This window comes from Triticum aestivum, chromosome 3D (genome assembly GCF_018294505.1).
Source record: "Triticum aestivum cultivar Chinese Spring chromosome 3D, IWGSC CS RefSeq v2.1, whole genome shotgun sequence".
In the NCBI taxonomy this organism is placed as follows: domain Eukaryota; kingdom Viridiplantae; phylum Streptophyta; class Magnoliopsida; order Poales; family Poaceae; genus Triticum; species Triticum aestivum.
The window spans coordinates 601,836,299-601,908,387 of NC_057802.1; the positions used below are offsets into that span (position 1 = coordinate 601,836,299).

General features: G+C 48.3%; 1 pseudogene; it reads right to left on the reverse strand.

Annotated features, from left to right (window-relative positions):
- Nucleotides 1-27,259: 27,259 nt before the first annotated feature.
- LOC123076646 (uncharacterized) lies at nucleotides 27,260-39,553 on the reverse strand (annotated as a pseudogene).
- Between the last annotated feature and the right edge of the window lie 32,536 nt (nucleotides 39,554-72,089).

Genomic DNA, 72,089 nt, shown 5'->3' on the forward strand with positions numbered 1-72,089 from the left:
GGCAGTGAAATCTCTAAATCAGTTAATGATATCCTGGATCTTGAAGCGGAGCGTGCTTTAGAAATGATTCGAAACTTAGCAGCCGTTAAACCCATGAACGATTCCGACATAGATGCGTTGGGAGTCAGGGTTCTTGACAGTTTTTGTGCGGATCTTGCCCCTTCACTTCCTGAGACAGATGAGGACGAAGGATATAGTTCCCCAAGGGACTCTACCCTTGTAGGTGTTCAGGAGGTTAGGTCCACGGAGCCCGGTTGTGAGGACCGGCTGGAGGATCAAAATAAGCCTAAACGGAAGTGGAAACGAAAGATTTATCCAGCTTCGGCTGTGCGTAGAAGTGTTAGGATCCGTATCTCTAAAAAATTTCATGATGAAATATGAGGGGAATTTTTTGGAATAGCAGAGGTCTTAAAGACTTGGCTAAAATAAGGTTTCTAGCGGATGCGTCTATCGAACACCAGTTGGATTTTATCGCCCTTTCCGAAACTGGAAGGGACAATTTCACCCCCCAGTTCCTTAGCACTTTATCGGGAGGTGTCGATTTTGACTGGCATTGCCTACCTCCAAGAGGAAGGTCCGGTGGGATCTTACATGGGGTTGAATGTGATTCGTTGGAAGTTCGGAGTGTGGTCATGGGACATTTTGCTGTGAAGTTTCGGGTCAGATCAAAGGTCGATGGGTTTAATTGGGCATTAGTGGCGGTGTATGGTGCCGCGCAGCCAGAACTCAAACCAGAATTTTTGGCTGATCTTGTCCCTATTTGCGGTAGCAAGCAGCTCCCAATTCTGGTTGGGGGCGATTTTAACATTATTCGAAGGAGGGAGGAAAAGAATAATGAGAATTTCGACGGAAGATGGTTGTTTATGTTTAATACCATAATCAAAAGCTTGGATCTTAGAGAGATAGAACTTTCTGGCAGAAAATTCTCTTGGGCTAATACGTTGCCAAACCCGACATTTGAGAAGGTGGATCGTGTCCTCGCTAGCGTTGAATGGGAGCAGAAGTTTCCCTGGTAATAGTCCAAGTGTTATCACGTGCGATCTCGGACCACACCCCGCCGCTCGTTGACTCTGGCGAGGCAACCCATGTGGGGAATAAAAACACTTTTTCTTTCGAATTAGCATGGTTCGAAAGAGAAGGGTTCCTGGATCTGATAGCAAGGGAATGGGCTAAAGATTCAGGAGGGAGGTCCCCTGTTAAAAGATAGCAGAATAAGATAAGGCATGTACGAAGATTCCTTCGTGGGTGGGACTTATAAGGTTGAAAAGGAAAGGCTCCTTGTACTAATTCAATCCCGAGATTTAAAAGCCGAGTCCACCATTTTGGATACCAGGAAGCTGGAAACTAAAGTGGAGGCGGAGATGAGAATGAAAGAACTACTTCGAGAGGAGGAATTGAATTGGGCATCGCGAGCTAAAGTTTGCAAAATCGTCCAAGGGTATGATAACACTCAATTCTTTCATATGATTGTGAATGGTAAGCACCGAAAGAAGATGATATTTCAGCTTGAGCAGGATGGGACGATTTTAGGACAGGAAAACCTAAAATTATATATAACCAATTACTATAAGCAGATGTTTGGGCCTCCGAAGGATAACTTCGTATCCTTGGATGAGTCCAGGGTTGAGGATGTCCCCCAAGTTGCTGCGGATGAGAATGATATTTTGACCGCCCCATTTATGGAGAAAGAGGTGTTTGAAGCTATTTCACAAATGAAGAATAATAAGGCTCCAGGGCCGGATGGTTTCCGGCGGAGTTTTATAAAAAGTGTTGGCATATTGTTAAAGGGGATTTGTGTTGGGGAACGCAGTATTTCAAAAAAAATCCTACGATCACGTAAGATCTATCTAGGAGATGCATAGCAACGAGACGGGAGAGTGTGTCCACGTACCCTCGTAGACCGAAAGATGAAGTGTTTAGTAACGCGGTTTATGTAGTCGAACGTCTTCACGATCCAACCGATCCAAGTACCAAGCGTACGGCACCTCTGTGTTCAGCACACGTTCAGCATGATGACGTCCCTCGAGCCCTGATCCAGTTGAGGATGAGGGGGAGTTCCGTCAACACGATGGCGTGGCGACGGTGATGATGAAGTAACCGGCGCAAGGGCTTCGCCTAAGCAGTACGACGATGTGACCGAGGTGTTAACTGTGGAGGGGGGAGGCAGCCTATGGCGCGCCCAAGTAGGCCTACTTGGGCCCCTAGTCCAATCCCCCCCCCCCCCGACCATATTTGGACAAGGCGGAAAGGAAGGACGGGGGATGGGAAGGAAGTAGGAGTCCTACTTCATACTTTCCTTTTCCTCCTCTCCTTTCCCTTTCTCCCCACGTGGCTGGCCCTATAGGGGGCGCACCAGCCCCTTGTGGGCTGGTGTGTTCCCTTACTTGGCCATTAAGCCCATATCTTTGCCGGGGGTTGCCCGGAACCCCTTCCGGTGACCTGGTATCACCCATAACACTTCCGGTGTCCAAATACCATCGTCCTATATATGAATCTTTACATGTCAACCATTTCGAGACTCCTCTTTATGTCCGTGATCTCATCCGGGACTTCGAACAAACTTCGGTCATCAAATCACATAACTCATAATACAAATCATCATCGAACGTTAAGCGTGCGGACCCTACGAGTTCGAGAACTATGTAGACATGACCGAGACACATCTCTGGTCAATAACCAATAGCGGAACCTAGATGCTCATATTCGCTCCAACATATTCTGCGAAGATCTTTATCGGTCAAACTGCATAACAACATACGTTGTTCCCTTTGTCATCGGTACGTTACTTGCCCGAGATTCGATCGTCAGTATCATCATACCTAGTTCAATCTTGTTATCGGCAAGTCTCTTTACTCGTTTCGTAATGCATCATCCTGTGACTAACTCATTAGTCACATTGCTTGCAAGGCTTATAGTGATGTGCATTACCGAGAGGGTCCAGAGACACCTCTCCGATACATAGAGTGACAAATCCTAATCTCGATCTATGCCAACCCAACAAACACCTTTGGAGACATCTGTAGAGCATCTTTATAATCACCCAGTTACGTTGCTACGTTTGATAGCACACAAGGTGTTCCTCCGGTATTCGGGAGTTGCATAATCTCATAGTCGGAGGAACAAGTATAAGTCATGATGAAAGCAATAACAATAAAACTAAACGATCATTATGTTAAGCTAACGGATGGGTCTTGTCCATCACATCATTCTCTAATGATGTTATCCCGTTCATCAAATGACAACACATGTCTATGGTTAGGAAACATAACCATCTTTGATTAACGAGCTAGTCAAGTAGACGCATACTAGGGACACTTTGTTTTGTCTATGTATTCACACATGTACTAAGTTTCCGGTTAATACAATTCTAGCATGAATAATAAACATTTATCATGATATAAGGAAATATAAATAACAACTTTATTATTGCCTCTAGGGCATATTTCCTTCAGTCTCCCACTTGCACTAGAGTCAATAATCTAGTTCACATCGCCATGTGATTTAACACACTAGTTCACATCACCATGTGATTAGTTCAACTCGCCATGTGACTAATACCCAAAGGGTTTTACTAGAGTCAGTAATCTAGTTCACATCGCTATGTGATTAACACCCAAAGAGTACTAATGTGTGATCATGTTTTGCTTGTGAGAGAAGCTTAGTCAATGGGTCTGTCATATTCAGAGCCGTATGTATTTTGCAAATTTTCTATGTCTACAATGCTCTGCATGAAGCTACTCTAGCTAATTGCTCCCACTTTCATTATGTATCCAGATTGAGACCCAGAGTCATCCGGATCGGTGTAAAAGCTTGCATCGGCGTAACTCTTTACGACGAACACTTTATCACCTCCATAACCGAGAAATATCTCCTTAGTCTTCTAAGGATAATTTTGACCGCTGTCAAGTGATCCACTCCTGGATCAATATCATACCCCCTTGCCAAACTTATGGCAAGGTACACAATAGGTTTGGTACACAGCATAGCATACTTTATAGAACCTATGGCTGAGGCATAGGAAATGACTTTCATTCTCTTTCTATTTTCTGCCGTGGTCGTGTTTTGAGTCTTACTCAACTTTACACCTTGCAATACAGGCAAGAACTCCTTCTTTGACTGTTCCATTTTGAACTACTTCAAAAATCTTGTCAAGGTATGTACTCATTGAAAAATCTTATCAAGCGTCCTGATCTCTCTCTATAGATCTTGATGCCTAATATGTAAGCAGCTTCACCGAGGTATTTCTTGAAAAACTCCTTTCAAACACTCCTTTATGCTTTTTAGAAAATTCTACATCATTTCCGATCAACAATATGTCATTCACATATACTTATCAGAAAGGTTGTAGTGCTCCCACTCACTCTCTTGTAAATACAGGCTTCACCGCAAGTCTGTATAAAACTATATGCTTTGATCAACTCATCAAATCGTATATTCCAACTCCGAGATGCTTGCACCAGTCCATAGATGGATCGCTGGAGCTTGCACATTTTGTTAGCACCTTTAGGATTGATAAAACCTTCTGATTGTATCATATACAACTCTTCTTTAATAAATCTATTGAGGAATGCAGTTTTGACATCCATTTGTCATATTTCATAAAATGTGGCAATTGCTAACATGATTCGGACAGACTTTAAGCATCGATACGAGTGAGAAAATCTCATCGTAGTCAACACCTTGAACTTGTTAAAAACCCTTTTCGACAAGTCAAGCTTTGTAGATAGTAACACTACTATCAGCGTCCGTCTTCCTCTTGAAATCCATTTATTCTCAATGGCTTGCCGATCATCGGGCAAGTCCACCAAAGACCACAAATTGTTTTCATACATGGATTCTATCTCAGATTTCATGGCCTCAAGCCATCTGTCCGAATCTGGGCTCATCATCGCTTCCTCATCGTTCATAGGTTCATCATGGTCTAGTAACATGACTTCCGGAACAGGATTACCGTACCACTCTGGTGCGGATCGTACTCTGGTTGACCTACGAGGTTCAGTAGTAACTTGATCTGAAGTTTCATGATCATCATGATTAACTTCCTCACTAATTGGTGTAGGCATCACTGGAACTGATTTTAGTGATGAGCAACTTTCCAATTCGAGAGAAGCTACAATTACCTCATTAAGTTCTACTTACCTCCCACTCACTTCTTTCGAGAGAAACTCCTTCTCTAAAAAGGATCCACTCTTAGCAACAAAGATTTTGCCTTCGGATCTGTGATAGAAGGTGTACCCAACAGTTTCTTTTGGGTATCCTATGAAGACACACTTCTCCGATTTGGGTTTGAGCTTATCAGGCTGAAACTTTTTCACATAAGCATCGCAACCCCAAACTTTAAGAAACGACAGCTTAGGTTTCTTGCTAAACCACAGTTCATACGATGTCGTCTCAACGGATTTTTAGACGGTGCCCTATTTAGCGTGAATGCAGCTATCTCTAATGCATAACCCTAAAACGATAGTGGTAAATCGGTAAGAGACATCATACACCATATCTAATAAAGTACGGTTACGACGTTCGGACACACCATTACGCTGTGGTGTTCCAGGTGGCGTGAGTTGCGAAACTATTCCACATTGTTTCAAATGAAGGCCAAACTCGTAACTCAAATATTCGCCTCGCGATCAGATCGTAGAAACTTTATTTTCTTGTTACGATGATTCTCAACTTCACTCTGAAATTCTTTGAACTTTTCAAATGCTTCAGACTTGTGTTTCATTAAGTAGATATACCCATATCTGCTCAAATCATCTGTGAAGGTCAGAAAATAACGAAACCCACCGCGAGCCTCAACACTCATCGGACCGCATACATCGGTACGTATTATTTCCAATAAGTCAGTGGCTCACTCCATTGTTCCGGAGAATGGAGTCTTAGTCATCTTGTCCATGAAGCATGGTTCGCAAGCATCAAGTGATTCCAAGCCCACCAGCATGGAGTTTCTTCATGCGCTTTACATCAATATGACCTAAATGGCAGTGCCACAAATAAGTTGCACTATCATTATTAACCTTGCATCTTTTGGCTTCAATATTATGAATATGTGTATCACCACAATCGAGATTCAATAAACCATTCACCTTGGATGTATGACCACAGAAGGTTTTATTCATATAAACAGAATAACAATTATTCTTTGACTTAAATGAATAATCATATTGCAATAAACATGATCCAATCATATTATGCTCAACGCAAACACCAAATAACATTTATTTTAGGTTCAACACTAATCCCGAAGGTAAAGGGAGTGTGCGATGGTGATCTTATCAACCTTGGAATCACTTCCAAGACACATCGTCACCTTGCCCTCAACTAGTCTTTGTTCATTTTATAACTCCTGTTTCAAGTTACTAATCATAGCAACTGAACCAGTATCAAATACCCAGGGGCTACTATGAATACTAGTAAAGTACACATCAATAACATGTATATCATATATACTTTTGTTTACTTTGCCATCCTTCTTATCCGCCAAGTATCTGTGGTAGTTCCGCTTCCAGTGACCATTTCCTTTGCAGTAGAAGCACTCAGTTTCAGGCTTGGATCTAGCTTTGGGCTTCTTCATGGGAGTGGCAACTTGCTTGTCATTCTTCTTGAAGTTCCCTTTCTTTCCCTTGCCCTTTTACTTGAAACTAGTGGTCTTGTCAACCATCAACACTTGATGCTTTCCTTAATTTCTACCTTCGCCGATTTCAGCATCACGAAGAGCTCGGGGAATCGTTTACGTCATCCCTTGCATATTATAGTTCTTCACGAAGTTCCAGTAACTTGGTGATAGTGACTGAGAAATCTGTCAATCACTATCTTATCTGGAAGATTAAATCCCACTTGATTCAAGCGATTGTAGTACTCAGACATTCTGAGCACATGCTCACTGGTTAAGCTATTCTCCTCCATCTTGTAGGCAAAAATACTTGTCAGAGGTCTCATACCTCTCGACTCGGGCATGAGTCTGAAATACCAATTTCAACTCTTGGAACATCTCATATGCAGCATGGCGTTTCAAAACATTTTTGAAGTCCCGGTTCTAAGCCGTAAAGCATGGTGTACTAAACTATCAAGTAGTCATCATACCGAGCTTGTCAAATGTTCATAACGTCTGCATTTGCTCCTGCAATAGTTCAGTCACCTAGCGGTGCATCAAGAACATAATTCTTCTGTGCAGCAATGAGGATGATCCTCAGATCACGGACCTAGTCCGCATCATTGCTACTATCAACTTTCAACTTAGTTTTCTCTAGGAATATATCATAAATAAAACGGGGAAGCTATGCGCGTGCAATTGATCTACAACATAGATATGCAAATACTACCAGGACTAAGTTCATGATAAATTTAAGTTCAATTAATCATATTACTTAAGAACTCCCACGTAGATAGACATCCCTCTAGTCATCTAAATGATCACGTGATCCATATCAACTAAACCATGTCCGATCATCACATGAGATGGAGTAGCATTCAATGGTGAACATCACTATGTTGATCATATCTACTATATGATTCACGTTCGACCTTTCGGTCTCAGTGTTCCGAGGCCATATCTGCATATACTAGCCTCGTCAAGTTTAACCCGAGTATTCTACATGTGCAAAACTGGCTTGCACCCGTTGTATGTGAACGTACAGCTTATCACACCCGATCATCACGTGGTGTCTCAACACGAAGAACTGTCACAACGGTGCATACTCAAGGAGAACACTTATACCTTGAAATTTTAGTAAGGGATCATATCATAATGCTACCGTCGTACTAAGAAAAATAAGATGCATAAAAGATAAATATCACATGCAATCATAATATGTGACATGATATGGCCATCATCATGTTGTGCCTTTGATCTCCATCTCCAAAGTACCGTCATGATCTCCATTGTCACCGGCATGACACCATGATCTCCTTCATCTTGATCTTTATCAACGTGTCGTCAAATGGTCGTCTCGCCAACTATTGCTTTTGCAACTATTGCTATCGCATAGCGATAAAGTAAAGCAATTATATGGCGCTTGCATCTTATGCAATAAAGAGACAACCATAAGGCTCCTGCCAGTTGCCGATAACTTCTACAAAACATGATCATCTCATACAATAATTTATATATCATCACGTCTTGACCATATCACATCACAACAAGCCCTGCAAAAACAAGTTAGACGTCCTCTACTTTGTTGTTGCAAGTTTTACGTGGCTGCTTTCTAGCAAGAACCGTTCTTACATACGCATCAAAACCACAAAGATTTTTCATCAAGTGTGCTGTTTTAACCCTCAACAAGGACCGGGCGTAGTCAAACTCGATTCAACTAAAGTTGGAGAAACAGACACCCGCCAGCCACCAGTGTGCAAAGCACGTCGGTAGAACCAGTCTCATGAACGTGGTCATGTAATGTCGGTCTGGGCCGCTTCATCCAACAATACCGCCGAACCAAAGTAAGACGTTGCTGGTAAGCAGTATGACTATTATAAGCCACAACTCTTTGTGTTCTACTCGTGCATATAACATCTACGCATAGACCTGACTCGGATGCCACAGTTGGGGAACGCAGTATTTCAAAAAAAATCCTACGATCACACAAGATCTATCTAGGAGATGCATAGCAACGAGACGGGAGAGTGTGTCCACGTACCCTCGTAGACCGAAAGCGGAAGCGTTTAGTAATGCGGTTGATGTAGTCGAACGTCTTCACGATCCAACCGATCCAAGTACCGAACGTACGGCACCTCCGTGTTCAGCACACGTTCAGCACGATGACGTCCCTCGAGCTCTTGATCCAGTTGAGGACGAGGGAGAGTTCCGTCAGCACGACGGCGGCGACGGTGATGATGAAGTTACTGGCGCAGTGCTTCGCCTAAGCACTACGACGATATGACTGAGGTGTTAACTGTGGAGGGGGGGCACCGCACACGGCTAGGAACAATTGATGTGTGTTCTAGGGGTGCCCTGCCCACGTATATAAAGGAGGGAGAGGGAGCTTTCGTTAGTATGATGAAGACTCCGAAGGAAGGATGGCCACTTCATCATGATGACCTGGAGCAGAGAAATGAGGACATCACCAAAAGGGATCAACTACTTCGGGAAGAGCAACAAAGACCGAGAAGAATCGTTTGAATTTCGTAACCAGAACTTTCCCCCTTACTCCCCTCTTAAATCTCACGACGAAATTTCTTGTAGTGGAGGAGTTTTGTAACGCCCGGGTAATTAAGCTACAGTAATCCCACATTAACGGTGCCACGTTACCCCGGTTACTGTTGTTAATATCGCGTTGGATCAAAACTTTTCAAAAATTAAATTCAAAATAATGTCAACAATAAAAGTTTTTCAAAAATTTAAAACAAAAATGTTCGGGGTGTGCAAATAAATGCCTAGGAATTTGGATCTGGATCGGGAAAAGGGGGCTCGGACCACGCCGCCGTAGCCTAGGACCACCTCGCCGGCGCCTCCTCTCCCCCGACGCCCACGACGCCGCGGCCACCGTCGCCTTCCTCTCCCTCGCGGGATCTCCTCCTCATCGGCGTCGCGTCACCGTCCTCTTCCTCAACCCCCACTGCCTAGACCCCACGGCCCCGTGGTGAGGCCCCGGCATCTCCTCCCCCTCCCCTGCTCCGGCCACTTCGGCTAGGGCCTCGCTCACCGGCGCCGCACACGCGCGTGTGACCCTGGCCGCGCCCGCCCGCTTCCCCCGTGCGCGCTCGACGCGCTCCTGGCCGCGCCCTGAATGCCCCCCGGCCGTACACGCCGCTCCCTCGACGCGCCCAGGCGCGCGCCCGCCGGCGCCCGCGCCTCTGCCCGCTCCCGGCTGAGCCCACCGATGGCTGCGCAGCCTGCTCGCGTTGCCGCCGCGCTCTGCCCAGCTGCCGCTGCTCGCGCCACCGCGCCCACCGCTCACGCCACTGCTCTGTCGTGTTTCGCGCTGCCGTAGTCGCCGCGCTCGCCGCCCGACTCCGCTCGTCCGCCCCAGAACGCCTCCGTCCACCGCCGCCGGCCCCTTCGCCAGCATGCCGCCCCCACCACGCTGTCTCGCCGGCACCCGCGCCCGGGCAGCGCCCCGCCGTGGCCGCCAGCGCTCTATGGCGCCCGTACCCCCCCCCCCCCCCCCGCTGCAGCCCGGTCCGCCCCTCGTTCGGGCGCCGCCCTGTTAACCGCCACCCGTGCGCCCGCTAAGGCCTTGTGCCCATGACACGAGGGGCCCACGCCCCAGAACGTTTCTAAAAAAAGGGAATTAAAAATATATATATCAATTAATTAATTAACTAAATAATTAACTTAATTAATTCTGTTTAAATTAACTAATTAGATAATTAACCTAATTAACTCTGTCTAATTAAACTGCTGACTAAACAGTCAATGACCAGTGGGACCCACACGTCAGCGACCCAGTCAACACCTCTGTTGACTGCTGGCGTCATGCTGACATCATGATGACGTCAGCAAACACTGTTCTGGATAATGTTGAATTAAAATAATTAAATTAATCCTAAAAATGATTTAAATCTTTTAAAATTAATATAAAATAAACCGTAGCTCGAATGAAAATACTTTCTACATGAAAGTTGCTCAGAACGGCGTGACGAATCCGGATTTGCAGTCCGTTCGTCCGCCACACACCCCTAGCATATCGAACACGCAACTTTCCCCCTTCGGTTCATCTGTCCGAAAACACGAAACACCGGGGATACTTTCCCGGATGTTTCCCCCCTTCGCCGGCATCACCTCTTACCGCGTTAGGGCACACCTAACACCGTTGTTTCCTTTGTCATGCATCGTTATGCATCTGTTTGCATTGTATTCATTGTTTCTTCCCCCTCTTCTCTCCGGTAGACTACGAGACCGACGCCACTGCTGGTGCCCCGGCTGACTACGGTGTTGACGACCCCTTCTTGCCAGAGCAACCAGGCAAGCCCCCCTCCTTGATTACCAGATATCGCCTATTCTCCTCTATACTGCTTGCATTAGAGTAGTGTAGCATGTTACTGCTTTCCGTTTATCCTATCCTGATGCATAGCCTGTCCTTGCTACTACTGTTGTTACCTTTACCAGCAATCCTAAATGCTTAGTATAGGATGCTAGTATTCCATCAGTGGCCCTACATTCTTGTCCGTCTGCCATGCTATACTATCGGGCCGTGATCACTCGGAAGGTGGTTACGGGTATATACTATATACTTTATACATGATACATGTGGTGACTAAAGTCGGGTCGGCTCGTGGAGCACCCGCGAGTGAATCACGGATTGGGGGCTGAAAGGACCTTTGTCCCAACGGCCCTCTGTGTGGATCTTTGTGGCGGAGTGATAGGGCAGATTGAGACTACCTAGGTGAGAGGTGGGCCTGGCCCTGGTCGGCGTCCGCGGTTACTTCAAAATAACACGCTTAACGAGTTCTTGGTATTTGATCTGAGTCTGGCCATTTGGTCTATACGCACTAACCAACTACGTGGGAAAGTTATGGGCACTCGACGTCGTGGTATCAGCCGAAGCCTTCGTGACGTCAGCGACTGAGCGGCGCGCGCCGGATTGGACTGGAACGCCTGCTAGGCTAGGTCTGCTTCCGGCCGCGTACGCAACGTGCAGGTGTGCAATGGGCGATGGGCCCAGACCCCTGCGCCATAGGATTTAGACCTGCGTGCTGACCTCTCTGTTGTGCCGGCGGGGCTGCGACGTGTTGATCTTCCGCGGCCGGGCATGACCCAGAAAAGTGTGTCCGGCCAAATGGGATCGAGCGTGTTGGGTTATGTGGTGCACCCCTGCAGGGAAGTTTATCTATTCGAATAGCCATGTCCCTCGGTAAAAGGACGACCCGGAGTTGTACCTTGACCTTATGACAACTAGAACCGGATACTTAATAAAACACACTCTTCCAAGTGCCAGATATAACCCGATGATCGCTCTCTAACAGGGCAACAAGGAGAGGATCGCCGGGTAGGATTATGCTATGCGATGCTACTTGGTGAACTTACCATCTACTCTCTTCTACATGCTGCAAGATGGAGGTGGCCAGAAGCGTAGTCTTCGACAGGACTAGCTATCCCCCTCTTATTCTGGCATTCTGCAGTTCAGTCCATCGATATTGCCCCTTTGCACAGATACCCATGCATATGTAGTGTAGATCCTTGCTTGCAAGTACTTTGGATGAGTACTCATGGTTGCTTTTCTCCCTCTTTTCCCCCTTTCCATTCTACCTGGTTGTCGCAACCAGATGCTGGAGCCCGGAAGCCAGACGCCACCGTCGACGACGACTCCTACTACACCGGAGGTGCTTACTACTACGTGCAGGCCACTGACGACGACCAGGAGTAGTTTAGGAGGATCCCAGGCAGGAGGCCGGCGCCTCTTTCGATCTGTATCCCAGTTTGTGCTATCCTTCTTAAGGCAACTTGTTTAACTTATGTTTGTACTCAGATATTGTTGCTTCCGCTGACTCATCTATGATCGAGCACTTCTATTCGAGCCCTCGAGGCCCCTGGCTTGTATTATGATGCTTGTATGACTTATTTTATTTTTAGAGTTGTGTTGTGATATCTTCCCGTGAGTCCCTGATCTTGATCGTACACGTTTGCGTGTATGATTAGTGTACGATTGAATCGGGGGCGTCACAGAGGTAGCCTAGGGCGCGCCCAACTAGGAGGAATCCTACTTGGGCCCCTAGTCCAATCCCTCCTACCATATTTGGACAAGGGGGAAAGGAAGGAGGGGGAGGGGAAGGAAGTAGGAGTCCTACTTCATACTTTCATTTTCCTCCTCCCCTTTCCCTTTCTCCCCACGTGGCTGGCCCTATAGGGGGCGCACCAGCCCCTTGTGGGCTGGTGTGTTCCCTTACTTGGCCCATTAAGCCCATATCTTTGTCGGGGGTTACCCGGAACCCCTTCCGGTGACCCGGTATCACCCAGAACACTTCCGGTGTCCAAATACCATCGTCCTATATATGAATCTCTACCTCTCGACCATTTCGAGACTCCTTGTCATGTCTGTGATCTCATCCGGGACTCCAAACAAACTTCGGTCATCAAATCACATAACTCATAATACAAATCGTCATCGAACGTTAAGTGTGCGGACCCTACGGGTTCGAGAACTATGTAGACATGACCGAGACACATCTCCGATCAATAACCAATAGCGGAACCTAGATGCTCATATTGGCTCCTACATATTCTACGAAGATCTTTATCGGTCAAACCACATAACAACATACGTTGTTCCCTTTGTTATCGGTATGTTACTTGCCCGAGATTCGATCGTCGGTATCATCATACCTAGTTCAATCTCGTTACCGGCAAGTCTCTTTACTCGTTGCGTAATGCATCATCCCGTGACTAACTAATTAGTCACATTGCTTGCAAGGCTTATAGTGGTGTGCATTACCTAGAGGGCCCAGAGATACCTCTCCGATACACAGAGTGACAAATCCTAATCTCGATCTATGCCAACCCAACAAACACCTTTGGAGACATCTGTAGAGCATCTTTATAATCACCCAGTTACTTGTGATGTTTGATAGCACACAAGGTGTTCCTCCGGTATTCGGGAGTTGCATAATCTCATAGTCAAAGGAACATGTATAAGTCATGATGAAAGCAATAGCAATAAAACTAAACGATCATTATGCTAAGCTAACGGATGGGTACATCACATTATTATCTAATGATGTGATCCCGATTCATCAAATGACAACACATGTCTATGGTTAGGAAACATAACCATCTTTGATTAACGAGCTAGTCAAGTAGACACATACTAGGGACACTTTGTTTTGTCTATGTATTCACACATGTACTAAGTTTCCGGTTAATACAATTCTAGCATGAATAATAAACATTTATCATGATATAAGGAAATATAAATAACAACTTTATTATTGCCTCTAGGGCATATTTCTTTCAATTTGCTACCGATGTTCCATGATTTATTCTCTAGATAGCTTCAGTTGTTTCAATTAAATTTTGGAACGATAACTTCCTAAGAAAACAAAGGCCGTACGAATTGAGCAGTTCCGGCCGATCTGTCGTCTTAATGTAAGTTTCAAAATTTTCACCAAGGTTGGGACTAATAGGCTTACACAAATTGCGCACTCTGTGGTGCATTCGTCCCAAACTGCTTTCATGCCGGATAGAAACATCCTAGAAGGGGTTGTGGTCCTACATAAAACGCTCCATGAAATCCACACGAAAAAACTAGGCGGAGTTGTTTTCAAAGTGGATTTTCAGAAAGCATACGATAAGGTCAAATGGCCATTTCTTCAATAGGCCTTGCGTATGAAAGGTTTTGATCAGGCCTGGAGACACCAGGTAGACTCTTTCACGCAAAAAAAGGAGTGTTGGAATTATGAATGATTACATAGGTCACTACTTCCAAACACACAAAGGTCTGAGGCAAGGAGATCCGATGTCACCTATTCTGTTCAACATAGTGGTCGATATGTTGACAATTCTAATAGGAAGGGCTAAGGATGCTGGTCAGGTAGGTGGCCTCGTTCCGCACTTAGTTGACCGAGGTGTGTCTATCCTACAGTATGCTAATGATACTATCATCTTCATGGAGCATGACTTGGCAAAAGCGCGAAACATGAAGCTGGTGTTATGCTTATTCAAACAATTGACCGGGTTAAAGATTAACTTCCACAAAAGTGAATTGTTCTGTTTTGGAAAAGGTAATGATGACCAAGATGCGTACAAACAATTGTTCTGGTGCGAATTGGGGGCTTTACCTTTCACGTATTTAGGTATACCAATCCACCATCATAAGCTAACAAACAGAGAATGGAAGTGCATTGAGGATCGATTTGAGAAGAAACTAAGCTGCTGGAAGGGCAAGCTGATGTCATACGGAGGCCGATTAATTCTCATTAATTCGGTTCTCACGAGTATGCCCATGTTTCTCTTGTCCTTTTTCGAGGTACCAGTTGGACTTCGAAAAAGGCTTGACTTCTATCGATCACGTTTTTTCTGGCAAAGTGATGAACTAAAACGAAAATACAGACTCGCTAAATGGGATATCATTTGTAGGCCGAAAGACCAAGGGGCCTAGGTATTGGAAATCTTGAGGTAAAGAACAGATGTCTTCTCAGCAAGTGGCTGTATAAGCTATCTGTAGAGACAGAGGCCACATGGGCTCAGATTTGCGTAATAAGTACCTTCACTCTAAAACCTTGTCCCAGGTGACAGTGAGGCCGACTGATTCGCCTTTTTGGAAAGGACTGATGAGAGTTAAATCACTCTTTTTCAACAGGACAAAGGTTATAGTTGGAAACGGTATCACTACGAGGTTCTGGGAGGATACATGCCTAGGGGAGACGCCCCTTGCACTCCAATATCCTTCTCTTTATAGCATTGTTCAGCGAAGAGACGCTTACGTTGCAACAGTGCTACAGTCCACTCCTCTCAATATTCAATTTAGGAGGACGCTAGCGGAAACCGTTGGGAAGCATGGCTCCATCTTGTGAGAAGATTGATAAAAGTTCAACTGTCTCAACAGTCCAATCAGTTGTGCTGGAAACTAACTAAGAATGGAGAGTTTTCGGCTAAATCCATGTATTTGGATGTTATCAACTCTAGTGCTATTCCTTGTTCGAAACATGTTTGAAAAGTAAAAGTACCTTTAAAAATCAAAGTGTTTATATGGTTTATGCATAAACAAGTCATTTTAACCAAGGATAATTTGGCAAAACGCAACTGGACAGGATCTACGAGGTGTAGTTTTTGCGACCATGATGAATCCATCAAACACCTCTTTCTTGACTGCCCTTTGGCAAAAAAAATTATGGCGGATGGTACACATAGCATTTAATATTACTCCGCCGAATACTATCAACACGTTATTTGGGACGTGGCTAGACGGGATAGATTCCGAAACAGCGAGACACAATCGTGTAGGAGTATGTGCTTTATTATGGGCAGTCTGGAACTACAGAAATGATTTGGTCTTTAACAAAACAACAAATATTCATTTTTTTGCAGGTTATTTTCCGAGCCACTGCGTTGATCCGTATGTGGTCGCTACTCACTCCGACGGAGGCCAGGGAGCGTATGGTTACTGGATCTACCCGATAGGAGATGGTAGCACAGGATATTTTCAACCGGTTTGGATGGCGTTCATGTAATAGGATAGGCAATTAGTGATCCTATCTTTTTATGCCAGCCGATTGTGGCTTTTATATTACTTTTTAGCTCTTTGTGAGCCTTTTTCGTTCTTTGATCGAGACATGAAGACTTGTGTTGAACCTTTTGGTTTTTAATAATCTTGGTCGTATGCATCGTATACATCTTTTAATAATCTTTTGTTCCCCTTCATTTGGCTATAGTCTGCTTGCAATGAGTAAACACTGAACTTGTTTACGCCGTGAGTTTCAACTGTCTTCTTTCCTAACAAAATTGCCCAGTAAGCGAATCTGTTTGTACTATATGTAGATAGATGCAATTGGAAGAACAGAGCACTGAAGGGGAATGTCCACTGATGTACCTTCAGTCCTGCATGACCGGTGCCACTCCACGGCCTCAACAGTGATTTGCCTCCAGGCGTTTAACGGGGCTGGAAGTCTAGAAATGGTATATCATGGCATGAAGCTTAATGGTCTCAAAAGACGTACGGGAGGCCTGAACAATGTCTCAGTAGATCCCCCTCCTCTGTGAATCTGTGATAGGCTCTAGTCTTTCTTACCAGTACCAGGTGCAGGACAAGTTCTAGGCTATTCGACATCTGCAAAAGCTTGGACATGAAAGAGTTGATGACGCCCCTGGAATATATCTACTACAAGATCTGATCAGGATCGTTCACATATTGTCAAGCAATAACACACAACCATGCACGCTGGGGCTCTCGATATTCAGATTTCTGCCATTTCTACACTTTGCAAGTATGCAAGCATGAGAAACACATATGTATCTACTGTCGTTCAGATGTACTAGTCGAAATGCAGCTTAATCTTCTTTGACGTCTACGGTGTTACTTTCTTTGGAACAACGTTCTCTCCAACTGATCTTCCACATCTGGAGCAAACTTACCCTGCTAAGGATATTCAATCTGGTGAATTTGTTGTCGACAGTACGTACCCTGCTAAGGACATAGAAAAAAAATATTAGTCACACGGGTACAGATATGCAAGGCTTCATACATTACATATCCCAGGACTGTTCAATCTGGTGAAGTTGTTGTCGACACTACGTACACAGGACGAATGCGAACATGGATTCTTGGAAGAGAACCAGAGTTTGCATAGATATATAGAAGCATAGCATGAAAAGTTTGCTAAGAACTTTTTTTGATAAAGGATGGATTTTATTGACTCAAAATGAAGCATCAAGCGGATACAAACATAATGCGTACACATCCGGCCTCTGCATAGATAGGATGCGCATAACCAACACCAACACCATCTCACACACACAAAACTAAATTCTTCGGCAAATAGTAAAGTCATACAAGACCAAAGCTATGCCCAGCGAGAAAAAAAAAAGACCCCAAAACGATCAAAACCATAATCAACAAACTATAGCAACAACCATATGCGCACCTGCAGCCATATCTTCACAACACAAGTACAATGAGGTTCTTCAATAGCAACGCCTTCAGGAAGGAAAAGACGATCAAGCGTCACCGTTACCAGATCCAAGCACCAAAGGCTAAGTTCTAGGTTTTCACCTTGAAGAAAAAGTTTGAGCATATCCGGGCAATGCCTTCAACAAGAAAACGATGTAAAACAATCGTCATTGCCAAGTATAACCAACATGGGTCAGGCCTAGGTTCTCACCTTGGAACTCAAGACCGAGTACTCAACAAGCACCAATGCATTGAAGTAAATCATGTATTGTGCCACCACTTTTCCGCGATCCCAACAGCTGCATTCGCTGGGCTAGAATCCCATTGTCGCCGAGCAAGGTTCCGATCATGGAAAAAAATACCAATAAATGCAGATGTCTTGTTCTGATATCATTCTAGTAATAGAAGTGAACAAAAAAATCCTCGCAGAGAGAGGAAGCATCAAAATTATTGTCGCATATTTTAGCAACAACCTCATAGTTCAATTCTGACACGTTATTTTGAGAGCTCAATCCCGCCTAAGATTCGAGTCTTTGGCAAAAAAACTCGCCTTTGAAGCACTAGGTATGCAACATAATCGCTGGAGAAGGAACTTGGTGGCCTTGCCAATCTGTAATATTTGTGGTTTAGAACAGGAGGACAGTGATGAGACATGCGAAAGCAAAAGCACTTCGACATGAGATGCAGAAGTTCTAGGAGCTGCCGGTTGAATCCGATTTAGTTCGCTCTGGTCTGGATTGGGTCCTGGTAATATTGGATAAATGCAATGAAGATACGAGAGAAAAGTTATTTTTCTTATGGATGAACCAGGAAATCTGAAGCAGTTTAAAATAAAGCCCGGTAAAGAATTAAATGAAAGAGGCCTAAGAGATGGAATGGTAAAAGCTAAATGTGGATGTGATCGTGAATATAGGAAAGGGTACTGCAGCTCTGCGCTGTGCTCAGGGTGACAGTGGCAAGGTCTGGTGATCGTGCTGGGGCCTATTCGCTATTGCACCAATGTCCATCACTAGATTTAGTTTGAATGATGTTGTGTGGTGGGTAATGTTTCACTCAGTCCCAACCTGCGTGTTGGATCGGGTGAGACAAGATTGTAATGACTGCGTGTTCCATTAAGAAATATACATACAATTTTGATCAAAAATAAATAAATATACTTAAGCATCAGCGGAATGGTAATATTATCCATTATATCGTGCTATTGCAATGATGACAACTGAAGAGTTGTCTTGTGTGTATGCATCTTGTTGTTTGTGCTGACAAAGGGAACAGTGTTCATAAAGCGCATGTTGCCCATAGAAGAACAAAATAATGGAGCAATTCAACATCTATCTGCCATGGGTTGTTGAAAAACAAACAATGGTAGTTGAACAGAGGAAGCGCACATCATTCTCAGTCAAGGGCTGGCTTTGGCATTCTTTACACTACACCTCCGACCACCTCCGGTGTCATTTCGCAAATTCCGTGAAGCAAAATTTGCTCGTTATATTGGTTTACTCTAATATCTTGGTAATAAAAGGGTGTGGATTATCAACTGTTTCACCCACCCAACAAAGGGCCTCCAGTGAACTAACCTGTGGTTGAGATGGTTAGGTGGACAGTGGTATCCCCAACCCACCAGGGTTCAAATTCTGGTGTTCGCATTATTCCTGGATTTATTTCAGGATTTCCGGCGATGCGCTTTCAGTGAGAGGAGACGTTCCCGTCGACGACGAGGCGCCTACGGTGACTTCTTAAATCTCAAGATGATATGCCGGCTCAGTCTCTCGGAAGTGCTCATAGGGGTAGGTGTGCGTGTGTGTGTTCATAGGGATGAGTGTATGCGCGTGTATATGAGCGCTTGTGTCCGTACTGATGCTAAAAAAAAAAGGGCCTCCATATATGCATTGTGTCATTGTGTGGCGGTCAAAAAAGCTCCACGGGTCATTATATTGCCATGATTATTTGCATTACTATCGCATGGTGGATCGCCATGCTTATGGTGTTGTGTGGAATTGTAGTTTGTACTCGCTAGAATCGCCCCTTCACGTCTGTCGAAAAGGAAACATGGAACTCTGAAATCTGGATACAGATCTCACAGTCCATGGCAATAGTTGCATGACAAAATAGGGGAAGTGGTTATGTACCTGTATCTCAAATCGTTGACGCAATAATCCCTCTTGTGCAGCTATTTCTCTGTGAATTTGTTCAGTTGTGTTTTGCTCCAGTACTCTGATTGCTATTGTGGTGTTAGCTGTAGGAGGCACCCTTTCTTAGCTTTTCTTTATTTTGCTCTAGAACCTTGCTCGTTACTGTTGATGTTAAACATGACATGTTTGTATTGCTATTCCTATCTTCCTTAGCCTTGTATAGTTGACTCCTAGAGATATGGTAGGATTAGTTTTATTGTCACGCAAGACATCCTGTGTATATGTTGTGACCGACTCCATGGAATACCATTGAGTTGCACCGCATATTCTTTCTACGTGGTATCAATTTTACCGCGATCTCCTCTCGCTTCCGCAACCCGCAGCCGCCGCACCCTCCCGTAGCCGCCGCTGCCGCCAACTCCAAACCCTAACGCCGCCACCGCCGCTACCTCTCCCGTAGCCGCCGCCGCCGCCTCCTCCTACCCAAAACCCTACGCCGCCGCTGCTCCCTTCTCCCCAAACCCTAGTGCCGCCGCCGCTGTTCTTCTACAGCCGTCACCACCCCTTCCCTCGGCCACCACCCAAACCCTAAGCCGCCGCCGCTACTCTCTTCCTCCTGTAGTCGCGTCCGCCCCCTTCCCATCACCCGACGCCACCATGTCCCGCTCCAAGGCCGACCCATCCGACGCTGGTTCTTTCGTCGGTGCCATGTTCAACTCTGACTGCCTGAACGAGCTTCACATCAAAGACCACGTACCTGTCATCCTCGACCTCAACTCGCCATCCTACAACGCGTGGCGCACCTACTTCGCGATGTTGTTCCGCTCTTACCGTCTCATCGAGCATGTTGACAGGAGCGTCGACTTCCGCGACATGAAGGACGACGACGAGTGGCTTGCTGTGGACGCATGCATCGTCAAGTGGCTCCTCCTCACCATCTCCGGCGGCCTCTTCAACATGGTGAACTCCCGTGACCCGTCGGCGTACGCTATGTGGACGCAGCTGTGTGACCTTTCCTCGACAATCAACTCCAACACCACGTCTTCCTTCAAGGGGAGTTCTTCACTATGCAACAAAATGATCTTTCGATCGATGAGTATTGCACGCGGCTGAAGGTTCTCGCCGACGAGCTGCGCGACATCGGCATGACCATCGACGACTCCGTCTCCTCACCAACCTCCTTTGCGGCCTCCACCCTGACCTTGGCCAGTCCGCCGCCAACCTCTCTCTCGTCACGTCGACGTACGTGAAGGCAGTCACGTACCTTCGCATGGAGGAGAAGCGCCTCCATCACTCCGCCCGGCAGGCGCCCCACGCCGCCCTTCACGTCGGCCTCGCCGCTGGCCACGGCACTCCTCCAGCCCCGCCAGCGCCGCGCGCGCCTGGTCCCACCCCGCCACCCACGCCCGCGCCCTCTCGTGGCCGCAAGCAGAAGGGCCGCGGGGGTCGGGGCCGCAACGCCAACACGGCGCAGCGACCTCCCGCGACCAACGCGGCTGCTCCCCCTTCGTCGTGGCTCTCCGGGTACAATCCCTGGACGGGAGTCGTGCATGCTTACTCCATGCCCGTCCCCTGTCCCCCTGCTTCGGGCATCCTCGGGCCACGGCCGATCTCTCATCCGGCACTGCTGACCGCACCGGCTCCCGCGGCATACGTCAACGCCGCGGCCTACGGTGGCACCTCGGCTTACGGCGGTCCTCCGGGCTATGGCGCATATGGTGGCGCCCCTCCAGTCTACGACCCGGCGCTCCTCTCCGCCCTTCATGTTGCACCCTCGCCGAGCACCTACAACGGAGGCGGCGATTGGTACATGGACACCGGCGCCGCTGCTCACATGGCCTCCAACCCCGGTATCCTCTCCCGTGCCTCCCCCTATCCCTTCAACTCTCGCATCGTGGTTGGTGATGGCTCCTCTCTTGCCATCACTCATCACGGTTCATCCTCCCTTTTGTTTCCCTCTTCATCTTTAACTCTAAATAATGTGCTTGTTTCACCATCCTTAATCAAAAACCTATGCTCTGTTCGTACTCTTACTCGTGAAAATCATGTCACTGTTGAGTTTGACGCTCTTGGTTTCTCTGTCAAGGATGCTCGCTCCCGGAGGGTTCTGCACCGATGTGATTCCCCCGACGATCTCTACCCATGTGGTCCTACGATGAGTGGTAGTCCGGTTGCTCTTCATGTCGATGTCTCGCTTTGGCACGCTCGACTTGGTCATCCCGGCGCCGACGCTCTTCACAAAATTTTGAGCACCTTTTCCTTTTCATGTAATAAATCGGCGGCTCATACATGTCATGCTTGCCGCATCCGAAAACACGTTCGCTTTCCGTTTCCTTCATCTACATCAATAGCTACTTTTCCTTTTGATGTTATTCATTGTGATGTTTGGACATCTCCAGTGCCTAGCAATTCGGGCTTATATTATCTTGTGATTTTAGATGATTTTTCTCATTTCACTCGGACTTTTCCGCTACACCGTAAATCCGACGTCGCCTCCACCCTCCACTCCTTTTATGCTTACGTCCACACCCACTTTCATCACACCATTGCTCACCTTCAAACGGATAACAGAAAAGAATTTGATAATCTCGCCATTCGACATCTTCTATGCACCCACGGCACTGTTTTCCGCCTCACATGTCCATACACCTCCCAACAAAACGGTCGTGTCGAACGTGTCCTCCGCACCCTCAATTAGAGTGTTCTTGCGTTACTCTTTCATGCACACATGACTGCCCGATTCTGGTCAGATGCTCTTGCTACTGTCATGCTTCTCCTCAACATCCGGCCTTGCAAACCCCGATGGAGCTACACACCTCATCATCTCTTGTTCGGCTCTCCTACATCCTATGATGACCTTCACATCTTTGGTTGTTTATGTTACCCCAACATTACCGCCTCCGCTCCCCACAAACTTGCACCTCGGTCTCTTGCTTGTGTGTTTCTTGGCTATCAACCCAACACCAAAGGCTTTCGTTGCTACGATCCCGTCTCTCTTCGCGTATTTGTCTCGCAACATGTTTACGTTGATGAGGTTGTCTTCCCTTTTGAGCGGGTTACTTCGGCAGCGGCGACCCCTTTGGAGACCGCCCCGTGACGGTCGCGTGGCGCCCTTGCCTACCCACGCCGCAGCTGCCTGCTGATTCGGCGGCACGTCCGGGTCTCTCGCCGGCTACGGCGCACCTTGCCTCGACTCCGTCGGCTCAAGAGGAGCCGGTCTCGTCTCCGCTGGCTTCGGCACGAGCTCATGCAGGACCATCGGCGTCCTCATCGCCATCTCCTGTTCGGCCCTCGGCCGTCTCTTCGGCCACGGCGTTGCTCCCGGCTGCGTCTCCGGCGCCTTCTACGCCAGCTGCTGCCTCGCCTGCCGGCTCGTCGTCTCCACATGCGGTCTCACCCGCTGGCCCAGCTTTGCCACCCGCGGCTTCGTCGCCACCGCCTTCCGGTGTCTCACCCGCGGTCGCCCCCGCGGCCTCACCCGCGGTCGCCCCCGCGGCCTCACCCGCGGTCTCGTCACCGCCGCCCTCTGTGGTGGTCGCCTCGTCGCCCGCGGACCCCTCTGCGGCTTCGTCTTCGACGTCGTCTGCACCCGCGGCTGTGGCTGCCGCTCCGCCTCGACAACGGCCTCACCTCCCGCCTCCGCCACCTCATCACTCTATGGTGACGCGTGCTAAGGACGGGATTCACCAGCTGAACCCCCGCTACCACAACCTCAGTGTCACGGTCATCTCTCTGATACCGCGCTCGGTGCACTCTGCATTGAGTGACCCGCACTGGCTCGCGGCCATGCGCGCTGAGTATGATGCTCTCGTCGCCAATAGGACCTGGACGTTGGTTCCTCGCCCCCCCCCCCCCCCGGCACCAACATCATCAACGGTAAATGGGTATTTCGGCATAAACTTCTACCGGATGGCACTCTGGACAAGTACAAGGCTCGTTGGGTGGTTCGCGGATTTGCACAACGTGCCGGCGTTGACTTCTTGGAGACATTCTCCCCGGTTGTTAAACCCGCCACGATTCGTGTCGCTCTTCAGCTCGCCGCCTCTCGACACTGGCCAGTTCATCAGCTTGACATCAACAACGCCTTTCTCTACGGTCACCTTCAGGAGCGTGTTCTTTGTCAGCAGCCAGCTGGTTTTGTTGATCCCACTCGGCCTAATGATGTCTGCCTGCTCTCACGGTCTCTCTACGGTCTGAAGCAGGCGCCTCGTGCGTGGTATCAACGCATTGCAGCATTCCTCACTGCTCTCGGTTTTCGCAGCACCACCTCCGACACATCACTATTTGTGCTTCATCGAGCTGATCATGTCGCCATGCTTCTTCTATATGTTGACGATATCTTCATCACCGCCTCTCGTGCGGACTTACTTCGCGAGATTATTGGTCGTCTCGGTTCTGAGTTTCGGCTTAAGGACTTGGGCGCACTGCACTTCTTCCTCGGTATCAATGTGCGACGTGACTCTTCCGGATTCTTTCTTCATCAAGGACAGTATGCTCTTAATCTATTGGATCGTGCTGGCAAGACCGACAGCAAACCTGCTGCTACTCCTGCTGAGGCCAAGCCGAAGCTCTCTGCCACTGCTGGACAACTTGCCACTGACGCCGCTCTCTACCGCAGTATTGTTGGTGCTCTTCAGTACCTCACGCTCACCAGACCAGACATTCAGTTTGCCATGCAGCAGGTTTGCCTGCATATGCACTCGCCTCGTGATGTTCACTGGTCTTTGGTCAAGCGCATTCTTCGGTACATCTGCGGCAAACCGACCTTCGGTCTTCGTCTCCGTGCCTCCGCCTCCACCGAGCTGTTTGCTTACACTGATGCGGATTGGGCCGGTTGTCCTGACACTCGACGATCTACGTCGGGATATTGTGTCTTCTCCGGCGACTCTCTCATCTCATGGTCCTCTAAACGGCAGCCCACCATCTCCCGCTCGAGTGCTGAGGCCGAGTACCGTGCCGTTGCCAACGTTGTTGCCGAGACATGTTGGCTACGTCAACTACTTGGCGAACTTCGGGTCTCGGTCCCGAAAGCTACGGTGCTTTTCTGTAATAATGTTTCGGCCACCTATCTCGCGACCAATCCGGTGCAGCATAAGCCCACCAAGCACATTGAACTTGATGTTCATTTTGTCCGCGAGAAGGTTCAGTTGGGTCAGCTCCGTGTTCTTCATGTACCGACCACCCAACAGTTTGCCGACATTATGACCAAGGGGCTTCCAACCGCTGCATTTCAGGAGTTCCGTTCCAGTCTTTGCATCGCCTACACCAATGCTTCGACTGCGGGGGGGAGTTGAACGTGACATATTTGTATTGCTATTCCTGTCGTCTCTAGCCTTGTATAGTTGACTCCTAGAGATATAGTAGGATTAGTTTCCTCGTCACGCAAGACATCCTGTGTATATATTGTGACCGACTCCATATAATACAATTGAGTTGCACCGCATATTCTTTCTACAGTTGAGATAGCTGAACGCCGCCGTTTTTGGTCATATTAAACAATACGAAAAGATTATACCGTGTGCATTGTTGTTTGTTTATTTTTGGTTGTGACAGACATTCTTGTTGAGAGATGTCACTGGTTTGCATCTAGGCACATACAACACCAGACCTGCGAAGCGACCATGCATCTGCGTCGTCGGTATTGCTCCTGGTTGTTGTGCTTGGTTGTGCCACCACCGCTGGTTGTTGTGCCTGGTTGCTTTGTTGTCCATCCTCTATTTGTGTCGGTTGTTGCTGCCATCGAGCTTGGCTACCTCTGATCTTCTCATGCTTCTGCTACTGCTTACTGCTCTGGTGCCTTTTCCACTACTGCATATTGTTGTGTCAGATCATCGTGGATTGCACTTGCACGGTTGCACCTAATGAACTGGACAATACAAGGAGTAACTCGATTGAGAGCTGACAACAACCATGGTACGTGTTACAGCCCTGTAAACTGCCAAAAGCTCATCTAAACAAAATCTGATGAAGGCCACAACCATTAATCTTCCTGGGAAAATTTCAAGGTTCTCCATGAGGATAAAAAATGATGAAGCACGCTCCCCTTGATGGGGTATATAGCATGATGAATCGTGAGTGGTGATGTGGAGTATCCTCCGCAACATATTGTCAGCAGCAGCGAAAGCCATGGTGATTGGTCAGACTGTGAAAGCCTCCGCAACATTCTAACTATTGTGAACCTTGATCCACCAAAATGCATGACCGCAAGGGATTGTGCAAACATAGGTTTAGATGAGAGAACAACTTGGGAAACAGATTGATTGTTCTTGCCTGCACAATTTCGTAATGGACTTTTAGGATACTTCATGCTCATGGACTTTTAGGAATCTCAACATATATCCCTCGGTTATCTATCAGAGAAACACAAGTGAATGGCACAGTCGGCTATCCCTCGTCGGTTCAGCAATCACCGAGAGTAAAATATGAGGTAAATGGTCTAAACAAAGCCCCTGGTTGAACTAAATTGCAGTAAACAGTAACTAAAGCAATAAGCCAAGTAAGCCATTGGATCTCGCCATCACACGTGCACCGTTGGATAACCTACTGCACCCATCGTGAATAAAGAGTATGAAAAAATTCGCCAAAACTTACTTCCTTAGATTAATTAGAAGTAGAAGCGATTATCTTCTAAACTATCCTGCATTTTACCCCAAAATCTGACAAATCCCTTGTCGGTTTTTCGATGAGTTCCTTCCCATTGTTCCGGTCCAAGCACCCCTCCCATGCCTCTATTGGCTCTTCTCCGATGTTGGCTCAACAGGGGCAGGTCCATCTATTGCCTCAAAAATTCAGTGAAGCAAAATATGCCTTTTCTATTGGTTTACTCTAATATCTCAGAAACAAAGATCATGGAGTATGGACCGTTTCACCCAGCCAACACAATGTATGCATTGTGTGGTGGTGGCAAAACTGCCGCTTGCTTATAAATAGTGTCCATTCCCCTGCTACAGAAGACCATCGGTCATCATATTGCCATGGTCATTTGCATTACTATGGCATGGCAGATCATCATGCTTATTGTGTTACACAAAAATGCCATTTTTATTGCTGGAATCAGCCGTATACCTCAATCAAAAACAATACATGGGAACCTGAAATCAGAATCTAGAGTTCCCAATTCATGGCAACAATTGCATGACAAACCGGGGGAAATCTGGGTCCATAGCTCCCGCTTCTATATCGCTGTTATGTGCCCCTTTATCCCAAATTGATGATGCACCCCTCCTTATTCTGTGCTAAAAATCTGAACCGTTTTTTCTTTTGAAAGAGTAAGAAACCTGAACTATCCATCACTTAGACAGGCAAGCAAATAAATTATCGTGCACACACGGAAGATGTCAAGCCCATATCATGCAGCTTAATGAACTCCGAAGAGCAGCAACAACTGAAGCAGATGCAGTCTCTGATTGGAGGTTCCTAAAAACTAACACAAAGAGTTAATGAGGGCACTGATATACATTTTTCCTCCCTGTACAAGATTTGATCAGGAACAACCACATACGAACGTCGATTAGCAGGCAATAATACACAACTGTGCATGCAGGGGCTCCTGATATTCAGATTGATGTTATTTTTACACTTTAGGAGTACATATGAAAAAACACATATCTACTGTTGTTCAGACGTAGTTGAAACTGCAGCATAATCATATTTGACATCTACAGTGTTGCTATCTTTGGAACCGCGTTCTCTCCAACTGATCTTCCACATCTGGAGTAAGCTTACCCTGCATGACAGAGGAAAAAACATTAGTCACACGGATACATAGATACAAGGCCTATTCAATGTGGTGATGTTGTTGTCAAAACTACATACACATGATGAATGCAAACATTGATTTGTGGAAGCAAACCATAGTACTATTATTAGTTTGAATAAACAGAAGCACATCATGAAAAGTTTGCTAAGAACTACCTGTGCAAGTTTCGGTTCATGTTATAAACACCAACAATTTAACTGCAGATGTGTTATTCTGATATCATTCTAGTAACCAAAGTGAACAAAAACCAACCTCATAAAGAGCGAAAACATCAAAAATTTGGTAAAGCAGTGGAATGGCAATATTATTGATATTTGGTAACACTTGGTGTATTTGTATGCTCAAAGCAGAGCGAGCAATATCAACATCGGATTAAAGTGGTTCAATCGAACTAAAACTATACAAAAACATACTCAAGCGATGCATTGAGTAAGCTGACGTATACCTGCCAGGTTCAATTGTCCTCTTTGCCAACATAAGAGTCAAGAAAACAGGTACCATCGCGGCACATAGATGTTTAAGAGTATGTCCGCTAACAATGTCATGTGCCCACCGATATATAGGTTTGTCCGCAGCCTCTTCTACTTTGGCAAGAAGGTAAAATCCTGAAATCAATTTAAAAAATAAGAACAGTAGTATCTTTGCGCTTAGAAAGCCCTCGCAAAAAATGTGCTTACAAGAAATGCTTGCAGTGGCCTAAGTTTAAATTGCGCCTAAATAAATGCTTCTGCATAACTTATTCTTGTAACAACTCCATCAAAGGCCAACAACCGGAAAACAGCAATTCATACACATTTATATTAGTTGGACTGTTGACTGTTTTATAAATTTCTAGGTAACAGCAGACATAACTGGGGAAACAGAATCATCTTGGCACCGGTCAATGTTATTGAGAGAATAAGAACATAAGAAGGGGAACAGTACAACTTCTAGTGAGTTTTCTATGAATTTCAAGGTAACTATGGTTTATAACCAAGCATCGTGAGTACATACTGCAAAAATAAAAAAGGTATCACCAGTTCTTATGCTGGAGAAAACCGACAGTCAAATAACCCAGTACATTAACGCGAATCACATATAGTTATCTACACAAATAATGGAACTGCATACACCCTGGTGATATTGAGCGACAATAACACTAACCTGCTGCCCACAACCAGTAGCTTGAATGTGTATGTAGAAATTATAGGATCCCTAATATTGTGTTGTACTGATCTGATCCTCGTGAGGGATTATATAGAGTACATGATGGGGTAGAGACTTGGAGTACAAGACAAAAAATTACTAATTCTATCTCTAACTCAAACGCATTATACTTCTAACATTCCCCCTCAGTCGTAGGGAGTGAAGCGGACTATTGCGACTGAATTTGAAGTCTTGCACTTCTGTCGTCTTCTCCGCCGCGCCATCATCAACTGCGTCTCTGATGGGTTGACACTTAGGGCGGTGACTGTGTCCCCTTCTGGTGCCTTCCTGCCTTCTTTATTCCCTCCCGCAGCCACAGCGGGAGTGGCGTGGACGCTGGTGACGACGCGGACGCTGTTGACTGGAGTTGTTGGCGATGTGTTGCTGTAGACGTAGTCGTGTGGTCGATGCTGAGGTCGCCGATCGTGATGTAGCCGTGGTTGAAGTAGTCATGGTCGATGGTATAGTCGTCGTGGATGATGAAGCCGCACAAAGCCGGGGGCGCAAAAAAAATGAGCGATGTTGTAGATGACGGAGCTGCAGTCGTGTACGATGCACCTTGCAGATGTCAAAGGGTGCCGTCGGCGATGAATCCACCGGTTTTGCCAGGACCGGAGGAAACCCATCGAGCACACATTGGTTTGGCCAGGACCATGTGGCCATATAGGGGTCATCACTATGGTGATGCCATGTCGATGCAGTCATGCCGTCGTAGATGACGCAGTCATGCCGTCGTAGATGACGCAGTCGATGCCGTCGTCATGAAACGGTCATTGCCGTCGTCGAGGTCGCGTCTTGCAGAAAAGTCTGTCAGAGGACGCTAGGTGTTCATCTTGTGGACGTGGCGGCGGCAGTGTGTTGACGATGATGACGATGAAGACCATGTTGATAAAGATCTTGGCGATGATGTGTTGGAGATGTAGCAGCAGGCGTGAAGCAGAACATCGCTAGGAGGCATTCCTCGTGGCGACGATGATGTAGATACCTTGCTGCTTGAGAAGTTCGACACCGCCTGCGTGTGGTCGATGTCGGGTCGTGTAGATGGGCTCAACGAAGTAGTTTGGCTCGTAGCGTGACCGTAGTCGTACAGCTCCATGTCATGGCCGGATGTCGGTGCAGATCGCTTGGTGTATTTGGTCGCTCGGTGCAGAGGCGTCGATGTTGGTGTGGGTGCAGAAGCGTCGATGTTGGCTCGCTGAAGACGACGCCGAAGCTGTTCATTCGGTGAAGTAGCCCATGCAGACGCGTGCAACGCTCGGTGTGAGTTGGCCCTCCCGTGATCGCATGCTGGAGCGGATGTAGATGGCCCCTGGATGGGCACGCGATGCATGGATGGATGCATGCATGCTCCTGGTCTCCAAGGTTGTGTTTGGTAGATATTCGCACCCTAGCATAGTTGTTCTCCTTTGATACATGCTTAGTCTAGACATGTTGAGTACATGCAACTGCAGCTGTTTGGTAGCAATATATGTATCGATGCATGCTGAGCTGAGACTGTGTTTGGTAGCCTGCATCAGAAAAGACATCGTGTGCTGAGACGGTGTTTGGTAGACTGCATGAACGGATATTTTGCCATATGTTCGATGAGAAAATTTAAACAATTCAAGCAATAAAACATTACTATGCCAACATAATCTGAATGATGATAATGTGAAGAAAAAAATCAACAATTAACATAAGACATAATAACCATGAATTGTAGCAGTGCATCACTAGGTTCATATTACATTAGACATAATAACCATAATTTCTAATACTGCATCAGTAGATTCATATTACATAACCTCATTCGAAATACACATTTTGAGTAGTCCCCTCCTTTCTACCCCTAAAGGCAGCTGAGATACTTGTTGGGACTCTAGCAAGCACATGAGTCCCATCTATTGCTCCAACACAATCCTAATTAATAAAGACAAATGGTTGTTATTCATAAGTCCCATCAATTATTGTCTTTGTTTGAATAAAACATTTACCTTGAAATATGGATTGAAGCGGGTTCTTTCTCGTATTTTATGATGGCAATGGTTGGAGGGAGGCCGGATCATCTCATCTCTCAACTCCCCAGCAGCATAAAGCACTGCCTTAAAATACCTACTAATAACTTCGATAGATCTTCTAAAGATAGGTCGTAGTGTCTTATAGCTTTGGTTATGGCCAACCATGTAAAGAAACATGAGAACTTCTTCCTCGATAGTAGTATGGATGCTATCCAACAACAAATTTCTTTCTCTAAATATAGCACACAAACGGAAAAATGGAGATTTTCTCATTCTGAGTTGATTTGAACAATTTATGTCACTAGAGTGATAAACGTATCTCAAATTTGACTCTCTAGATATGGCACGATCGGCCATGCTGCCCAAGGTTATCCTTGGTTTTTCTTGCCTAGATCTTCTAAACATGACCATCATGTAAGCATACAATCCAGCCACTAGACCGGCTCCTCTCACAATTAGGGTGCGTTTGGATCTGAGGCAAGAACTAAACTAGCCTCGCTAGGCAAGGTCAGGTGTTTGGTATGGACAGAAAAATCTAGCTTTTGATGGCAATTAAGCCTGTAACCGCTGTCAAAACCTTGCTCACGGAGGAGAGCCAATTCGGCTCGCTCGTGCGGGCAAGCCAACAGGCACAAAAACAGCAACCCCACTTCCCTGTACACCCGTAACATAACTCCCTCATCCATGAGTCATGGTCCACGATGCACCTCTTCTATTCGAATTGTCTTCAGGTGCTGCTATCCGGTGTACAGCTCATTGCAACCAAACAGCCAGGTTTGCTCTTACGAGCTCTTGCTCACACCAGCTAGGAAAATCTACCCCAGCTAAGCAAGGCTAGCTAATGAACCAAACGCGCCCTTAGTTGCCTTCTTTTTCTTGCCAATTCATCCATCTATGACAATACAAACAAATAACAGGAAACTTAGCACACTATAATTTTTTCAGCATGACAAGCAATGAACAGAAGATAAATAGTTCAATAAATTCCTTCATGCATAAAATTTTGTCTTAACCATAGTAGGATCTCTCTACAGAAGATAGACAGTAAATACAATCAAATTAGCATATTACAATTAACCATACTCGGCTTTGTTTCTCTGTACTGCAACAAGGGCTCTTCCATGTTCAAGTTCGGGAGCCGAGGCAGGGGTAGGGGAAGGAGGAGAGGAGGAAGGCGGGGGGAGGGAATGAAGGGTCGGATCTGCTACCTCTCCCGTGTGAGGATCCACTCCGGCGGCGGCGGCGAGTTGAGGCCGGCCAGGAGCAGGGGCGGGCCGGCGACGAGTGGAGGACCGGCCAGGCGCAGGGGCGGGGCAGTGGCGAGGTAGAAACCTTCAGCACGGCGGCGGGGGATTGATGAAGGAGTGGACCGGCGGCAGGCGGGCGCTGGCGGCTAGGTTAGGATGGGGTCGCGCGAAGGGAGGGGGGAGGGGGTCGCGCGAGGGGAGGGGGCCGGGTGGTCGTTCGAGGAAAGTGGGTCGGGGGAGATTTTTCTCCTGCGCGGTCTCAGCCTCTTGATAACCTCGGTGGGCCGGGTGGTCGTTCGGCAGGCCTGTGTGCGGTGCTTGGACTCGGCTATGCTAAGGCCCTTTTATGCATCGGTTCGACTATGCCCAAGGGAGCCCATAGAGTCTACCAAACAAAGAAAAGTGGGTCGGATAGAGAATTTTTTGGGCATATAGACTCTCCACGCATGCTACCAAACCACCCCTAGATGCCTCTGCTGGCCTTGCCGAGACGTCGAGCCAGCGTGGTTCATGACTGCGGCCTCGCCTCCGGGCCTGCCCTTGCCTGAGGACACCGCGAACGCGTTTTGGCACACGCAGTTCGCCAGCAGTGGTGATAACCTCGGTTGCGTGCGTGTCACGGTCACATCACTGTGCGGACCGCGGCGCGTTGTGGATGACGGCGGAGCTCATGTGGAGGGGCAGCCGATGCGGGTTGACGAAGTAGAGGCCGGCATCCGGGGCGGCTGTTTGTCGACGCAGATCGGATCGAGTCCATGTGACCCGCCCGGTGTCGAACGGTCGATGCACTCGTACGCCCGGCTGGTTGCTGACCGCCTGTGGTGTTGATGTAGATCGCGTCGGGGAGGTGTCGGGTTGATGCGCTCGTCCGACGAAGTGGTGCGTCGCTCGGAGTCAAGCGGGCCGTTGTTGGTCGTCGACCCTCTTGGCCTGCGCGTGTAGCGTCCGTAGGACGCGGTCGACCTGCACTCCAATTTGTTCAGGAATATACACCTAACTGGCGGTGAATCAAGTTAGACCGATCTGTGCAATTTGTCACCGGATTAGCGGGTCGTCGGATCTTTTTTTGTGGCTAAAAGCAACGATCTACTGGATGATCTCAAAATTGGAAATCTAATTGATCTAATATCTAAGCTATAGAAACCGATCCAATCTTTTGATCGATCGGGTGCCGCGGCCCCGAGGAGAGAAGATTAATCTCCTCGGGGGCGACGCGCTGCGGAAGTGGTGGAAGAACCTAGGTTCGATGTCGTGAGACTAACCGCTCTAATACCATGTAGAAGTGCATGCTATAGCCAATGCAACCAAAAGACCGATTTAATGGAAGAGACTAGGCAGCATATTATACGTCAACATGGTCAAAACGCGTTCGCGGCGTCCTCAGGCAAGCGCAGGCCCAGAGGCGAGGCCGCAGTCATCAACCACGCTGGCTCGACGTCTCGGCAACGCCAGCAGAGGCATCTAGGAGACCAAGAGCATGCACTTCTACATGGTATCGGAGGCAAGAAGTCTTGAGTTCAAAACCTGGCTGGCGCAATTAAATTGCAGCCCACTTTCGGTCCACGTTTAGGCCTGAGGGAGCCGCACGTGAGGGGGAGTGTTGACATATAATGTGATGCATAGTCTTTTTTATTAGATCGGTCTTTTGGTTGCATTGGCTAGAGCATGCATTTCTACAGTGTATACATTGGTGGAATAACTATAGCCATGACAGGTATTACAATGCATGGAACGAACTGGATTATTGCATATGGCCGAAGATCATCAAAGAAACTACATAACAGAGAAGAAAGTTAAGTTAAAGGAAGGAAATATTTCTGAGAGAAGTACAGATAAACAATCGAAAGATCTTGCCTACCTCCAATACAGGATGCACAGTGCACCAGCAATAACAAGGGGTGCAAGGGACTTTGTTCCTGCCCTATCATCAACCCTTTCAATGATGAAAATGGCCGTGATAGACGTGAAAGCAATCGTCATCTAGACAAACAAGCCTATATGTCAGCGCTTGAAATATTTAAAATCAAGAAAGAAGGAGCAACTCCTAGGGTCTGGCGACTATACAGTGTGTACATGTCATGCGCCAAGCTAGGGACTATATATTAGAGGAGATGGTGTAAATATCATGATGCTGAATGTTAGATCTATGGCACAGAAGATCTAGGAAAGACTCACAGGCAATCTGTCCTGAACTTAGGTGGCATTGTTCGGGTAGAGATGGTAGTAGGATGAACCAACACCGACAGCAGTGACACCAGCAAAGAAGAGCGTCCAACTCCAGAGCTCCGCCTGTGAGCTGCCAGCAGGATCAACATCAGTCTGCCTCAAACCTCAATTTGAGTCAGAACAGGAACCAGAATTGGTAGCGTCAGGTGAGCACCATAGCCCGGAGTAGTTCTTGTTGTTAGAAGGGAGAGAGGGATTTGGTGCAATAGTTCGTTGTATTGTTTGAGCCTCGTAGGCATATATATAGGAGTACTTGATCTACTTAGAGTACAAAATAAGCCAGAATACTTCTTAGTCTATTCTATGTTTCCAATACAATCACGTTACTCAACATCCCCCCGCAGTCATAATGGTAGCGACGCAGATGGTGAGACTAGAGAAGAATCCGAAGGCAAGCCGACGGACCACCCCCCACAGTCGTAACGGTCGACACATCGCGGAAGGCATGGCTGGAGTGAAAACCGACGAGGTTGCTCAAGCAAGGCGATAGCCCTTTGTGACGTTTGTCGAGGTAGCCGAGAGCGTGAGTGGTGTAGCAGTGGTCGAGGTAGCCGTGCGAAGAACGCCGTGGTCGATGTCGAGTCGGAATGGCCGGTGTCGAGGAAGTCGCCGTGGAGCCACGGGCGCAAGGAGGCGCCGAGTTAGTCATGGGCGTAGTGGTGTCGAAGTAGTGGTGTGCTGGGAAGAAGACGTTGTTGACGACGCGTCGCGCCAAGTTTGCTAAGCCCAGGGACACATTGTGGACGAAGGCACGCATCGGTGTTGCCAGCACCGGTCATGCGTAGACGAACGAAGACGAAGTTGACGAAGCGCCGCACCAGGCTTGCCAGGCCCGGGGAAACATCATGGACGAAGGCATGCATCGGTGTTGCCAGCACCGGGCATGTGTAGACTGGGACCTGCACGAGTTGTACGCCATGTCGGAGAAGTCGGAGAGGCCAGCAGAGAAGGACTCGACGGCGGTTGCGGCGCCAATCGGCGCGGGGCTGTTGCCGCCCGTGGTTGTCGGAGTAGATGAAGTGGTCGGGGTAGATGACGGCGATGCTGGCGACGGGCTGGTTCTGGACGAAGACGAAGGAGGTGGACGGGCGGCGGCGGCTAGGGGGTAGCGGCGGCGGCGGCCGAAGAAGCGCGGCGGCGGCGGCGGCTTGGTTAGGAGCGCGACGGCGGTGCTCGATGGAGGGAAGGAACCCGATAGTGTGACGAAGACCGGCGCGGACGGTGGCGTTCCCGGGCCGAGGGAGACGACGCGGCGCATACCACGGGAGGTCGACGCGCGGTGACGGTTGAGTGGACCGCGGGTCGCGGCGCTACGACCCAAAGGGGCGACACAGCGGCGGCGGGCAGGTTAGGGCGACGGCGGGGACCGCGGGCCATGGCACGACGGCCCAAAGGGGCGGCTCAACTGCGAAATCCGGGTCGGTGCAACCGCGGAAACGGTCTCACGACGGCGGCGTGGACCGTGTGCCACGCTTGCTACGGCCCGACGGGGCGAGGCAACAGTGGCGCAAGGGTCGGTGCCGCCACGGGGACGACCTGGAGCGGACAGTCTCGGGGCGACAGTGGACCGCGGGCCGCGACACTACGGCCCAAAGGGGCGACGTAGCGGTGACGTGGGTCAGTGCAGCAGGAAGAAGAACCACAGAGCGGCGGCACTGCGGCCCGACGGGGTGACATAACGGCAGCCCGTTGCTCGATAGTTGAAGGGGCGCGCATACTTCGGACGGTCGTCACGAAATCCTATGATGGCGCGTGCAAAAAGCTGATCAGACCGATCACACGGCGCGTATGAAGTGGATCGTGATGCTCAGATGATCAGTCTGATTGTTCACGAGGTTGGAGAGGCGCAGACAACAACAGATGGCCGTAGCCCCACATGCCAGGGAAACGACACGAGTCGGCATCCGCGCGTGGAAACACGCGAGCGACCGAGTGTCCACGTGGCATCAGTGGACGGTCAGAGCTGCGGTGCAACACAGAGCCGCCAGAGCAGAGTTCACCGCAGCCGCACACGCACGTGACGTAGTATATGCGAATCATGGAGACTTGTGGATCGCTTGGCTCGGTGATGAAATCTGCATGGACCGCATGCAACACATACGGATGGAGGCAAGGGTTGATGTAGGATTTCCGATTGGATTAAGGCGACGACGCCTGGCGACGACAGGTACGGGGAGGCGCGGATGGCGGCCATTCCGAGCCGCCGCATGGCGTGCGAGGCCGCCAAGTCGGATGAGACGCCGGTGTAATCGATGCCAAAGTCGGAGTAGAGGCGCGCGAGGTTGACAGCGGCGGCGGGCGACACAAATCGATCAAGCTTAGATTAGAAAACCAAAAAAAAACGCCCATCAAGATGACCGGCGGGAGAGAGAAAAACCCGGAGCAAGGGCTCGGGAAAAAGACTCTCTAGGGTAGGCGGTCAACACGACCGGCGGACGAACCCTAGGTACGGGCGGCGCAGCCCCCTGCGGCGGTCATGGAGGCCGACCGCCCTAGGGGCGGCGCGGAGCGGCTGCTAGGGTTTGGATCGGCTAGGCTGATACCATGTTAGAAGGAGAGAGGGATTTGGTGTAATAGTTCGTTATATTGCTTGTGCCTCGTGGGCATATATATAGGGAGAGAGTATCTGGTGAAACGAGCAAACTGATGCACCAGGTACACCAGCGATAGATGGGCCGTTGGATTCGTAAGAGAGGGACAGGATTCGGTGCGATGATTGGGCTCCTGGTGTATTTGCAGAACAGTCCTTGCAGTATAGCTAAATCCAGCGAATTGACCTCCACGCATACAGATCGTCTTCCTCCCTTTCCTGTGTTCTGTACCAAGCCTGGAGCTAGGGCTAAGCAAAATTTAGGCGAGCTCGCTCTCTGTGCTGGCCCCTCGTTACACCAGATGCGCCCTCCCCCTTCCCCGGCTGATTAGGAGCCAACCATCCTCTTTTTACTGATAAAGGATCCACGGTATAATCACTAATTTGGGTTCTTCTGTTATCCACGTTCCCAATCCTTCGGTTCGCCGATTCATTTGAATGTAGTGGCATTTGGTAAGTTGAATAATATGAGCACCGAATCAATGTGCGACATGCAGTTCTAATGGATAATTTTACCAGTAACTATAGGCTACTGGAAAAATAGATGAGGGGAGATATGTTTGTACAATCTGTATGTCAAGCACAAGGTTTGACTCCCTGTTTTGATCCTTTATTAGTAAAAATTATTAAGTAGAAAGTGCACTTTGCAGTGTCCAACTTAACTTACTGAATGCATTGCAAGTTCATCTTCGTGATTTTATTATGTAGTTCATCATTTCCCTGAAACTGGTGTTTTCAGTTTCGTATATACAATGTAGTAACCCATCAGTGGCAGAATGTCGGCATTCCTTATAATCCGTTTGCAAAATCTCATAAATTATGAGGTCCCTGTAATCTGCAGTTATAAGGCATACAAAAAATATCCTCAGTTGCAACTATAAGACTGGAAAATAGACAGTTAGTACTTTCGTATGAAGATATCAGTGCTCCAGCAGGCCTCAGCTCATGTTTATAAATGTTAGCAGGCAGAATACAGGTGCTGCCAGCCTGCTCATTTTTTTTCAGTGTCGGTGTTCAGTGTTTACTCAGTTTAGGGCCATCAGTTGCTAAAATCTAGTTTAATCATATTGTTCCTATCATCGACGCCTGCAACTCTACACTAACATTGACACCGGTGTGTTTGTCGCAGATGGATCAATTGCTTCATTAGATAAAAGAAACACCACACCCTGCCAACAATACAATAATTCTCGTTGTGTCAACATATATTCAGGACCATACCTTCCAGAGGTATACTCTAATAATGCGGTACTTGTATTGCAAGTGAAGCATGAGCAGAATAGGTAAATCGTAAGGGTAAAAGTTTATCCTCAGCTGGTGCAGCAAGATTGGAAATAGACAAACGAGCAGTATGATTATAAACATTTTTCATGTTTTCCAACTAAAAAGAAAGTTTCCATATGACTGTCAGTACTTGCATATGAACAAGTTAATAACTGGGATTTATGTTACAAGTCTGCAGTATATTATTTGCTACTCAACTCTTGTCACTCACTTCGTTGATTTTGAATGCCCTTTTTGATGCCCAAATGAGGAAACCGTCACTAATTTTCATGTTCCAGATTTTATCTTGCCAGAATTCTCACTATTAGAACCTGTACTTACAACCAGTTATTGTTCCTGACTTCATTTTTGTGCAGGTTTGATGCAATTGAGGATTAACCCATGTTTTCTTGTGCGTCGGCAGGTGAAGACGTTCATGGCTGGGGTCACAACAATCTCGTAAGTGTAGCGCTTAGATTAGGAAGAAATAAATCTTGTAGATGTAGTACGTGGCTTTTGAAGTTCAGATGGACAACTTTTGTAAAGTTTATGTTATTTTTTGTATCAAATTCTTGCGATGTTCCCACGTGTAAATATCTTGACGTTTTTACATGGAAATAGCTCAAAAATATTGTGTCCAGCGCGATCACATAATTCAGTTATAAACCTTCAAGCATGACAACTGATTGAAGAATAGATCACATGCATCTTTTGCCAAAATCATTTAACACTGCAATTCAGTTTGTGAGAATTTTTGTTGCACTTTGAAGGCCTAAATTCAGTTTGCGCTGCATTGCATTTTTTCAAATAAGGTTGTACAGTATTTCCCGATTTTACATTTCCATTGGAGTACATCCTGCAACTATCTCATTTTATTTTCTGAGTGAGACGTGGATGTCCTAGGAAAAGGTCCATAACTAACAGCAAGGGAAAGACGAAATGCATACTGATCTTAGGTTCCAGGTAACAACATCTCAAGATGCCTGGGCAAGATTACCATGTTAGCAGCAGAAGAAAATGTTTTTATTTGTTAACTATACACCAGTCTCAGGGCCTGATTCAGTGGTACAGGAAGAGGAAGACACAGAACTGGGTTTCGGATGTCGTTTCGTCGATTTAGCTACACTTCAAGGTCTCCTTTGCAAAACGTACCAGCAGCCAACCTCTTAGATAGATCCTGTCCCTTCCATTAGGATCTGAGGGCTCATGTGTAGCTGGTGCATCTGGTGCACGAGTTCTCTTGTTGCACAGGATACATTGCCTATATATATATAGGAGTACATGATCTACTTGAAGTACAAGACAAGCCAGAATACTTCCTAGTCTATCCGATGTTTCCAATACAATCACGTTACTCAACACTTGTAGTGGCACAAGATGAGCCCAGTGAGACCGACAGAAAGAAAAGGGATGTTTGAGATCACATTCAACGTATTAGGGATCCCTGCAAAATAAATCAAACAAAACAGTAATGATCAGTACTAAGACTATTTTGCTGCTCTTGATCTGTACCATTGTTTGTTAGTATCAATATCAAAGTATGCAGAATGCCCAAGCACTCGCGTTAGGACATAGGAGCCATATAATCAAGCAAAGCATACAATTCTGAGCAATCAGAAGCATTTCCTTCCTGTACTAACCAAAAAATTAATTCAGCTGAACCTATACTTCACTCGCTCCCCAGTTGCCCCTCTTCTCGCCTCAATCATGTTGTCGTACTCGTTAAAGCACGAATCTAAGGGGCTAACAACAGCAGGATTCACGGGCAGCGCACAACTAATATAACCAAAGCAACCGATAGTGCTGGCAATCAGAAGCATTCCCTGTACCGAAAAAGGCTTTCGCCCCGCTTTATATTATAAAGCCAACCGCACCACAAGCATTCAACAAGGTCCAACACAAAACCACGCACACACACGAAAGTCCACAGGAACAAAAGGTACAAGAAAGGGTCAATGCTGAGGACACAGCACAACAAGCCCTAAACCCAAAACACACACGCCATACAGCCGCCAGGCGGTCTAGTCAGGCTCAGGAGGAGGAGGCGGCAGCGGGGGAGCCACGCGGAGCGCCATCGAGCGGAGATCGGAGAGGAGGGTGGTGATGGCGTCCCGGTCCTACTGACCAGAGAAACAAATGAATGAAGCCTAATTGTAGCTGAATCTCCACTTCATTTGCCCCCACATCCCCCCTTGGCACCTTTATTCTGTCAATCACTAATGTAAGAGAACAAAACAACAGAATTTGCTCACATGACTTTGCTCGTGATCTGTACAGTCATTCACAAGTAACATTCATTGAGTATGCAGAGTGGACAAGCCCTCGCGTTAGCAGCCAATATTTAGCTGATATAATCAAAGCAGCAAACATAATGCTGACCAATCACACGCTTTTCCTTAGTACTGACAAAAAAAAGCATGCAAAGGGAGCGTAAGTCAGCGGAACCTACGCTTCACTGGCTCCCTGGTCCTCCCCCCTCTCACCCACCTCTCTCCAGGGGACTCCCCAGATCAGGAATCTAAGGGGCTATATATATTTTCTCATTTATCTGTGCATTTGATGTTGGTGCCGCCTCTCGCAGCGCCTTCTTCTTCCCGGTTGCCTCTCACAAAACACTAGAAAATGGAGACACAAGAATTTTTTGTGGCCGCAGCCTCACAGGCTCACACCACTGGCCTTTTTTCCTCTCTATTTCTCTTGGCTCCTTCATTACTCAATATGCAACAAGTATATATACACCAGGCGTTGGCCTCACGCACGCACTACCAGCCACTATAACCGGCCACTAACAGCACACCCTCCATGCACTAAACCATGCACCAACTGACTAGCTACATGCACGCCCATGACAGTCACTAACAAACTCACGCATGCACTCACTCATGACTCGGCTAGCACCATGCACACATGCAGCTACAACCTCACATGCTCTAACTAACTATGCTTGGCCAAATCACTTGGCTCTAACTAACTAGGACTTGGCCAAATCACTTGGCTCAACATGAATGAGCAGCCTGCCACGCTCCAGCCACCGTCGCATCTTGCCGTATCGCACGGCACCATCAGCATCTCGCCATGCTCGCCGCATCGAACGGCAGCCCAACATCTCGCCTCCTTCATGCGTAAAACTAAAGCTCCGACGACTAGCTACTCCCTAGACCGTCTAAGTTACATGCAGGACTCAAAACAAATATGTAGATACATAATCAAGATTAAAAAGGCTAACACTTGATTTGTCTAAATTCTAATTCGAATGATTTTGTGGTTCTAAGGATGGAAGACTGTGAGAGCATGCAAGCTTCGATGCCTAAAATTTGGTTTCGCTGTGAAGAGGAACTACCCATGCTGAAATACAAACAATTTTGATTGAGTAGAGGAAGGGCTCAGCTTTACCTACAGATAGGCATACACTTTGTCCAGGAAAAGATAGCATTAGGTGAACTTCAAGTGTTACATGTTCCTACTAGCACTCAGTTACCAAGGGGCTTCCCATAGCAGTTTTCATCGACATTCGCTCCAGTCTGAACATCATGAAGCCTGCCATTGTTGTTGTTGTGGTTGTTAGAATGAAGACTGTCTCGTCCCACTACTTTCACGATCTCATCAGGAACTCGACCGCCCTTAGCCTTCAGTTGTATTGCTTGGCCCCTGTATATGCGACCACTATACTCTGTAATGAATATAGCGTTGATTCCCCCAAATATCGTGCACAACACCCAAGGGCTGGCTTTAGTCATCTTTATACTAGACCTAACACATACTCGGTATATGTTCACAAATTCACAATACAAAATGTGTTCTTTGTATTGGTTTACTCCAATATCTCAGAGAAGTAAGAATGTGGAGTATGGATTGTTCCACCAACAAAGGACCTCCATACATGCATTGTGTGGGTAGTGAAGAAACTTCCACTTGCATATATAGTGTCGATTCCCCTGCTACCAAAGAGCTCATCATATTGCCATGATCATTTGCATTACTATAGCATGGTAGATCATCATGTTTGTTGTGTTCTGCATGAATGCCGTTTTCATTGCTGGAATCACAAGTAGACCTTTGCCAAAAAGAAAACATGGAACTCTGTTGTAACGCCCGGGTAATCAAGCTACAGTAATTCCCCGCTAATCATGCCACGTCACCTCGGTTACTGTTGTTAACCGTGCGATGATCCAAAACCGTTTCATAATTTAAATTCAATTAGTGTCAACAATAAAAGTTTTTCAAAATTTAAAACAAAATGTTCGGGCTATGTCAATTATTGCATCGGTAATTACGGTGAAGTAAACACATTTTTATAAAATGCCTAAATACTTTTAAATGAATTAAAACAGAAAAGAAATAATGAAAGAAAATACAAAGGGGTGAAACAAAAAAAGAAAAAAAGAAGAGAAAACCCTCCCCCACTGGGCCGACTGGCCCAGCTGGCCACCAGGCCGCCCGACCGGCCCACCCCTGCCTCAACCCTCGGGCCGGCCCACCCCGCGCCCCCACTCCCTTATCCCCCCACTCCCCAGGGTCCTGAAACCCTAACCCACCACTCTTCCCCCACGTCGTTCCCCTCCTCCCCCCCGATCCAGATCGGATCGGGGCTCGCTCGCACGCGCGCGCCTCGGGCCCGACGACCCCGCCGCCTGGACCTCGCCGGCGCCTCTTCCCCACCGGCCTGCTTCCTCCTCGCCCGCCGGCCTGCTTCCCCCACCTCAACGGCCTGCCTCCTCGTCGCCCGGTCGTCGCCGTCAACCGCCTCGCGCCCCGCTGCCAATCCCCCTACGCCCCCAGTGAGCCCCGCCTCGCTCCCTCCCTCTCCCTCGTGCGCTCGCGCTCGTCGCCGCGGTCCCCGCCGATCTCGCCCGCGGTTGACGCGCTCCGGCCGCGTCCGATGCGCGCTCACCGCGCCGTGCCCGCGCCCGCACCACGCCCGTCGTGGCCTCACCCCGGCCGCCCCCTGTCCCGTCGCTGCGGCCTCCTTCCCCCACGCGCAGGCGACGCCCCACACCCATGGCCACCTCTGGCGCTCCGGCGCCCGCGCCCTGCTCCTCCCCTTCTGCCCTGCCGTGGCCTCGCCGTTGCCACGCCGGCGAACCCTCCCCCCTTGCCGTGGCCCCGGCTGGCCGCGTCCAGGTCCAGCGCCCGCGCGGCGACCGAGCCCCGTCCGCGCGCTCGTGCGCCCGCGCCCACTATGGCCGAGCCCGGACAAGTCCGGCGCCCAAAGGGCCCGGGCGGACATGTCCGCCCCTGGCCTATGACAAACGGGGCCCAGCCCCAGAACGAAATAAAAAAGGAAATGAAAAAAATAAAATAAAATAATAATTAATTAATTAAGATAATTAATTAACTTATTTAATCATGTTAATATTAATTAATTAAGATTAATTAAACTAATAACTAATTAACCTAATTAACTACTGATAATTAACTAACAGTCACTGACAGGTGGGACCCACCTGTCAGGTTGACCACGTCAACGGTCAACGTTGACTGCTAACGTCAGCATGACATCATGCTGATGTCATAAATCCAAATTTCGAATTAAATTAAATAATTAATTAAATTCCAGAAATTAATAAATTCTTTTGAAAAATCATATCTTTTAATCCGTAACCCGGATGGAAATACTTTGTACATGAAAGTTGCTCAGAACGACGAGACGAATCCGGATACGCAGCCCGTTCGTCCGCCACACATCCGTAGCATAGCAAACCTGTAACATTTCACCTCCGGTTCATCTGTCCGAAAACGCAAAACAGCGGGAATACTTTCCTGGATGTTCCCCCCCCTTCGCCGGTACCACCTACTGTCGCGTTAGGACACACCTCGCACTGCTCATTGTCATGTCACGCATCGTCATGCTTATGTTTGCATTGTATTTACTGTTTCTTCCCCCTCTTCTCTCCGGTAGACTACGAGACCGACACTGCTGCTGCCCAGTTCGACTACGGAGTTGACGACCCCTCCTACTTGCCAGAGCAACCAGGCAAGCCCCCCCTTGATCACCAGATATCGCCTATTCTTCTCTATACTGCTTGCATTAGGGTAGTGTAGCATGTTACTGCTTTCCGTTAATCCTATACTGATGCATAGCCTGCCCTTGCTTCTACTGTTGTTACCTTTACCTGCAATCCTACATGCTTAGTATAGGATGCTAGTTTCCATCAGTGGCCCTACATCCTTGTCCGTCTGCTGTGCTATACTATCGGGCCGTGATCACCTGGGCGGTGATCACGGGTATATACTTATATACTATATACATGACACATGTGATGACTAAAGTCGGGTCGGCTCGTAGGAGTACCCGCAAGTGGATCTTTGTGGCGGAGCGACAGGCAAGTTGAGACCGCCTAGGTGAGAGGTGGCCCTGGCCCTGGTCGACGTTCGCGGTTACTTAACACGCTTAACGAGATCTTGGTATTTGATCTGAGTCTGGCCATTTGGTCTATACGCACTAGCCATCTACGCGGGAGTAGTTATGGGTATCCCGGCGTCGTGGTATCAGCCGAAGCTCTTTTTGACGTCAGCGACGGAGCGGCGCGCGCCGGATTGGACTGGAACGCCACTAGGCTAGGTCTGCTTCCGGCCGCCCTCGCAACATGCAGGTGTGCAATGGGCGATGGGCGAACCCTGCGCGCATAGGATTTAGACCGGCGTGTTGACCTCTCGGTTGAGCCTAGGTGGGGCTGCGACGTGTTGATCTTCCGAGGCCGGGCATGACCCAGAAAAGTGTGTCCGGCCAAATGGGATCGAGCGTGTTGGGTTATGTGGTGCACCCCTGCAGGGAAGTTTATCTATTCGAATAGCCGTGTCCCTCGGTAAAAGGACGACCCGGAGTTGTACCTTGACCTTATGACAACTAGAACCGGATACTGAATAAAATACACCCTTCCAAGTGCCAGATACAACCCGGTGATCGCTCTCTAACAGGGCGACGAGGAGGGGATCGCCGGGTAGGATTATGCTATGCGATGCTACTTGGAGGACTTCAATCTACTCTCTTCTACATGCTGCAAGATGGAGATGGCCAGAAGCGTAGTCTTCGACAGGACTAGCTATCCCCCTCTTATTCTGGCATTCTGCAGTTCAGTCCACTGATATGCCCCTTTACACATATACCCATGCATATGTAGTGTAGCTCCTTGCTTGCGAGTACTTTGGATGAGTACTCACGGTTGCTTCTCTCCCTCTTTTCCCCCTTTCCTTTCTACCTGGTTGTCGCAACCAGATGCTGGAGCCCAGGAGCCAGACGCCACCGTCGACGACGACTCCTACGACACTGGAGGTGCCTACTACTACGTGCAGGCCCGCTGACGACGACCAGGAGTAGTTAGGAGGATCCCAGGCAGGAGGCCTGCGCCTCGTTCGATCTGTATCCCAGTTTGTGCTAGCCTTCTTAAGGCAAACTTGTTTAACTTATGTCTGTACTCAGATATTGTTGCTTCCGCTGACTCGTCTGTGATCGAGCACTTGTATTCGAGCCCTCGAGGCCCCTGGCTTGTATTATGATGCTTGTATGACTTATTTATGTTTTAGAGTTGTGTTGTGATATCTTCCCGTGAGTCCCTGATCTTGATCGTACACATTTGCGTGCATGATTAGTGTACGGTCAAATCGGGGCGTCACAAGTTGGTATCAGAGCCGACTGCCTGTAGGAATCCCCCTTTCCACACTCCTTGGCCGAAGTTGAGTCTAGTCATTGCAAAACTTTTACTAACATGGCTGTGTGTCTTACGGGCCCACGTCGCCATTGGGTGGTACTAGGATCTTTTACTCCTCGACCTTTACTCTGGGACTCTGAACTCTCTTCTACTCGGGTTAAACGAATTTACTAACTCTAACACTAGGATCCCGTGACCGCATTCACCCCAAAGTTGGATAAGCCATAGTTGTTTCTTAGAATAGTATTTTGAACAATTCACACACTGTCATTTGACTCCTTTGAAACGTCTTTGCTTTCAGATGGAACCCACGAGGCAGGTCGTGCGTCACACGACGGCCATTGGTGCCTCGGGATCACCGGCTGTGCTAGCTGAGATGATGACCTATCTGGGTTATCGCTGGCACCCTGAGTACACCGTCTACGAGGAGTACCAGGACTTTAACCAGGAGCAGTACCGTGCCATCGTCCACCTCTACTCGCGGGAGTATGACTCCACTACTGTGCTGCACACCGCTCATGGTGTTGGTGTGACCATCGATATGGCTGTCCACGATGCTGCCTATGCTGCTCTGACACGTCTTCGTGGAGAGTATCGGGAGTTGGACACCTCCCCTTTCAGGCACATTGCTATCGCATCTGATGTTGGTGCGGAGGGATACTATACTGCTGCCTACTCCAATGTCACCCGAGAGCCCTTCTACCATCAGAACCTGGTTCTGCATGCTGATGGGCTGGATCGAGCTAACCGAGCTCTTCGCCACGAGATGTACACCACCCGTCAGCACCTTTACCGTGCTTTGACGCTGCTGCACCCCTTTGTCCGATCTGGACAGCTACCGCGTACTGCGATCTACCCAGCCAGGACCGTGATGCCCCACGGTGTCGGTTGGCCAGAGGTGGGAGGCTACTCTCCCGCACTTGGTCCTCTTCTGCCACCTGAGCGTCGGGCTCTACACCTGAGTATCCGCGGCCCCCAGTCTGCTGACGTGGAGGGCTATCCGTTGCCTCACTACCAGCTGTCGGGCTACGATTACCTCCACAGTACCTCTTGGGACTGATGTAGGCTTGCTTGTAGTGTTAGATGCATTCGCCGCGAGCCTGTGTGCCGCCTATGTTGTTTTAGTCTATGTACTGAACTCTTGTACTGAACTCTATGCATGACCCCTTTTGTAAGTTATGCCGACTACTATGTAGTAGCTATCGTGCTCCTTTCATTATGCATGTTTCATCATGAATGATTCTTGTCTTTGCAAATTTTCTCAATGCTGAACTACCCCTGTTATATTAGCAGGATGGTTAGACCAGGTGGTCGTGGTAGTGGTGGCAATGCCCCACCACCACCTGAGTACATGGCTGGTATGATCCAACAGTTCGAACTGAACCGCCAATTCATGGAAAATATGATGGCTCAGTTTCCTCGCCCCAATATGGACCAGCAACCAACCCCAGTAACTCTGCAGGATTTCATGCGCCTGAACCCAACTGTGTACCGCAGCTCAACTCAGCCTCTGGATGCTGATGACTGGCTCCGTGACATCACCTATGAGATGGAGTCTGCCGATGTAGCCCCTGCCAGCTATGTCAACTTTGCTTCCTTCTTTCTGAAGGGACCCGCAGCTCAATGGTGGGACAGCCACAGGCGTACTCTGCCAGCTGGAACAATCATCACCTGGCCAGACTTCCAAGCTGCTTTCCGTGCCCGCTTCATTCCTCAGGGAGTCATGGACCGGAAGAAGCGTGAGTTCCGCAACCTCACCCAAGGCAACAAAACTGTTGAAGCTTATCAGCGGGAGTTTCTGGACTTGTCTCGCTATGCTGAAGAGGACATTGCAACTGATGCACGCAGACAGGAGAAGTTCCGTGATGGCCTTCAAGCTGACATCAAGCTCGCACTTCTAGTGCATGACTTTGCTGATTTCGCCACCTTGGTGAACAAGGCCATCAATGTCGAAACTGGTCTGCAGGAATACCAGAGCTCTCACAGGCGCAACCGTGACACGGGCTCATCTTCGGGCCCGCCCTCACAGAAGCGTAAGATATGGATCCCGAACAGCATGTACCGTCCAAATGCATCTGCCCCAAGGCAGACCTATGCTGCACCTCGTCTGCCTCCACCATCATCTAGGCAGTCAAGACTTCCAGCTCCACCGTCCCAAGCCCCTGTTCCCACTCCCAATAATGGCTTGTGCTTCAGGTGTGGTCAACCAGGGCACCGTGCTAGAGAATGCAACCAGAACCAGAATCAACTGGCCCTTCCAGCAACTGGCCGTGGTAACAACCAGCCCCGCAACAACAATGCTAAGTCTTATGGTCGTGCTCATGCCAACCACGTTGATCTCAACGAAGTTCAAGACCAGCCTGCTACTGTGATGGGTACACTCCTCATAAATTCAGTACCAGCATCCGTTTTATTTGATATAGGTGCATCACATTCATTCATGTCAGAAGATTTTGCATTCATGCATGGCATTAGAAGCGAAGACATGAATGCTTCACTATTAGTACACACCCCTGCGGGCCAATGTCGAACCTCCATGATTTGCAACGACGTCCCCGTTGAAATCGAAGGACTGGAATTTCTTGTCTCTCCCATCGTACTGAAGTCCTGTAGCATTGATCTCATTCTGGGAATGAATTGGTTAAAAGCGCATACTGCTTCAATCGTTTGCACCACTAAGACCGTCCATCTGCTACACCCTTCAGATGAGATAGTTACTTACCAAGCCCATCTGGTGCAAAATGCCGAGGCAAGGCTCTATGCATTGAATGCATTGAACGCTGCACCACTCGAGGGCATTGAAAACATTCCCGTCGTGCGTGAATTCCTCGACGTCTTTCCTGAAGAACTTCCAGGGATTCCCCCTGCTAGAGCTGTCGAATTCATCATCGACTTGAAACCAGGCACCACTCCTATAGCCAAGCGACCCTACAAGATGCCGCCGCATGAACTCCTTGAGCTTAAGGAGGAAATCGACAATTCTCTTCGCAAAGGATTCATTCGCCCAAGTTGCTCTCCTTGGGGAGCACCTTCTCTCTTTGTCAAGAAGAAGGATGGGACTAACCGATTAGTTCAAGACTACCGTCCTATAAACCAAGCTACCATTCAGAATAAATACCCTCTTCCTCGGATCAATGATCTGTATGATCAACTGGCGGGTTCGTCAGTGTTCTCTAAGCTCGACTTGAGGTTGGGTTACCACCAGATCCGTGTTCGCGAAGAGGATATCCCAAAGACCGCCTTCGTGACTCGATATGGTTCATACGAGTACACCGTCATGTCTTTCGGTTTAACCAATGCTCCAGCCACCTTCTCTCGTCTGATGAACTATATATTCATGGATTACCTCGACAAGTTCGTCGTGGTTTATCTGGATGATATCCTGGTATTTTCCAAGAACGAAGAAGAACATGCTGAACATCTTCGACTTGTGCTGGAAAAGCTACGAGAGCATCAACTATATGCCAAGTTCTCCAAATGTGAATTCTGGCTACCGGAAGTAACCTATCTTGGGCATGTCATCTCTAAGGATGGTATTGCCGTCAACCCTGAACGAGTCCAGGCTATCCTTGATTGGACTCCTCCCAAGAACGTTAAGCAAGTCAGAAGTTTTCTCGGTCTCGCCAGCTATTGCCGTCGATTCGTCGAGAACTTCTCCAAGATCGCCAGGCCTCTGACTAACCTGTTGCATAAGGGCGTCAAGTTCCAATGGACAGACAAATGTCAGGAAAGTTTCCAGGCACTCAAAGACAAGTTGACTTCTGCCCCAGTTCTAGCTCCACCTGATACTAAGAAGGACTTCGTCATTTACTGCGACGCTTCCCGTCAAGGATTAGGCTGTGTCCTAATGCAAGACCGCAAAGTGATTGCTTATGCCTCTCGGCAATTGCGCCCTCACGAAGAGAACTACCCAGTTCACGACCTCGAACTTGCTGCTGTCATTCATGCGCTGAAGCAGTGGCGACATTACCTTCTCGGTAATCGTTGCGAGATCTTCACTGACCACCAAAGTCTGAAGTATCTGTTTACTCAGCCAGACCTGAACCTCCGTCAGCAGAGATGGATGGAGCTTGTTGCAGACTTTGACTTGGGTATTTCCTATACGCCAGGCAAGGCTAATGTAATGGCTGATGCCTTGAGCCGCAAGTCTTACTGCAACCACCTCCAGGTTCACAAAGTTCAGCCCTCGCTTGTTGAAGAATTCAGGAAGCTGAACCTCCATATTGTTCCTCCGGGTGCACTCGCTCCCCCTCCTAAGGAGTTTGGCAAGGTGAACCTCCACGTTGTTACCCAGGGTTCCCTCAATACCCTAGTTGCTAAACCAGATCTCGTGGATAGCATCAAAAGGCTACAGAAGTATGACTCTGAAGCCCACAAGATTAAGCGCTACCTCGCAGAAGGAAAGCCCTCATTCTTCACTATTGCTGAAGATGGCACCTTATACTTCAAGGGCCGCCTAGTGGTGCCATGTGCAGAGAAAAACCTGGATATGACACAGGAAGTTATGAAAGAAGCTCATGATACGCCTCTATGTATCCATCCTGGTAGTACAAAGATGTACCAAGACATCCGTCAGAGATTCTGGTGGTCTAATATGAAGCAAGACATTGCTCGTTATGTTGCTGAGTGTGACGTTTGCCGTCGTATCAAAGCAGAACATCAAAGGCCTGCTGGAACTCTGCAACCTATCTCTATTCCTGAATGGAAATGGGACCATGTTGAGATGGACTTCGTCACTGGATTTCCCAAATCACAGAAAGGTAATGATGCTATTCTTGTCGTCATTGACCGGCTTTCCAAAGTTGCACATTTTCTGGCGGTCAAAGAAACGATCACTGCTAGCCAGCTGGCAACGCTCTATATGTCCAGGATTGTTTCACTCCACGGTATTCCATTGGTTATCAGTTCAGACCGTGGCAGCTTATTCACTTCAAGATTCTGGGCAAGTTTCCAAGAAGCCATGGGAACTCATCTGTCATTCAGTACTGCGTTTCATCCTCAGTCGCAAGGGCAAGTTGAACGCGTCAACCAAGTTCTCGAAGACATGCTTCGAGCTTGTGTTATTTCCTTCGGCAAGAAATGGGAGGAATCTCTCCCGTATGCTGAGTTCTCTTATAATAATAGCTATCAAGCTAGTCTGAAGATGGCCCCCTTCGAAGTGTTATATGGACGAAAGTGCCGAACCCCTCTGAACTGGTCAGAAACTGGGGAACGTCCACTCTTCGGTCCGGATATTATCCAACATGCCGAAGAACAAGTCCGCATTATTCGCGAGAATCTCAAGACTGCTCAGTCACGTCAGAAGAGTCAGTATGACCGTCATCATAAAGACATGGTCTATCAACCTGGCGAAAAGGCTTATCTTCGAGTCACACCAATGAAGGGTGCTCACCGCTTCGGAATCAAGGGCAAACTAGCTCCTCGATATATTGGCCCATTCACTATTCTCGAAAGGCGTGGAAAAGTGGCATACCAACTGGAGCTTCCACCGAACCTTTCTCAGGTTCACGATGTGTTCCATGTGTCACAGCTCCGCCGTTGCTTCAAGGACCCAATCCGAGCAGTGGATCATGAAGTGCTCGAATTGCAGCAGGACCTCTCCTATAAGGAGCATCCGGTCCGCATTCTCGACCAAGCTGAACGCCGCACACGTCAGAAGGCGATCAAGTTCCTCAAAGTCCAGTGGTCGCACCATTCTGAAGATGAAGCCACTTGGGAACGAGAGGATCGTCTGCGCGAAGAATACCCCGCATTTTTTCCTTCTACCTCCTAAATCTCGGGACGAGATTTCTTGTAGTGGAGGAGATTTGTAACGCCCGGGTAATCAAGCTACAGTAATTCCCCGCTAATCATGCCACGTCACCTCGGTTACTGTTGTTAACCGTGCGATGATCCAAAACCGTTTCATAATTTAAATTCAATTAGTGTCAACAATAAAAGTTTTTCAAAATTTAAAACAAAATGTTCGGGAGATGCCATTATTTGCATAAGTAAATATGGTGAAGTAAATACATTTTTATAAAATGCATAAATAATTTTAAATGAATTAAAACAGAAAAGAAAATAAATGAAAGAAAATACAAAGGGAGAAACAAACAAAAAAAAGAAAGGGAAAAGACCCCCCCCACTGGACCGACTGGCCCAGCTGGCCACCAGGCCGCCCGACCGGCCCACCCCTGCCTCAACCCTCGGGCCGGCCCACCCCGCGCCCCCACTCCCTTATCCCCCCACTCCCAGGGTCCCGAAACCCTAACCCACCACTCTTCCCCCACGTCGTTCCCCTCCTCGCCCCCGATCCAGATCGGATCGGGGACTCGCTCGCACGCGCGCGCCTCGGGCCCGACGACCCCGCCGCCTGGACCTCGCCGGCGCCTCTTCCCCACCGGCCTGCTTCCTCCTCGCCCGCCGGCCTGCTTCCCCCACCTCAACGGCCTGCCTCCTCGTCGCCCGGTCGTCGCCGTCAACCGCCTCGCGCCCCGCTGCCAATCCCCCTACGGCCCCAGTGAGCCCCGCCTCGCTCCCTCCCTCTCCCTCGTGCGCTCGCGCTCGTCACCGCGGTCCCCGCCGATCTCGCCGCGGTTGACGCGCTCCGGCCGCGTCCGATGCGCGCTCACCGCGCCGTGCCCGCGCCCGCACCACGCCCGTCGTGGCCTCACCCCGGCCGCCCCCTGTCCCGTCGCTGCGGCCTCCTTCCCCCACGCGCAGGCGACGCCCCACGCCCATGGCCACCTCTGGCGCTCCGGCGCCCGCGCCCTGCTCCTCCCCTTCTGCCCTGCCGTGGCCTCGCCGCTGCCACGCCGGCGAACCCTCCCCCCTTGCCGTGGCCCCGGCTGGCCGCGTCCAGGTCCAGCGCCCGCGCTCGCCCGCGCGGCGACCGAGCCCGTCCGCGCGCTCGTGCGCGCCCACGGCCGCACGCGCGCCCGCTCGCCCGTGCGCCCACGCCCACTATGGCCGAGCCCGGACAAGTCCGGTGCCCAAAGGGCCCGGGCGGACATGTCCGCCCCTGGCCTATGACAAACGGGGCCCAGCCCCAGAACAAAATAAAAAAAGGAAATGAAAAAAATAATAATAATTAATTAATTAAGATAATTAATTAACTTATTTAATCATGTTAATATTAATTAATTAAGATTAATTAAACTAATAACTAATTAACCTAATTAACTACTGATAATTAACTAACAGTCACTGACAGGTGGGACCCACCTGTCAGGTTGACCAGGTCAACGGTCAACGTTGACTGCTGACGTCAGCATGACATCATGCTGATGTCATAAATCCAAATTTCGAATTAAATTAAATAATTAATTAAATTCCAGAAATTAATAAATTCTTTTGAAAATCATATCTTTTAATCCGTAACCCGGATGGAAATACTTTGAACATGAAAGTTGCTCAGAACGACGAGACGAATCCGGATACGCAGCCCGTTCGTCCGCCACACATCCGTAGCATAGCAAACCTGTAACATTTCACCTCCGGTTCATCTGTCCGAAAACGCAAAACATCGGGAATACTTTCCCGGATGTTCCCCCCTTCGCCGGTACCACCTACTGTCGCGTTAGGACACACCTCGCACTGCTCATTGTCATGTCACGCATCGTCATGCTTATGTTTGCATTGTATTTACTGTTTCTTCCCCCTCTTCTCTCCGGTAGACTACGAGACCGACACTGCTGCTGCCCAGTTCGACTACGGAGTTGACGACCCCTCCTACTTGCCAGAGCAACCAGGCAAGCCCCCCCCCCTTGATCACCAGATATCGCCTATTCTTCTCTATACTGCTTGCATTAGAGTAGTGTAGCATGTTACTGCTTTCCGTTAATCCTATACTGATGCATAGCCTGCCCTTGCTTCTACTGTTGTTACCTTTACCTGCAATCCTACATGCTTAGTATAGGATGCTAGTTTTCCATCAGTGGCCCTACATTCTTGTCCGTCTGCTGTGCTATACTATCGGGCCGTGATCACCTGGGCGGTGATCACGGGTATATACTTATATACTATATACATGACACATGTGATGACTAAAGTCGGGTCGGCTCGTAGGAGTACCCGCAAGTGGATCTTTGTGGCGGAGCGACAGGGCAGGTTGAGACCGCCTAGGTGAGAGGTGGGCCTGGCCCTGGTCGACGTTCGCGGTTACTTAACACGCTTAACGAGATCTTGGTATTTGATCTGAGTCTGGCCATTTGGTCTATACGCACTAGCCATCTACGCGGGAGTAGTTATGGGTATCCCGGCGTCGTGGTATCAGCCGAAGCTCTTTTTGACGTCAGCGACGGAGCGGCGCGCGCCGGATTGGACTGGAACGCCACTAGGCTAGGTCTGCTTCCGGCCGCCCTCGCAACGTGCAGGTGTGCAATGGGCGATGGGCCCAGACCCCTGCGCGCATAGGATTTAGACCGGCGTGTTGACCTCTCGGTTGAGCCTAGGTGGGGCTGCGACGTGTTGATCTTCCGAGGCCGGGCATGACCCAGAAAAGTGTGTCCGGCCAAATGGGATCGAGCGTGTTGGGTTATGTGGTGCACCCCTGCAGGGAAGTTTATCTATTCGAATAGCCGTGTCCCTCGGTAAAAGGACGACCCGGAGTTGTACCTTGACCTTATGACAACTAGAACCGGATACTGAATAAAATACACCCTTCCAAGTGCCAGATACAACCCGGTGATCGCTCTCTAACAGGGCGACGAGGAGGGGATCGCCGGGTAGGATTATGCTATGCGATGCTACTTGGAGGACTTCAATCTACTCTCTTCTACATGCTGCAAGATGGAGATGGCCAGAAGCGTAGTCTTCGACAGGACTAGCTATCCCCCTTTATTCTGGCATTCTGCAGTTCAGTCCACTGATATGCCCCTTTACACATATACCCATGCATATGTAGTGTAGCTCCTTGCTTGCGAGTACTTTGGATGAGTACTCACGGTTGCTTCTCTCCCTCTTTTCCCCCTTTCCTTTCTACCTGGTTGTCGCAACCAGATGCTGGAGCCCAGGAGCCAGACGCCACCGTCGACGACGACTCCTACGACACTGGAGGTGCCTACTACTACGTGCAGGCCGCTGACGACGACCAGGAGTAGTTAGGAGGATCCCAGGCAGGAGGCCTGCGCCTCGTTCGATCTGTATCCCAGTTTGTGCTAGCCTTCTTAAGGCAAACTTGTTTAACTTATGTGTGTACTCAGATATTGTTGCTTCCGCTGACTCGTCTGTGATCGAGCACTTGTATTCGAGCCCTCAAGGCCCCTGGCTTGTATTATGATGCTTGTATGACTTATTTATGTTTTAGAGTTGTGTTGTGATATCTTCCCGTGAGTCCCTGATCTTGATCGTACACATTTGCGTGCATGATTAGTGTACAGTCAAATTGGGGGCGTCACATCTGTATGATAAAACAGGGGAATCTGGGGTCCGTATCCGCACCTGGAACCATATCTGAATCGCAGCTAAGTTGCCCGTATCCGCACCTGGAACCATATCCATACATGCCTTCGTCGACAGTGAAGGAAAACAAGATATAATGTTGTCTGATTCAAAAGACGACACATCAACTGCTGCTCTCAGCACAAACGAACATGGGCATAACCGCTGGCCTTGCGATTTGGTGTCGGGAAATGCCAGTGATGTTTGTTAGACGAAATGAAGCGGATATTGTCTCAGTAGAGGCTCCCCCCCGTCCTCCTCTGTGATAGGCTCTGGTTCTTCAAGGTGCGGGACAAGTTCTACATTGTTGGACATTCGAAAAACTAGACCAAGAAAGTGTTGATGAGGCCACTGAAAAATGTTTTCCTTTGTGTAGAGTAGTACAAGATTTGATCAGGACCGTTCACATACTGTCAATGAACATTGACTAGCAGCCAATAACACACAACGGTGCTCATTAGGGCTCTTGATATTCCGATTGATGCTACTTGTACACTTTGCAAGTACGTGTGAAAAACACATACATCTACTGTTGTTCAGATGTAGTTGAAACTGCGGCATAAACATATTTGACGTCTATGGTATTCTATCTTTGGAACAACGTTCTCTCTAACTAATCTTCCACATCTGGCCAGGAACAACTTACCCTGCATAACAGAGGAAAAAACATTAGTCACAAGGGCACAGAGAATCAAGGCTTTATACATTACATATCCAAGGCGAATTCAATGTGGTGAAGTTGTCAATACCACATATAAAGGACGAATGCAAATGTTGCTTTCTAGAAGTGAACCAGAGTAGTATTAAGCGTACCATGAAATGTTTTCTAAGAACCAGCCGTGCAAGGTTCAGTCCATGTTAAAAATACCAACAAGTTAACTGCAGATGTCCTATTCTGATATCATTCTAGTAACCGAAGTGAACAAAAAATCAACCTCATAAGTGAACAAAAAATCAAATCAGAACAAGCAATACCACAACATCAGATTAAAGTGGTTTAATCAAACCACAACTCTAAAAAAGTAGACTCAAGCATGCACTGAGTAAGATGACGGTTTTGCCTTGCAGCGCTGCCCACAAATGGCCTAATTTTTTTTTCTAAATCGTAAGTTTTTTTTTCATGAAGCGTTCTGGCCAGAAACTACTCCCAAAGCCCTCTTCATCGTCTTCACCGGTTCGCCGGCAAAGCTCCAGTGCACCAGTCCTTCATGTATCCACCATCTCCCGACCTCCAACATGTCACCATACACCGTCGGATTCTCGAATGACTCGACGATCATATACGACACTCCGGTCATATGTCATGTCCATAAATGGTGGAAGCAGGACAGGGCGCACATGGCAGCGGATGAGCGTACAGCTCAACGGCTGGCAAGAGAGTGGCGGATCATGGAAGAGCAAACTTCGGCAGGCCACACATGGCAGCGGATGAGCGGACAGCTCAACGGCCGGCAGGAGAGTGGCGGATCATGGAGGAGCAAACTTCCGCAGTCGCGTGGCTCAGAAATTTGGAACGCGATTGCCTGCTGCCCTCGGAAGCCTCAGTTCCCCATGAACTCACATTGATGTTCATGGATTCTTGCATGCCGATGTGGGACAGCAGCCAGTGATTGGGGTTACTATTAAGGACAAAGCACTCTATCGCCTCACAAAATCGGTGAAGGCCAAATGTGCCTTTCATATTGGTTCGCTCTAATATCTCACAATTAAATGAGTGTGGAATATGGACTGTTCACGCATCCAACAAAGGACCTCCCTCGTATGCATTGTGTGGTCGTGGAACAACTCTCGCGTGCATATATATAGTGTCGGTTCCCTTGCTGCCAAAGAACTCCTCGGGTCATCATATTGCCATGATCATTTGCATTACAATGGCATGGTAGATCCTCATGCTTATCGTATTCTGAGAAATGCCATTTTTACAGCTCGAATCGCCACTTCGCTGCTGTCAAGCAGAAAACGTGGAACCCTAAAATCTGAATCAAGAAGTCCCGGTCCATAATAGCAATGGTTGCATGAGAAAACATAGGAAATCTGGGTCCAGACCTCCCATGTCATCAAAATCTCAATGCTTGGCTATATTTCTCAATGATATCGTGCATGCCCAAGTTATAACTTCAAGATTTCCTAAATTTGGGTACTGCAATGGGTGCAAACTGAAGGGGTGCCGTATTGTATATGCATCTTGTTTGCACGGACAAAGAGGACGGTGGTCCAGAAGCACCTGTCGCCCGTAGAAAAACAAAATAATGGAGCACTTCGACTTGTGGCTGCCACCGGTTGCTGAAGGACAAACAATTGCGATTGAGCTGAGAAGCACACAACACCCAAGGGCTGGTTTTGGTATTCTTTATACTAGACCTAGTAACATCTCTGTATTGGTTCTCAAACTCGGTGAAGCAAAATGTGCTACTTGGATTGGTTTACTCTAATATCTTGGATTGGTCTACTTGGATTGGTATGAATTGTTAGACCCCAGAAAGGACAGGATGCATTGTGGGTGGCGAAAAACTACCGCTTGCAAAAATAGTGTTGATTCAGCTGCTACCAAAGAGCTTCTCGTGTCCTCATATTGCCACGGACATTTGCATTAGCATGGCATGGTAGATCATCAATTCATCATGCTTATTGTGTTTTGCAGAAATGCCGTTTTTACTAGTGGAACTGCACCTTCACCTATGTAGTTCAAAAGAAACCACGGAACTCAGTGTTAAACATATAAGGTTCAGGTTCAGCGCATAGTGCAACATTGTAATGTGGTAGATCTCTTGGAGATATTCTGGTAGTTTGTTGGCCTAGGTAACTAGCTTAACCGTGGCTAACTCTATCTCTCTTTTTCTTCTTCTCCAAGATGTACTCTATCTCCTGTATGCGCTACAGGGATCTGCGCCCCTGCCTATAAACATGAACCACGTCCCCTCGTATAGAGGTAAGACGTTTATCGCATCTTCACATGGTATCAGAGCATGCACTGACAAGAGTTGAAGTAGACTTGGAGAAAGTAAGACCAACATTAACAGTGTCTTTGACATATCTTACTATCCGTTTTGCAGCAGTCCAATGAACTGTAGTGGGAGCATGAAGAAACTGACAAACTTTGTTCACAGCAAAAGAAATATCTGGTCTTGTAAGAGTCAAGTACTGGAGTGCACCAACTAAGCTTCTGTACTTGGTACTATCTTCCTGATTCAGGAGTTCTCCCTCTGTAAGAGAAATTTTTTCAGAACTTGACATTGGTGTTGGTGATGGCTTGCATCCCTGTAGCCCAGCTCTTCTTACAAGATCAGTAGCATATTTTCCTGAGATAGGTGAAGTTCACTTCCTTGTTTCCTTACCTCAATACCTAGGAAAAAATGCAAGTCTCCTAGATCCTTCAGTGCAAATTCAGCACTAAGATCTTTCAACAGTCCTGTCACTGCTTCATTTGATGAGCTTGTAACAATAATATCGTCAACATAAATGAGCACAAAGATAGATGTGTTGCACTTATTGTAAATGAACAGTGACGTGTCAGACTTGGAAGGAACAAAACCAAGTGCTTGTAATTTTTGACTGAGACGGGAGTACCATGCCCTAGGAGCTTGTTTAAGGCCATACAAAGCTTTATCCAACTTGCAGACATGGAAAGGTGTGTTTTTGTTCTCAAACCCAGGAGGTTGCTTCATATACACTTCCTCTTCCAGAACACCATGAAGGAACGCGTTCTGAACATCTAGCTGTCTAAGACTCCATCCCCTGGAAACAGCAATAGACAAAACAAGACGAATGGTGGCAGCTTTAACAACGGGACTAAAGGTGTCCTCATAGTCTATGCCATACCATTGCTTAAATCCTTTGGCAACAAGTCTAGCCTTATATCGATCAATAGTTCCATCAGACTTCCTTTTTATTCTGAATACCCACTTGCAATCAATGAGATTTTGACCTTGCCGTGAAGGAACTAGATGCCATGTCTTGTTTTTCTGGAGTGCTCTGTACTCTTCTTCCATAGCTTGCTTCCACTTTGTGTCACCTAATGCCTCATCAAGCGTTTGTGGTTCACCTGTAGAGCAAGCTAAGCCAAACTTAAGTACCTTTTTATAATTGACAGGTTGCAATACCCCTTTTTGTAGACGTGTGCGAGGCATGGATGGTGAAGCAGCAGCAGTTTGCTGCACAGAAGATCCGGGGTCTGCAGCAGAAAAATCCACATCAGTATCCCCCAGTGATCCCGAGGCAGATATTCTGAGATCTGACGAAGAGGCAGGATTTTCTGCGGCTTCAGCGGGTGATGAAGGGGCGCCATCCGCCACAGAGGATCCACCCGCAGCAGGAGATTCGCTCCCACCAGGAGCGTCATCAGGATCCATGCGAGATCCAGCGCCTGTCGGGTGGTCCACCACATGGGGCCCCGAGCCGGACGGCCGACGCGGGCGCCGCGCGTAGCACGTGGGCGGATCGGGGAAGCGGCTCGTCAGCTGCCGCGTGGGGCCCGGAGATTGGCGCGGGCCATCAGCGCCCGCGGATTGGTCGAAGGCGTGGCACGCTGCCGAGTCAGGGCGGGCGACCCGAGCGCTGTCGGACGTGTCGTTGTCAGGCGCAGGTGCAGAGGCGTCAATCCCGAAGGAGATCACCTGCAGGACTGGTGCGGCCCGGATCCCGAGGGAGATATGTCCCCCGAGGGCCTGCACATGAAATATGGCTCGTTTGGAGCCGTTTCTTCACCGTTTTCATCACCGTGAGCACCATTGGCTTCACTGTTTTGTCCTGCATCATCACATAGCTCAAGCAAACTGTTATGAGGATTAGTTGACATGTGATCATTACAGTTATCTTCCCCAGAGGCACCTACTAGATGGGATGGCAAAAGGAGAATTTCTTGGCGAAGAAGAGCACCGGCGTTTGGATGTAGATCAGCAAAGGGAAATTTTGTCTCGTCAAACACGACATCTCTAGAGATATAGACTCGTCCAGTGGAGACATCAAGGCACTTAACTCCTTTATGTTGAGGGCTATAGCCCAAGAAGACACACTGTTTCGAGTGAAACATAAGTTTGCGATTGTTGTAGGGTCGAAGGTTTGGCCAACATGCGCACCCAAAAACACGAAGTGATGTATAATCGGGTTTGATGCGAAGAAGCCTTTCTACCGGTGTTTCATGATTGATGACATGACTAGGAAGCATGTTGATGATATGAACAGCGGTAAGAAAAGCCTCATCCCAAAATTTGAGGGGCATGGATGCGCCAGCCAAGAGAGCTAGACCAACCTCAACAATGTGCCTATGTTTTCTTTCGGCAGATCCATTCTGCTGATGAGCATGAGGACAAGAAACTTGGTGAGAGATGCCAAGAGTTTGGAAGAACGAGTTTAATTTTCCATATTCCCCTCCCCAATCGGATTGAACGGCAATGATTTTGCTATTAAACTTTCGTTCAACGAGAGCTTGGAAGTTGTGAAACACTTGAAAGACCTCGGATCTTTTTTTGAGTAAATAGATCCAAGAATACTTGCTATAGTCATCAATGAAGCTAACATAGTAAGTATGCCTACCAACAGAACTTGGAGCAGGACCCCAAACATCAGAAAAAATAAGTTGCAACGGTTTGGTAGAAATACTCGTAGAAATTGGATAAGGTAATTGATGGCTTTTAGCCTTTTGACAAGAATCACAAATTGTTTCAACATTATGCTCTCCAACATATGGGAGCTTATTCTTCCTAAGTAATCGTTCAACTAAAGAAAAAGATGCATGCCCTAGTCTATCATGCCACCTTGTCGAGGAGATTTTGGTGACACCATAAGCTTGCTTATTTATTCTTCTAAACTCCGGAATCAATGGGTAAAGCCCGCGAACACATCTACCTCGGTAGAGCACCTTCCTCGTTGCCTGATCCTTGATCAAAAAGAAAAAAGGGTGAAACTCGAGAAAGACATGATTGTCAATGGCAATACGATGAACGGAGAGTAGATTTTTAGATGCACTAGGGACATGAAGGTTTTTTCTTAGATGAATCTTTCGGTGAGGGGTTTGAAAAACTGAATGACCAACATGTTTAATCCTCATACCTGATCCGCTTGCTGTATGTATCTGGTCTTGGCCGCGGTACTTCTCCCGCATAGTCACCTTTTCAAGTTCACCGGTGATGTGATTTGTAGCGCCACTATCAACATACCAGTTTGTATCAACCCCGTATGAGGCTTCTGCAGCACCAGCGACCTTCTCATCTTGCGAAGATTCTCCTTCATCCTCCTCAAACCGGTACCAGCAATCCCTTGCTGAGTGACCGATCTTGCCGCAGATTTGACACTTGACAGCGTCGGGGCGGCTCCTGGAGTTGTTGTGACGGCCCTTGTTGTTGGTGTAGGAGGGCCGCCCACGAGAGGCGCTGTTGTTGGAGTTGCCGCTGCCGCCGCCGCTGTTCTTTCCCTTGTTGCGCGGAGGGCCACGGTAGCCGCGTGAGCCACCACGACCACCACGAACGGCGGCGTTGGCGGAGCTCTTGAACCCGGCGTTGTTGCCAGCACCATGGAACATAGCAATGCGCTGGTCGAGGTTGCTTACTTGAGCGAACAGATCATCGATCGTGATCGGTTCTTTTCGGGTGTCGAGTGCCGACACCAGCGGCTGGTACTCCATGTCCAGCCCTGCCAGGATGTAGGAGATGACTTCATCGTCATCCAGCGGCTTGCCAGCGGCCGCCAGTTCGTCGGCGAGGGAGCGGATGTGAGCGAAGTAGGCGCCCACCGTTTGCGTGCCCTTCTGCGCATTGGAGAGGGCGATCCTGATGTTGTTGATGCGAGATCGGGACTGGGATGAGAACATGCTCGCCACAGCAGTCCAGAGCTCATGCGCCTTGCGGATCGAAGTCACATGGATAAGAACTTCTCGAGAGAGATTGATCAATAGATGACCAAGTACCTGCTGATCTTCCCTTACCCAGACTTGGTGTAGAGGGTTCGGGACGGCTTCCTCCTTGCCATCTTTATCCTTGGTGACGAGGAACTTCTCTGGTTCCTTGATGGATCCGTCAACGTAGCCAAACAGGCCAGCGCCGATGAGCTGGGGCATGATCTGAGCACGCCAGAGGACATAGTTCGTCCTGGTGAGCTTCTCTGTTACCTGACCATGGATGGTGGGTACAGGAGCGACAGCGGAAGACGACATGGTTGGAGCTAGGGTTTGATGGATGCTAGATGTTGTGGAAGAAGGAGGCTCTGGTTACCACTTATTTGTCTGCAAATCCTATGTTTCATGCAAGAACAAAACATATTGAGATTGACTTCCACTTTGTTCGAGAAAGGGTTGCTAGCAGGAAGCTTGAGATCCGGTTTGTACATTCCAGAGATCAAGTTGCAGATGGCTTCACCAAGGCATTGCCTACAAGGAATTTTGAATTATTCAAACGTAATCTCAACTTAACAAAGTTGTGATTATGGGAGGGTGTTAAACATATAAGGTTCAGGTTCAGCGCATAGTGCAACATTATAACGTGGTAGATCTCTTGGAGATATTCTGGTAGTTTGTTGGCCTAGGTAACTAGCTTAACCGTGGCTAACTCTATCTCTCTCTTTCTTCTTCTCCAAGATGTACTCTATCTCCTGTATGCGCTACAAGGATTTGCGCCCCTGCCTATAAACATGAACCACGTCCCCTCGTACAGAGGTAAGACGTTTATCGCATCTTCACACTCAGAAATCTGAATCAAGAGTTCCCAATCTATTGCAATAGTTGCATGATAAAACAGGGGATGTCTGGTCCAGACCTCTCATATCATATTTAAATTGCACCTTGTATCTCAAGTCGATGATGCGTTAATTCCGCTTCTATATTTCTTCCTTTTTTTTTCCACGAGTGCTCCCATTCTTACCTTCTCTTATCATCTAGATAGCGGAAACCGGCGGTCCATCGATAGTGAAGGGATACAACATAAACACTATGCGATTCAGAAGACTGCCCTCAATACAAAACGAACCTGGGCTTAAAAAGCTGCCCTTGAGACCCCACTAATTCTGTTGGATGGCTACGTTATGAAGCCTATATCTGAAGTTGATTATGTTTATGAATGAAGCACGTACAATGCTTTTTCTGATTTCCGCCTATTGAAAACTGAACATTTTTTTAAGTAAGAAACCTGGACCTGTTGAATGGCTACCTAATTCTGTATGCATTTTGCTGTTCCTTTTAAACGCTGTTTGTAAGTTCCATCTTTTTCTACGTGGAGAGGTTGGCTATGGTTTGCTAGCAATGAGTAAACAATGAACTTGTTTAGGCCGTGATTTTCAACTGTTGTTTTTCCTAACAAAAATGGCCAGTAAGCGAATCTGTTTATACTATAAATGTAGATGGATGCAATTGGAAAAACAGAGCACTGAAGGGGAATTTCCACAGATATACCTTCCGTCCTGCATGACCGGCGCTGTTCCATGGCCTCACCAATGATTTGCCTCCGAACGGGGCTGGAAGTCTAGAAAAGGTATATCATGGCCTGCAGCTTAATGGACTCAGAAGCCCCACGGGAAGCGCGAACAATGTTTCAGTAGATCCCCCTCTCCTATCATAGGCTCTGATCTTTCCTACCAGGTGCAGCACAAGTTCTAGGCTATTCGACATTTGCAAAAGCTAGACCAAGAAAGAGTTGATGAGGCCCCTGGAATATATTTACTACAAGATCTGATCAGGATCGTCAACCAATAACACACAACCATCTACGCTGGGGCTCCTGATATTCAGATTGTTGCCATTTCTAGATTTGAAAGTATGCACGCATGAGAAACACATATGTATCTACTGCCGTTCATATGTACTAGTCGAAATTGCAGCTTAATCATATTTGACGTCTACGGTGTTGCTTTCTTTGGAATGACGTTCTCTCCAACTGATCTTCCACATCTGGAGCAAACTTACCCTGCATGACAGAGAACAAAATATTAGTCTTGTTAGGAATGAGCAACTAAGCTTTACTGAGGGCCAAAGACAATTGCATATACATGTGTGTCAAAGTGCAGAAAACCCCTTATACAATGGGGATATATCGAAAAGGGACTATACACATCTAACACCCCCCCTCAAACTCATGGTGGATTAAGAACACTGAGTTTGGAGAGGAAAAAGGTATGCTGCGCACGAGTCTGTGCCTTCGTGAAGAAGTCAGCCAACTGTAACTCAGAAGGCACATAGTGAAGAGCGAGAGTCTGATCTTGCACAGCAGCACGCACAAAGTGAGCATCCACACCGATGTGCTTGGTGAGCTCATGCTTCACCGGGTCACGTGCAATACTGATAGCACCAGTACTGTCTGACAATAAGGGAGTCGAGGTAGTAGCAGACACACCAAAATCCTCAAGTAACCACCGTAACCGGATCACCTCAGCCGTCAACATAGCCATCGCCTGCAACTCAGCCTCTGTACTCGAGCGAGAAACTGCAGTCTGTTTCTTTGTCTTCCAGGCAATAAGAGAGCCACCAAGAAAGACACAGTAAGCAGACAGCGAGCGTCGATCAGAGGAATCACTAGCCCAGGTAGCATCAGAGTAGACCTGGAGCTCAAGAGAACTGGAGCGGGGAAAGAAAAGGCGCTGAGAGATCGTGCCACGAAGATATCGTAGAACACGGAGGAGGTGACTATAGTGGACAGAGGTGGGGGTTGAAACAAACTGACTCAGGATGTGGACAGGATAGGAGATTTCAGGACGCGTAACAGCAAGATAGACAAGACTGCCAACGAGGTGACGATAGCGAGTGGGATTAGGAAGAGGGTCACCATCAGAGGCACGAAGCTGAACATTGAGCTCCATAGGAGTCACAACAGTGCGCTCATCACCGAGAGCAGCGCGAGCAAGAAGATCCTGAATATATTTTTCTTGGGAGATGTAGAAGCCATCAGAGGTCGAGGAGATCTCAATCCCAAGAAAATAGCGAAGTGGACCAAGATCAGTCATGAGAAACTGGTCGCGAAGGCGAGCCTTAACAAAGGCAATGTACTCAGAGTCGTCACCAGTGATGATCATGTCATCAACATAGAGAAGGAGAAGAGTCCGACCACGAGGAGACGTGTGAACAAACAACGCGGGATCATGATCACTGGGCAAGAAACCAGCGGCAGTCACCATAGAGGCGAAGCGCTCGAACCAGGCGCGAGGGGCCTGTTTAAGACCATAGAGGGAGCGCCGAAGTCTACAGACCATACCATCAGGGGCATAGTACCCCGGTGGTGGCTGCATATAAACCTCCTCACGCAACTCGCCATTGAGAAAAGCGTTCTGGACATCAAGTTGAGAGATAGACCAATGATGAACAGAAGCCACAGCAAGGAGAGTGCGGACAGTGGTCATGTGGGCCACAGGAGCGAAATTCTCATCATAATCGCGTCCCTGCTCCTGTTGAAAACCACGGGCCACAAGACGAGCTTTGTAGCACTCAAGAGAACCATCAGAGCGAGTCTTAATCTTGTAGACCCACTTGCAGGTGATGGGACGAACACCAGAAGGGAGAGGAACCAAATCCCATGTGCCTGAGCGCTCAAGGGCAGCAAGCTCTTCGGCCAACGCAAGTTGCCATTCAGGCTGAGTCATGGCAGTCCGATAGGAAGTGGGCTCAGCAAGAACAGAAAGACCGTACCGATCAGGAGAGTAGCGATCAGGCGGGGGGCGAGGCCAAGCACGGAGGTTATGAATTGGGGGAGGCGTGAAAGGAGGAGCACCAGAGGTGGAAGGCGCGTCAGGAGAAGCATCCTCAGAACGAGGGCGACGGGTATAGTGGAGAGGAAACAGTGAGAGAGGGTGACGGACGGGAGAGGATGGTGGAGATGTGGAGGAGGAGGATGGGGAAGATGGTGTCGGTGGTGAAGAAGAAGGAATGAGAGGTGCAGGAGGAGGAAGTGAAACATGAGGCACATAGCGGGGTGTATCGGGGAGAAGAAGAAAGGAAATATCGTCCACAGAGAAGCTCGAGGAAGAAGGATGGGGGTAGTAAGAGCGAGACTCATCAAAAGTCACATCACGCGAGATGCGCAAACGACGACCAACGGGATCCCAACTGCAATAGCCCTTGTGCTCATCGCTATAGCCAAGGAAGACACACTCAACCGACTGAGCAGTCAGTTTGGTGCGGTCTCGTGGAGCAAGAAGGACATAGCACACATATCCAAACATACGAAGGGCTGAGTAGTCAGGAGAACGTCCAGTGAGACACTCCATAGGAATACCACCTTGCAAAGCAGTCGATGGCCGAATGTTGATGAGATAGGTGGATGCAGAAACAGCCTCAGCCCAAAAGTGAGGCGGAAGGGAAGCCGCAATCATCAGGGCACGAGCCGTCTCAAGTAGATGACGATGCTTACGTTCCGCAACGCCATTCTGAGCATGAGCACCAGGACACGAGAACTGGGCAAGAGTTCCCTGTTCCGCAAGAAAACCACGCAACAGCTGAGAGATAAACTCACCAGCGGAGTCAGCACAAAAAGTACGAATGGGCATGGAAAACTGGGTGTGAACCATGGCGGCAAAACGTTTGTATATAGAGAGAACCTCGCTACGAGATTTCATGAAGTAGAGCCAAGTGTAGCGAGAGAAATCATGAATAAACAAGATATAGTAGCGATGACCACCTTTCGAATCAAAGGGAGCAGGACCCCAAACATCAGAATGAACTAAGTCAAAAGGACGCTGAGATACCGACTCACTGGTAGGGTAAGGCAACTGGGTCTGTTTGCCAAGTCTGCAACCATTACAATGCAAAGAAACATCTCCAGATACGGACCCTAAGAGGCCCTGATGAACTAAAGAAGACAAGCGAGAGCCACAGAGGTGACCAAGGCGATGATGCCACTGTTGGAAGGACGCAGACGAAGAGGCAGCAAGAGCATGGGAACTGGCAGGAGTGGTGGCAGCGGAAGGAACACGAAGCCAGTCAACCTCCCAAAGGCCCTCTGACTCACGGCGCCGGGGGCCAGCACCAACCAAAGCCTTGGTGCGACGATCCTGAATGGAGCAAGAGTCGGTATCAAGAATGACACGACAACCAGAATCAGTAAGTTGGGCAGCGGAAAACAGATTCATGGTAAGGCGAGGAACATGTGAAACACTAGGAACAGAAAAAGATGGAGTGGAAAGAAGACCACGACTAGCAACAGGAAGAGGTGTGCCATCGGCGGTAAGAACATTAACAGGCGAATCAAGAGGTCGGAGAGAAGACAACACAGAAGAATCAGAAGACATATGGAAGGAGGCTCCAGAATCCAAAACCCACGAAGATGTACCTGACTGTGTAGATGCCTGCGGTGGTGGAGAAGTGGATGCAGTCACAGCAGCAGCTGAACCAGTCGACGAAGAGCCTGAGGAAGCCAAGAGGCGTTTGAGCCTCACAATGTCCTGGTCAGTGAGTGACGGAGTCGAGGAAGATCCAGGAGTCCCACTGGAAGAAGAGCGCCTCTGATCTCGCTTCTTCTCAGGACAATCAGACTCTGGATGACCTGGCCGAGAGCAGTAGCCACAGAAGGTATCACGGCGTGACCGGCCCCTCTCAGCATAAGGAGGGCGACCCACCTCCCTGAAGGTGTGGGTAGGAGCGGTGGAGCGGTGAGCCGAGCAGACGACACAGGAGCCCGAGCAGCCAACACAGAGGGAACCACCAGCAACCCAGCAGAGCGAAGGCGAGTCTCCTCAGCACGAAGCTCGGCAAGCACCTCCGAGAGAGGAACACGACCACGAGCAAGCAAGTGAGCCCTCCTGGGCTCAAACTCAGAGCGGAGACGAGATAAGAACGCATGAACCCGCTGAAACTCCAAGTCGGACCAAGTGGTCTGACAGCAACGGCAAGTGCCACAAACAACTGTCCGCAGTGAGTCAAGCTGACGCCAGATGGCAGAACACTGTGAATAGAACTCATCAACAGACGAGTCGCCCTGCTGAAGAGCATGCTCCTGACGCACCACAGAGAGGTATAGAGCATCGCGAGAGGGCTGATAGCGCTGACAAAGATAGGACCACATCATGCAACAGTGCCGAGGCCCATGAACTCGGAAGCAAACTGAGGGAGAACACTTGCAGTGAGAACAGCAGCAGCTCGAGCATCATCATTGCACCACTGAGTGTAAGCAGACAGATCATCCCGGTAGACAGAAAGAGCATCTGAATAGGCAGATACCTGTTGATCATAAGCATCAACCACAGCATCATCAAGCACCTTGGCTGCATCTCGATCAGCATGAGAAGCATCAGCAGCTAGGACCGGCGGCACCGGCGGGGTAGGAGCCACAGGAGCAACAGGGCATGGTGGACAGGAGACCTCGTCAGAGAGAACGCCCCAGAGAAGAAGACCGCGCATATGAATACGCATAAATCCCGCAAACTTGGCATAGTTGGTGCCATCAAAGATCACCGAGCACCGAGGGACGGCGGCATAGCCCAAAGAGGACATGAGGAAATCTCCCTCTTTTTTTTGGATCCGAACTGAGTGCGGATCGAGAAGCCCGAACTGGGTCCGGAGCGAGAGGGCCGGACTGAGTCCGGAGCGAGAAGCCCGAACTGGGTCCGGAGCGACAGGGCCGAACTAGAGGCAGATCGAGCAGAGCGCTCGTCTCCTGGAGTCAACGGGTCGGCCGAACCGAGCTGAGGCGCTCCGTCGCGCGCCGACACACGAGGCGAGCAGCGCTCGATGCGGGGCTGGATCGACCACAGCTAGCGCGAAGCGGCGGCTGGCCAGAGAAGGACGCGGCCCGGCGCGAGAAGAGGGGGCCCGGCCCGACGCTGGAGAACCCCGACCTCAGCGGGATCTGGCGGAGGAGCGCCAGATCCAGAAGAGCAGTGGCGTGGCAGAGCCCGCGCGAGCGGGGAGGAACCCGCGCAAGCGGGGAGCAGCGCGGGAGGAAGCCTCTCGAGCGGGGAGCAGCGCGATAGGAGGCCGCTCGAGCGGGGAGGGGCGCAGCAGGTGCACCGGCGGAGATGCGCCAGCCGGGGCAGGAGCGGCCGCGGCGTACAGGCGGCAGGGGGGAGCGCCCGGAGTCGAGCGGGAGTGGCCGGAGACGAGGGAGAGGGAGGCCGGCGACGGGGGAGCGAGGCATGGAGCTGCGAGCGTGCGGGAGCGGGAGAGGAACCTAAGCATCTGATACCATGTTAGGAATGAGCAACTAAGCTTTACTGAGGGCCAAAGGCCATTGCATATACATGTGTCTCAAAGTGCAGAAAACCCCCTTATACAATGGGGATATACCGAAAAGGGACTATACAGATCTAACAAGTCTCACGAGTACAGAGATGCAAGGCTTCATATATTACATATCCCAGGCCTATTCAATCTGGTCAAGTTGTTGTCGACACTACGTACACAGGTTGAATGCGAACATGGATTCTTGGAAGGGAACCAGGGTAGTATTAGTTTGAATAGATAGAAGCGCACCATGAAAAGTTTGCTAAGAACTGGGTGTGTAATGTTCCGTTCATGAAAAAAATACCAAGTTAAAATGCAGATGTCTTATTCTAATATCATTCTAGCAATCGAAGTAAAAAAAAAAACTACCTCGCATAGAGAGGAAACATCAAAATTATGGTCGCATATGTTATCATCAACCTTATATTTCAAATCTGGCACGTTATTTTGAGAGCTCAAGTCCCACCCAAGATTCGAGTGTTTGGCCAAAAACTCGCCTCTGAAGCGCTAGGTGTGCAGCATAATCGCTGGAGAAGGAACTTGGTGGCCTTGCCAACCTGTACTATTTGTGGTTTGGAACAGGAGGATGGCTTCCATGTAGAGATGAGATGTATGGAAGTAAAAGCACTTCGTCATGAGATGTGGAAGGTCTAGGAGCTGCCGGCTGAATCCGATTTAGTTTGCTCTGGTCTGGATTGGGCCCTGGTAATACTGGGTAAATGCAATGAATATATGACAGCAAACTTACCTTTCTTATGGATGAACCAGGAAATCTGAAGCAGTTTAAATAAAGCCCGGTAAAGAATTAAATGGAAGAAGCCTACGAGATGGAATGGTAAAAGCTAAATGTGGATGCGATCATGAATATAGGAAAGGGTGCCGCAGCCTCGGGCTGTTCTCAGGGGTGACATTGGCGAGGTCTGGTGATCGTGCTAGGGCCTATTCGCTACTACACCAGTCGACGTCACCGAAGGCATCACTAGATTTAGTTTGAATGATGTGTGTGGTCGGTAATGTTTCACTCAATCCCAACCTGTGTGTTGGATCACGTGAGACAAGATTGTAGTGACTGCGCATTTCATTAATAAATATACACACAGTTTTGATAAAAAATTGAATAAATATATTTCGGCATCAGCGAATGGTAATATTATCCATGATATTTTGCTATTGCAATTGCACATCAACATCTGTCTGCCATGGGTTGCTGAAAGACAAACAATTGTGATTGAACAGAGGAAGCGCACATCACTGTCACTCAACGGCTGGCTTTTGCATTCTTTAGACTACACCTTTGACCATCACCGGCATCGTTTTGCAAATTCTGTGAAGCAAAATTTGCTCGTTCTATTGGTTTACTCTAATATCTCAGTAAAAAAAGGGTATGGACTATCAACAGTTTTACCCAGCCAACAAAGGACTTCTGCTTGCATATATATAATTTTGATTCCCCTGCTAGCAAAGAGCTCCACGGGTCATCATATTGCCATGATTATTTGCATTACTATGGCATGGTGGATCGTCATGCTTATGGTGTTCCGTGGAATTGCAGTTTGTACTCGCTAGAATCGCCGCTTCACCTCTGTCAAAAAGGAAACATGGAACTCTGAAATCTGAATACAGGGCTCCCAATCCATGGCAGTAGTTGCATGACAAAATAGGGGAAGTGGTCCACAGCTTCTACATTAAATATTGGTCATGTACCTGTATCTCAAATCGATGACGCATTAATCCCTCTAGTGCAGCTATTTCTCTGTGAATTTGTTCAGTTGTGTTTTGCTCCAGAACTCTGATAGCTATTGTGGTGTTAGCTGTAGGAGGCAAACTTTCTTAGCTCGTTACCGTTGAGATAGCTGAACCCCGCCGTTTTTAGTCATATTAAACAATACGAAAAGATCATACAGCGTACATTATTGTTTGTTTATTTCTGGCGGTGGCATACATTCTTGCTGATAGATCTCACTGATTTGCAACGAGGCACATACAACACCAGACCTGAGAAGCGACCATGCATGCGCGTCGTCGGTGTTGCTCCTAGTTGTGCCTCTGCTGTTGTTGTGCTTGGTTATGGCACCACCGCTGGTTGTTGCACCTGTTTGCTTTGTCATCGATCCTCTATCTGCGTCGGTTGTTGCTGCCGTCGAGCTTGGCTACCTCTGCTTCTTCTCATGCTTTTTGCTACTGCTTGCTGCTCGGGTGCCTTTTCCACTACTGATCATCGTGGACTGCACTTGCACGGTTGCACCTAATAAACTGGACAATACAAGGAGTAACGTGTGAAAGCTGATAACAACCATGGTACATGTTCTGGCCCTGCAAACTGCCAAAAGCTCATCTAAACAAAATCTGATGAAGGCCACGACCATTAATCTTCCTGGGAAAATTTCAAGGTTCTCCATGAGGATCAAAGATGAGTCGTGGCGTGGAGTATCCTCCATGACATCTTGTCAGCAGCAGCGAAAGCCATGGTGATTGGCTCTAATAATAACTATTGTGAACCTTGATCCAACAAAATGCATGGCCGCAAGCGATTGTGCAGACATAGGTTTTGATTTTATTTTTGAGACATAGACATATGTTTGGATGAGAGAACAACTTGGGAAAACAAAATGCATGGCCACATGCCAACCTTATATAATGGATGCTTAGGCCCTTGAGGCCTTTGCCTTTCCCATTCTCCTAATACGATTAGACTTCCTTATATACAATTGGAGTCTTTCTTATCTTACAAATTCCTAATGGACTCTTAGTATACTTCTTTCTGATGGACTCTTTGTCAGGTCCTAGCAGGAGAAAAATCCTAACATATATCCCTTAGTTATCCATCAGAATCCAATGGCTGTTGTTACTTGGCTTATTGCTATAGTTACTGTTTGCTGTAATTTAGTTCAACCAGGGGGCTTTGCTTAGGCCATTTACCTCATGTTTTACTCTCGGTATAATCGCTGAACCGATCCGG